Below are 72,089 nucleotides of genomic sequence, written 5' to 3' on the forward strand. Positions count from 1 at the left end.
TATAAATAGACTTCCATATATGTGGACTGCACTAAGGGCAAGTGCCCAAGTAAAGACCAAGATATCACAGTAAAATTTCTAAAGCAAGATGCAGCATGGGTTTTGCTGGACAAAAATAGAGTAGAATATATAGGGGGAAAAATCATTCTGGATCAACTTATTGCCAGTTATTGAGTGATTGAATCCAATTATTGCCATTTTCTTCCCAAGGAGGACTTGGAACTGTCATCAGAGTTGCTCTATATTCATTGTACGTTAGTGGTTTAAGCAAGACATGGCTGTGTTCAAGGGCCCTCTACATTCTCGATCTGTTTGTTGGAGGCCAACTCAGCACCTCTTACGAGTTCCACAAAGAAAATCAACTCCCTAAGACTTTGGAGAGACTTGGATACTTTACTAAGGACTATATGGGGAATGAAAGAGAAGGAAGGTTACATTACACATTGTGCCTGAAATCCTGATGAGAATCCTCATTGGTTACATCTGTTCTTCTTCTGAAGCTCCTCTCTTCCCCAGCCACCTATCCCCATCTCAATCCTTTCTCCAATAGCTCCTGCTGACCTACTGGCTCTGGTTTGTAAAGTTTCTGCTCTAGCAACCCTTTCTTCTTTTTATCTCTCTTCTATCTTCTATAGAGTTATTTAAAATCTCTCTTTTTTAGTTGCCACCTCCTTTTGAGGGTTTCAGGAAAGGCATGAGTTTTAGTAAACTAAAAATTTTCCATAATGCAAATTTTATAGTTTCACATATGTATAACTAGGATTTATTGTCTATTTTCAAAATGTCTCGTTAGCAATTTCCAATGAGTCCTTTATGCTCTTTTCGAAGAGAAGCTCCTTTGGCTACTATTATAGCTGGGTGCAGGTCCAACTTATTTCCGTATTACATCAAGATTTAGATGTCCCAGAAGTTGACCAAATGAAGTAAGAAAGTCCAGTCCATTTCCCAACATTTTACTTTTACTGTAATATAATGCATCCTACAGATGAGATTGGAAAGGTAGGCCGGTTGAAATCATTGTTTCTTGAATCCTATCTTGAATTTCTTGTATAGGAGAGTGACTTTATCAGAGCTGTGTTCCAGAAAGTCCAAATAGGCAGAGCTGGGTAGGCTACACTGGTGGGGACATAAGATAAATTGGAGAATCCAGTTAAAAATTGTGGTAATATTTCTGTAGTCACGTGGAAGGTATCCCCTGAAGGGCACCTGAGATCATTTTCCAAGTTCTACTACAACCTGGTGAAGTATTTCCTTTGTTCTGGACAATTTGTTATTTCTCCATTGGTTTCCCACTTAGAAAAGGAGTGCATTGTAATGTAGGTAGGACTAGTCTGGCCAAAGGGAAGGCAGAACTTCCTCTTTTTATTTAATATAAGAATTCTGATTTATAAATCAACAAAAATAGATTAGTATGAATTTATTTCGGAGAGCCTGAACACTGGCCTGGGTCAATAAAAAGGAAATATTTAAAGACAGAGGCATCTGAGAGGCATCTTATCCATGTTCCCCATCCTTCCCTTTATTTTTTCAATGATCATAGCACATTTCAAGGTCATTTAACCTCTGTTCTTAAGTTTTTAAATCTATGCCAAGAAGGTAATACTTGTCCTAAAGTGCTGTTTTAAGAATCAAATTATCAGTGGAAGAAAAGACCTTTGGAAAAAAATTGAAGTGTTGTAAAAGTGTAAAGGGTAGAATGTCAACTTTTAAACAGAAATTGTTTGGCCTGTGTTCTTGATGGGTCATACCTGGCTGTGCTGAAAGAGTAAAATACATTTAATTTATAGAAAATCTATGTCCCTGTCTATGAATATTTGCTGTAATGTGCTCCATTCTTGGGCTTTTTAAAAAGTTGAGAAACATTTCTATTAGATTTATATGATTTCTAGGATAAAAATTTTAGTTCGTATAAACTGGTAACCCTCTGAATGTTTTCTGAAATGGTTGGAAAGATGTCCAACTAAGATGAGCCAAATCAGATGTTCTCAGTTTGAGGTATGTTGTTCTGTGCTCATCATAAATACAGTACTTCTTAGCATTTAATAATCTCAGTGCCCGAGTCTCCCGTTTCCAGCACTCATGCCATACCTGAGACTTGCTTGAAAATTTGTATTGTTGCTACCACTGATATATCTGTTCTAGAAAGAAACCAGCTTTCGTTTCTAGGACTGTCAAGTCAGGAGCATTCACAAGAGCACAAAGATTCACTCTATTACTGCACATCATAGAACTCATGCCTGTAGCTTGAAAATAGAAGTCTTTGGTGTAGGCATTTGCTTGTTTGACAGTTCTGTTCTAAATTTTGAAACTACTGGTACCGTAAAGTGCCTGTCTGACAATGGTGTACCAGAGCTTAGTCATGCAAAATAATTATTGTTCACGGTTCCTTAGCTGAAGTCAATAGCTCCGTGCAAAACACAACATAATGCAGAGATCTAAAGTTACTAAATCAAAACTGAGAAAAAGAAGACTTTTAAACAGGTTTGGCAGGAAAAAAATGTAGGCTCTACGAGATTTGCCAAGTGATTTCTCTCAGCACATGGAAGGCTCTAATATTTGTAACAGAGGCTCCATGGTAGAAATGATGGGATTAGTACATTCTGGTTATTGCTGTCAGTAAGCTTATATGATGTGAAAGAAGCAAGAGCAATTACGGAGATATTAGCAAATGGTGCATAGTGCTTATTTTCTAAACTTGAAATATTTTCACGTTTGCTTCTGGGAATTCAGTGTTTTAAAGTCTCCAATATATCACCTACACTGAAGGGCTTGGTTAAATTAACCTAAATTATGTAACTAAACTGGAGTGTCAGGATGCCTTCCCTGGACTTATAGTAGCATCCATGAATGAGTGTAGTGGTATGTGCCGGAGAAGTTAGCATTAATCCTACAAATGAAGAATTATGTCTCCATGTTGCCGGCCACATTTGCCAGAGAATCTTGGCGGGATTAGGTGTTGCTATTTGACTGCTTCAGTGAAAGGGATGATGTCCTGCTTAATCCTTGGCAGACAACTGCACTTAAGAATATCCCTTTTCTGGGAAAAACAAGCAATACCTACTGTTTCTATGGAGGAGGGAGAAGCACAGAAATAAACAAGGAGTTCACAGTTTCCTCTGTAACATATTTACCTACATTTTCCTCCAATACTTTCAAACCAATATTAAGAAGGAACTGATAGAGGTGAATATGCAATTATTTTAGGTTTAGCCCATTGCCGCCTTTCGTAGAATTCATAAATTTAAAAAATGTTTATTTATTTTTTTTTTTTGAGAAAGAGAGAGAGGGAGGGAGAATGCATGTGCGAGTAGGGGAGAGGGACAGAGAGACAGGGAGAGAGAGAATTCCAAGCTGGGTCCACACTGCCAGCACAGAGCCCAACGTAGGGCTCAATCCCACAAACCATGAAATCATGGCTTGAGCTGAAACCAAGAGTTGGATACTTAACTGACTGAGCCACGCAGGTGCTCCAAGAATTCATAGTTTTTTAAAATTAATTTGTTATTGAGGGGTGCCTGGGTGGCTCGGTAGGTTTAGCATCTGACTTCGGCTCAGGTCATGATCTCATGGTCTGTGAGTTTGAGTCCCACATCAGTCTCTGCGCTGACAGCTCAGAGTCTGGAGCCTGCTTCGAGTTCTGTGTGTCTCTCTCTCTCTGCCCCTCCCCTGCTTGTGCTCTGTCCCTGTCTCTCTCTCAAAAAAATAAACACTAAAAACCTAAAAAATTAATTTGTTATTGAAGTATAATTTGTACACAGAGAATTATATATAATTTGTATATAGATTTTACATGTATAGTTCATTGAGTTTTGATAAACGAGTACTCTCATGTAGATATCCTGAACATTTCCATCACTCCAGAAAGTTTTCTTAGGTTCTTTTTCAGTCAATTGGTACCCCATCCGACTGCAAATAGCCACTTTTCTCATTTCTATTGTCACAGATTAGCTTTCCTTTTCTTTGAACTTCACATAAATAAAATTTTACAGGATACAGTCTTTTGTATTTTGCTTTCTTTTTTTAAGTGTTTATTTATTTAATATTTATTTAAATGTTTATTTATTTTTGAGAGAGAGAGAGAGAGAGAGAGAGTATGCCCAAGCAGGGGAGGGGCAGAGAGGGGGACAGAGGATCTGAGGTGGGCTGCGTGCAGACAGCATAGAGACTGACATGGGGCTGGAACCTGAACCTGTGAACCATGAGATCATGACCTGAGCTGAAGTGGGATACTTAATCGACTGAGTCACTCAGGCACCCCGATGTGTTTTTTTCTGTGTTGGTTGTTTCTTTTTATTTTGTTTATATTGACCTAGTTAGTATTTTTATGTGAATGTTACCACAATTTGTTTTCCATTCTTCTGCTGATGGACATTTAATTTTCCCCAAGTTTCAGCAATTATAAATAAAGCTGCAAAAAAATTCTTAAACAATTCTTTTTGTGTCTATATGTCCTCATTTCTGTTGAATGATACCTCAGCATGGAATTATTGGATTATAGCCTGGATCTATGATTATAAGAAACTACAAGAGTTTTCCTAGTGTGGGTGTTACATTTTATACTCTCACAGTCAATTTATAAAAATCTCACTTGCTGGGGCACCTGGGTGGCTCAGTCGGTTAAGCATCCAACTTCGGCTCAGGTCATGATCTCATGGTTCATGAGTTCAAGCCCCGCGTCGAGCTCTGTGCTAACAGCACAGTGCCTGGAGCCTGCTTCAGATTCTGTGTCTCCCTCTCTCTACTGCTCCTCTCTGTCTGCCTCTCTCTCTCAAAAATAAATAAACATTAAAAAAATTTTTAAAAATCTCACTTGCTTCACACCGTGATCAATATTTTATTTTCTCTGTCTTTTTAATTCTTGCTGTTCTAATGTTTGGGAAGAAGTATCTCATCGTGGTTTTGATTTGCATATCTCTGAATACTAATGACATCAGGTACCTTTGTATATGACCCTGGGCATTTATATAACTTCTTTTGTGAATTGTCTATTTAAATCTCTTGCACATTTTTCTAGTTTTAATTGTATACTTCTGTCTCTTAATTATTGTTATAGGTATTCTTTGTATATTTTGCATACAAGTTCTTCATCAGATAAATGTTTTGAGAATATTTTTTTCCAGCCTATAGCTTGCCTATTCATTTTTCTTAATGATATTTTTTGATTAGAAGATTTTAATTTTGATGAAGTTCACCTTATCAATTTTTCTTCTCTTATAGATAGTGTTTTTTGTGCGTGGTCTAAGAAATCCTTGCTCACCCCCAAGGTATTTCCCTGTTTTCTTCTAGAAGTTTTATGGTGTTAGTTTTTAAGTCTATGATCCATCTTGAATTAATCTTTGTGTATGGTGTGAGCTAGAGTTAAAGTACATTATTTTTTTAAATATGGCTGTCTAGTTGTTACAGCTCCACTTGTTGAAAACATCCCTTTTTCCATTGAATTGCTTTGGCATCTTGTTGGAAATCAATTGACTGATTCAGTGTGATTCTATTTCTGGACTGTATTCCGTTCTTTTGACCTACTTGCCTATCCTATACCTTTGCCATATTCTCTTGATTAGTTTCATGAGTTTTGTTATTCTTTAGTCCTGTTTCTCTCATTGTAGCTACTTTTACCTTATGTAGGTAGTAGATTCAGAGTTTATGTCAGAAGTTGGTAAAACCCAAAATGCTCCGGAATTATCTCACAGTGTATATATATGTGTGTGTGTATATATATATATAGTAGGAAAAATAAAAAAAATAAGAACTCTGTTACAGGATTGTTGGAAGAAATAAACAATCTAGTATACTTTTATTTATTTATTTTTTAATTGTTTATTTATTTATTTTTGAGAGAGAGAACACGAGCAGGGGAGAGGCAGAGAGAGAGGGAGACGCAGAACATGATCCAGGCTCCAGGCTCCGAGCTGTCAGTGCAGAACCTAACACAGGGCTTGAACTCACAAACGGTGAGATAATGACATCAGCTAAAATCAAGAGTTGATCATGACCTGAGCTGAAGTGGGATGCTTAACTGACTGAGCCACCCCTCTAGTATACTTTTAAAAAGCACATTATAATTCTAAAATAAAATTTGTATGCTTAGAATGTTGCTTATTTTTATTTCACTTTTCTTAAAAGTTCTCAGGCATGTTTACTCAAATCTTCAAGAAGGATATGCCCCATTAGTTTCAGATTATAGGGACACGTTTTCTGTGGATTTAGAAAAAAAAAATCTAAAATAATTACAAGAAATGATGGGCACCTGATCCCTTCCACTTACAGTAAGCCATGCCTTGTAGTGATGTCAGTCCTTTCTGATATTTCTCCTCTGTGGATTTTTTAAAAGGCAAGAACTGCAAGATTGCAAAAGCTTTATTCTTCTAGACCTTTCTGATTTGATTTCCTTTGTCTTTGCTGTGGCAGCTACTGTGCTGAATGACCACTGCTCTCCCCACCCCCAAGTCACTGACCTTTTAAATTGTTTTAATATTTACTAGGGAATTACTTGTCCTGGAGCTTGGATAGGACTTCCCTGAAAGATTTTATTATAGACTTAAAGCAATGATGAAGAGAAGGGTTCAAAGTCTGAACCCCTCCCTTTACCCAAGGTAAAACAAATTGGATAAAAACTTTATTTTCATTTTTTAAATGTTTGTTTATTTTTGAGAGAGACAGAGTGTGAGTAGGGGAGGGGCAGAGAGAGACACACACACATAGAATAGGAAGCAGATTGCAGGCTCTGAGATATTAGTGCAGAGCACGAGGGGGACTGAAACCCGGGGACTGGAACCCATGAGCCATGAGATTAGGACCTGAGCCAAAGTTGGAAGCTTAACCGACTGAGCCACCCAGGTGCCCCAAAGGTGTCAATTCTTTATTGCCCTAGTTCATACCCCAATTATCATTCTCATTTCTAAACGGAAATATTTTCTTCCTCAAGTCTGGTCGCCTTCTTACATTTTTGGCCATTGTCTTTGTTTTCTAGATTATAAACTCCTTGAGCAAAATTATCTGATGCTATTTATCTTAGTTTCAGATTTTAGCATCAAGCCAAGTGCTTTGAATTCACTTCATAAATGGCTTTTGAATTAAATTAATTACTGCCAAGCGTTGACATTGTACTAAAGACAGTGTCATATATATAACAGGCAATAATTGCTCATGGATTATTGATAGCAGGAGCTCACGGTTTCTTCATTGATTAGTTAAGTTTGGATACATTATATAATTAGAGCATCAGATGAGTCAGGTGCTCCTTTCGCTCCTTTCTTTTCAAAAACATGTTAGAACTGCTCAACTGGAATTCTAGAGATAAAGTTACTTAATAATAGCTCTCTGTGCCCTTGTCTGTAATATTATGGTTTGGGCTGTATCACCTCCTAATAGATGAAAAGAGTACTAACCTCCTATGGTGAGAATTCATCTCAAAGTCCGTCCTACTCCTGTTAGTGTTATAGACAGGTTCCAGAACACTTTACTGAGATAAGTAAACAAGTATAATTTTCAAAGATACAGACCTGAAAATGAAGCACTGATGCTAGATTCCCAAATACTCCTACTGAGATGCTTGTACAGAAGTTGTTCTCAGACTTGTGATTAATTTCTGCTTCCTAGAGCAAACTGGTAAGTCTTACTTCCCTTTTTGGTAGAACAAGGACTTGTCCATCAAATCCTGGACAGCTAGTCCTGAGGGCACTCCTTAGAACCTGAAGTAGGTAAAATTAGGATGAAAAAAAAAAGAAAAAAGAAAAGGCAGTATACTACACAGGAGGTGGTAAATGTGTGAGAAGTATTACCAGGAGAGAAGTAACATAGATTGCAAACATAAATCCTTAAACGGTTTTAGATAAAACCAGGGAAGCTAGATCCATAAATATTTTTGTGGGGACTAGGAAGCTTGGAAATATCCCTAATCTAGATATTGACGTTAGAATAACCATGCCTCCCTAAAATACTCCCTAAATGTCCCTGAAAAACCGTACTAAGCTGATTGTGTAATCAACTGATCCAATATAATCTCCTCTAAATCCAGTTTGGACCCTGAACAAGAGGGGACAGAGTGAGGAAGCAAGTTGCTTGGGATCCCAGATTTGGAAGACTATAGGTGCTCTTTACTAAATGTTATATGGTGTCCCTGCCAGCTTTTGCCTGCCACGTGCTCAGGCAAAGCGAAGTTCACTAGAAGGCAATTTTATCAATGATTTCTAATCAGGTTTTGTTTTCTCCCCCAGAGATTTAAATCTTCTATAAAGCTTTAAGCTTTCAAAAACGCTACAGTAAAACCTTTAAAAACTGTTTTCAGCTAACTAGGACTCACCTGCATTTTCCTTGCTTTCCACTCCCACATTGGAAAGGTCCGAGGAGACCAAGGTCCTATACTAACCGCTCACACCCCCACCCCCACCCCCGAATAGGGGACACCGGGGGGGGGGGGGGGCGGGGGGAGGGCAGGGCTTCGACCCGAGCGCAGCGGAGGAGGTCCCAGCGGGGAACGCATGGGCCGCGGTTCCTCCCTCGCACTACAATCGGGTGACTTGGGGGAGGTGCTTCGCAGGGCTGGGAGTCCTGCTTCTGGAGCTGCAGCGCGAGTACCAGGAAATTAGCAGAGTGGGTAGGGCGCCTGCCTGCTGTCCCGTCTGCCCGCGCTGTGAACGCCCCGAGGTGGCAGCGCGACACGCCCGCTGGGGACAGGTTTGTGGCTGGATTCCTACTCGGATTCACTGTACGTGCCGGGCAGGAGATGCGGAAGGAGAGGGCACTGAGAGGGTGGTGGGCGGGCAGTAGCCTTGCAGGAGGCGGGTGTGGGCTGCAGTGGTCTTTGCCCGCGTGAAACTCCTTTGCTCCATTTAGCTGCTACGCGCTGGCTTTTCAATCTGTCACCTCCGAAAGGGAGCTGAGCCCCTCCTCCCTTGTAGGTAAGTTTTCCCCTTTGTCAAACTCCGGGAAAGAAACTTGAGTCAGTCTTGAGTTTCAGTGGTGAGTTACTCATGTTTTCTTCTCAAGCCAGAGGAACGTCCACTTTGAATGGGCCCCCTGGAATTTAGGGAGAATGAAAAGTAGGTGCAAGTTGTAGTTATATGTGAAGGTGCTACCGTTGAAGCAACGTCTGTTCACCCTGAGAGTGTGAATTCCTGCAGCCCTGGGCCAAGTTGGCTTTCCCACCTCCGGAAATACAGGAAAAACTTGATCCTCGTGGTTCACTTTCACAGGCAAGAAAAACACCAGCAAGTCTAATGATAATGAGATAACCACAACGGCCACAGCAGCCGCAAAGTGCAGGAGGACATAGGTTAAACTTTGTAATGTTGTAGCTAGCTCCCCAGTCCAGAGGCAGAAGCTGTGGGAAACTCTGATTTGGGAGTTGAGGCCTCAGACAGTATTGCTGTCACTGGACTGGGGCAGTGGAGAGAAGGGTGCATGTAAATCTCCCATCTCTTTGTTTCCTTTGAAATAGTCCCAAGGCCTCTTGGTAGTCTGGGCACTCTTATTTTCTCCTTTGCCTTCTGCCTGTTTTCTCTCCAAGGGAATGCCAAGTGGGTTGTAATCAAGCATTGTTGTACGGCAGATGGAAAATTCCCCCAGACCCTCAGGTTACAGCCTTTCAGCCATGTAAGACTAGAGTTCTTAGGGCCTTAGAACCAAGCTACACACACCTTTTGCATCCCCTGGCGGCTTTCTGCCCTGGGAGTTAGGGTAGATTATAATAGGGTTTGTGGTCCTGTGCTGTTTCCAAAATAAGAGGACTATGTGTGTTCGTTGACCATCTTTGGTCATTTTTTAAAACGACAAATAGTCCAAATTTGAATATTGCTCTGTGGTGGACAAGTAGTTTTTCTAAGGGTTTGTTTGAGAGCGGACTTTATTAGTCACTGAGGCTGGGAAGGGAGGTCAGCACTGGCCCCTGAGAACAGCCTTACCCCACATCCACCCAGATCCCTCAGCGTTTTCCTCCCGGCACCTGGGTTCTGAAATATAGGAGGCCAGGGCTGCAGTCGCCTCAAGCGGTCCAGAAATTCTAGAATTGATAACCAGCAAAAAGGCCATTGAATTATCTTTTTTCTTTATCTTGTGGTAGCGTTCTATTTGTTTTAGAAGGTGAAAAGTTGCGGAGTCATGGCTCCGGAGATGTGTGCCCAGATTTTTTGTGTGTTTCGCAATATTGATGTTGCAAGGCCACCATAAATAAGAACTTTGTCCTTTTGGCCAAGAGCCTGTAAAGACAAGAGGAATAGTCCATAGTTGAGAGATAGACTCAACTGTAATAGATACAATGGGGGTAGGCATGGTGTTGGGTGGGGACGGCAAGGTAGGAAGATGAGATTGGGCAGAAAAAGACTCCCAGAAAACCAAAGTAGTCTAGAATTCTTAGCCGTGATGGTGGATAGCCCATGATGAGCTGAACACTTAAGAAAACTGGATTCTAGTCTTGGTCCCTCTACTGTGAATTTGGGTCAGATTACTCACTCTACCTCTCCAGGCCTCGGTTTCCTTATACCTTAAAGGCAGAGACAAATATGACTTGCTCCAACTACCTTAGAGTTTTCTAGATCAAGTGACATCATGTAAAAGCTTTTTGAAAACTCTAAAATGATCTCCTCAGTGCTTAGGACAGTGCCAAAGTAGGAACTTATTTACCAAATGCTTATATAGCACTTACCAGGTCCGAGTACTTTTCCAAGATCTTCAGACTTTACTCATTTGACACTCACAAGTATTAACCTCATTATACAGGAGAGGTAAGTAAGTCCCCGAGAAGTTAAATCCCCACCAGTAAGTGGCAGAATCTAATTCACCTGGACTCTAGTCCAGTTCCAGAGTCTCTGTGTGCTCAACACTCTTCTCCTTGTCCCTTCAGAGGAGAAGCAGTCACCTCTACCTTAGGGGACCGAGCCCTACTCTCTGGCAAAAATGATGGAGGTATTCTCTGCTGTGCTGACCCATGATGGACAATGAAAGGAACAGTACACTATACAAATATGACATCATTGTAATATTTTATTTTCTTTTTTTAATGTTTATTTATTTATTTTGAGATAGAGAGTGGGGAAGGGACAGAGGGAAGGAGAGAGAGAATCCCAAGCAGGGCCTGCACTGACAATGCAGACCCCGATGTGGGGCCTAATCCCATAAGCTGTGACATAATGACTTGATCCGAAATCAAGAGTCAGAGGCTTTACCAACTAAAGCACCCAGGCGCCCCGTAATATTTTATTTTCCATAATTCATAACCAACTTGGATTTGTACCTCACTCCTAGAATACTCAAAACACCTAACATTTTACTCTTTTAATTATTAGTACTACTATATTGCTCTCCTCCCTCCTGGCAACCTTTTCTAGTAAAAAGCTTTCAGTAATTGCATTTTGACTACAGTGTCCAGCCATGACGTGGGCTCAAGGCAACTTACTGACAAATCAGCTTTGAAAAAAAGTCTAGTCCGGCGTCATTTTATTCCATGCCATGGATCACTTCTCTATCTCTTAATGTCTTACCTTCATTATTCCTCACCTGGCCCTCAGGTCTCTGAGAGGTGGTTTGTGGTATGAAATCAGAAGCTTGGCATTGGCCCATTTCCCCAAACCACAGACCTGAGGAGTTCAGCCACATTCTCCGTGTTGGAAAAACTTTGTGTGAGGTGCACTTTCAATGTGTTGTTCACATTTAAAGAAAAAAAACCTCTCATTGCCCTTTTCCTCCAACTGCTGACATCTTTGTGTGCTTTTACCACCAGCTGTTCTGGAAAGCTTCCACTTTCTCTCTACTTTTTCTTAAAAAAATTTTTTTTTCATGTTTATTTATTTTTGAGAGAGACAGAGTGCGAGCTGGGGAGGGGCAGAGAGAGAGGGAGACACAGAATCTGAAGCAGGCTCCATGCTCTGAGCTGTCAGCACGGAGCTGGATGAGGGACTCGGACCCACGAGCTGTGGGATTATGACCTGAGCCGAAGTCGGATGCTTAACTGAGCCACCCAGGCACCCCTCTACTTTTTCAATACCAATTTTCTCAAAGGGAAGACCATTCTCTGGGCATTCCACTGCTAAATAAATTTCATTCTGCAAACATTCGTAGAGACCTACAGAAACTGTTTTAGATGTAAAATTATTGTTAAATAACAAAAATTCCTACTTGATAAACTTTTCTCAATTTTTTTAAATTAACATTCCTGCTATGTTTCTTCAGATCTCTGTCCAGAGGCTTAGGGATCCCTTATTAAGCTAATTACATGAACTCTGAGGGATAGTGCAGTTTATTCATGACTTCCTCCCCACCCCTGCCCCCACTAGTGGAACAAGATCAGATACGTTAAATGGCACTAAAAGTATTGTCTTGCACTGAGAGCTTATATAACATTCTGTGCTTTCAAGACTACTGACCTGTGGAGGTGGATTAGTTTATTGTATGTATTTGTTTTTGTTTTTTAAATGGGGACATATAGTTTCTGTTTGCTTAAATCCAAAGTACATTTTCAGCCTACCTTGTAAAACAGGGGTTACTTGAGAAGCTTTGGTTTCTTTATCTGAAAAATGGGAATAATAGTACCTACCCTGTGGCGTCATTGGAAGAGGAAACAAGATAACAGATGTAAGATGTGCCAGCTGGCCACAGAGCAGGCATTCAATCAATGTTAGTTGAATGAGAATTAAACAGTTTGCAGTCTCTCTCTCTCTCTCTTTTTTTAATTTTTGAGAGAGATAGACAGAGTGTGAGCAGAGGAGGGGCAGAGAGAGAGAATCCCAAGCAGGCTTCGGGTTCTGAGCTGTCAGCACAGAGCCCCACGCGGGGCTCAAACTCGTGAACTGCAAGATCATGACCTGAGCTGAAGTTGGGTGCTTAACTGACTGAGCCACCCAGGCACCCCAGCAGTTTGCAGTCTCTTGAAGAAGATAGTACAGTGTAGTTAGTGTACAAGATATGAAGTCATAGGCATGGGTTTGCGTCCTAACTTGGCTGCTTAACATCTTGGAGTCACATTTGCTTCATCTATGAAATGGATATAGATATAAGGACTGTAATGGTATGGTTACAAAGATTAAATAATGCATATAAAGTACATGACAGAATTGGACACCTAGTGAGCTCTTACAAAATTAAGCGTATATGTATGTTGTTTCGATCACACTAACAGCAATGCGTAGACACAGGATGACCAGTAACACAGTATAAGAAGATATATAAATTTATAGATTATTGGCAGATGGATAGAATGATCAGAATTTGATAGATGTCACTCTAGTAAGGTGGCATTCAGGGGTTGAGTTTTAAAGGCAGGAGTGGACATTGCGTATAAGAGACAGTACTACATGCCAAGGGTGGATATGAGAAAAGATGTGTGTTTATGTGGACAAGATAGAAGAAGCAGATAGCAGGGCTGATCATAGAATGAGAGGACATTAAAGAGAATGGCTACCAGACAGGGTAGGAAATTTAAATTTGAAGCTTTACTTAATCCCTACCCACTTTGACTTCAGTATCACTGGTCTATCTTAGCTTTCCTTCTGAGTACATTCCCAATTATACTTCCAACTCCAGACAGATAGTAACATTCATTGCAATGTGAAGTAACCTGAAGGCTTATATAAAGATAATCTTCCTGGGGCATCTGGTGGCTCAGTCAATTGAACGTCTGGCTTTGGCTCAGGTCATGATCTCATGGTTCATGAGTTCAAGCCCCAAGTCATGCTCCCTGCTGTCATTAAGGATCCTCTGTCCCCTTCTTTCTCTGCCCCTCCTCACTCGTGTGCTTGCTCTCTTCCTCAAAAATAAAATAAAATAGAATAAATTAAATTAAATTTAAAATATTAAAGATAATCTTTCTTCCCTTATTCCTTCTATGAAAGTACCATCAATGCCAATTCCTTACTTTGCATTTGCCTAGCATTTTGTTTCTAATATCCTGCTTCCCCTTCTTCACTTGTGTTGGTACTGATGATGACCATAATCATGCTGATAATGATGATCATAATATAATAAACCTTACTGAGGGTGTTCCATGGGCCAGGTGCTGTGCTAAGTATAAATTTATTCCACATGCTATCTCAATTAAATCCTGGCAACAAACCAGTAAGTTAGGAACCGTTACTATTGCTATCTTATAAATGAAGAATTTCGTTTCAGAGAGGTCGAATCTCTGAACCAAAGTTAACCAAATGGTGGGACTGGAATTCAAATCTTGTAGCCTGGGATCCTAAACACTATTGAAATGGCAAAAAGCTATAAGCTGGGTTTCTAAAGCAGGACGTGTATTAGAATTTAGGCATTCCCAATCAAACATTAATGGTGCTACTATGTACATAATTTGATGTTTCTAATGAGATCAGTCCATGAACTCTGGTCTTTTGGGTCCAGCTTGCAGTTTGATGCAAAAATATGATTTTAGTCTCTATAGAATTTTGCCCATTTATCTTTGCTTCTCATACCCCTACATTTTCATTTTCGCTCCATGCCTGTTTGATATCTTCAAGCTTAATGTTATAGAACTAGAAAACAACCTGATACTATTTATTTTGAAATTGAAAAAAAGATGATTTCTTCTGTGAATAAACCCAAGATCCTTTTTTAAGAACAATATAGTTAATGCTGCAATGTAAGTACATTATGTGACTATCAAGTTATTTGGGGTATTTATGTCTGCTTTTCCTATCTTGTCTAAAATATTTTTAAGATTCCAGACCAAAATTGAAAAAATGGTTGACCTCACTGAACTTATGGAAAATGAAGTATTCATGGCCTTTGCTTCCTATACAACGATTATTCTTTCAAAAATGATGTTTATGAGTACTGCAACTGCATTCTTTAGATTGACAAGAAAGGTAAGACATTTAGGGGCGATATTTTCCTTTAAGACTTGAAATTTGGGAAAACAATTTTCTTAATTTACTTTTTTTTTTTTTTTTTTTTTTTGGTAAAGCCCAATGGCACGTTGTTTAATATTGCAAATGCATTATGCAGTCATTTGGTACAGATGCATCTGATATATTTATGGAACAGGCACTTTCTCCTGGAAACTACTAAGTGGTTGTTTTCATTGTGGCTTTTACCTTTTGTCATGCTGCTTAGTATATGAGATTCCTGTATTCTGTAAGCAGATTCCATGCTTCTTAGTGTATGAGATTCCTGAGATTCCTGTATGTTCCTCATATTAGTATATGAGATTCCTGTAGTATCAAAGTTTTCAAGGAAACGTTCTATAATTTTGGAGTTAATTTTGCCTGCTAGAGTTTAGAAAATAGTCATTTTCCAGACAGTTAACTGGTGTCTTCAGTTCTATGACAGGTGAAGGATATACCTTTGGGGACAGAATTAAGTTCTTATGATTATCAATAGAGTCTTTTATGACTGGGACAAGACATTTGAATTTTGTGTAGTTCCAACTTCTTAAGTAGATGCTATTTCTGCCCAGCATTATAAGAATGTGATTTTTTCCTAAAATGGAGGGTTGGGGAAGGTATTAGAAAGATTTTGGAACATATATCCTGTACTCAAGCAGGGTTTCTAACACAGTAAGGGGGGTAGAGCAAAGCTACCTTGACAGAGAAACTATTTTCATTGGTGTCGTCCCTCGTCAGCAACTACTTCCTGGAAACACCTATTTCTCTAGGAGTGCCTGTCCTGAGTTTTTGTCCAGAGACTTGCTTTTGTCTAGAGCTCACAGCCATCCTTAAGATATTTCCCTGTTACTGTCTTGAGGTATAATTCCTTCCCGAGGACATTTACATTTTAACGCGGGCATACACAGACATGTTTAAGGCTCTAATAGGTCCAGGTGTTAGAGCAGCAAGCAGTAAGGTAGTTGCCTACCACCAGCTCCACAGTGTCCTCTAGAAACATGGCACACAGCATAGCAGAAATGTTCCCTGTCTTATAAGGAAAAGAGAAAGGAACTCAGATTTGTGGAATACCAATGATATGTAGCCGTGTGGTGCTCTTGGTATGTGTGAAATCACAGGATCATTTTACATCATCGTTCATATTATCACGGGAAATGAGGGTTAGCCCCCCCATTTTACAGTTGAGGAACTGAAGATCAGAGACGTTATGCACCAATAAAGGGTGATGCTGAGATTCTAATTCAGACTGCTTTAAACTCAAATCTCATGCACTTGCCATTGTAATACATTTGTTTACTTGTTTGAAACATGTTTATTGAACATCTAGTGTGTGCCAGACAGAGCTGACTTCAAGAGCTGATCCTGTATCATGTCCTTTCTCATCAGTTCTCTTCAACATCTTAATCTGAGATAAATGTTTATATCATATTAAGAAAAATATTATAATATTTATGGATTTCTAAGTGTAAATTAGGCTAATTTTGTAGTTCATGTTTTTCTTTGCTTTGAATTATTAAGCAGTGGAGCATACTTAAATATTTCCTAAATGCATTTTTCAAGTTTCAAGGGATGGGGAAATCATATCAAAGAGCATAATCATTGCAGGAAGAAATAAATGAATATATGCCGTAGAACATGTCCTTTATAGGAATGCAATTCAACTTCTTATATTTCACTATATTATTCAACCCAAAGTGTTAATTCAGCATAAGAAAAGAGATACACATATCCTAACAAAGTACAAAATACATTTCCTGCCCCTCACTCTTTTATGTTTCTTGCCTGTTCTCTAACATCCTTGGCTGGTAAACTTATGACTTTCCTATGAACCAGTCAGTTGGAAATGTTAATACCCTTGAGAGAAGTTATATCAACATCACTATGAAAAAAAAATGCCAATTCACCATAATAATAGTCAATGATAACTTAAAATTATGCTCTCTTTTCCCTTTTTGGTTCCTTTTTGCTATTTTTATACATTGGTTTTTATTTAAGTCCCTATTTATTCTTTTCTTTAAAAAAATTTTGGACTGTTAATAAAAATGCAGATTTAAAGTATAGACCCTTCCCCGTGCTTGAGCTCTGAATTTTTTCTAAGGGCCAATCTGGATGCCTGTATTTCTTTTGTTAAAATCCAAATAACTTATCAGGTAGAATACTCACCTGTTATTTGGTATTTGAACAACGTTTTTTATTCCTTGGTATTTGGAATAGGTTTTTGCCAACCCAGAAGACTGTGCAGGCTTTGGCAAAGGAGAAAATGCCAAGAAATATCTTCGGACAGATGACAAAGTGGAACGTGTGCGAAGGTAAACACACTGCCTCCTGAAATTATCTATTTTATCAAAGAGTTTTGGTCAAGGAGCTCAGTGAGATGTTGAGGGTCATAAGAAGAGGGAAAAGCAGTCATCTTATATAGTCCATATAATAATTATGGAAAATTGGGATGTAGAAGTCTCCAACTCTCACTGCAATTGTACATGTTGCCAATTTCCTACTTTGTTGGGGTTAATAACTTTGTTCTGTGTAGGGATTTTTCGAAAGTAGTTACAGGTAGGAGGTAAAATGAGGATAGAAGATTCTTGTGTTTTGTCATCTTTCTCTAGAGTTGAGAGTGTCAGCTTGTGTGAAAGGTTGAAGATACTTTTGCATAAGACTCAAAATGTGGGTGGGTGACTCAGTCAGTTTAGTGTCTGACTCAATTTTGGCTCAGATCATGATTTCATGGTTCATGGAATCAAGCCCCATGTCAGGCTCTGCACTGACAGCATGGAGCCTGCTTGGGATTCTCTCTCTCTCTCTCTCTCTCTCTCTCTCTCTCTCTCTCTGCCCCTCCTCGTCTCATACACACTCACTCTCTAGCTCTCTCTCAAAATAAATAAATAAAAATTGAAAAAACAAGACTCAAAATATGAACATGGGAAATCTTGCCCTTCTTTCTCTCTGTCCTTTGTAGGTATTATGTTTAATGCACTGAGAATTCAATAAACAATGAAAAACAATAAGCCAAGATACCATTCACACAGGTTCCTAATATAATTAATATACTTAAAAAAAACACATTGAATTCTAGTTCCAAGTGTATATTTCTTAATCCTTTCCATAAAGTCATGTAAATTTCAAACTTTTTTCACCTCTACTGAACTGTAATTGACAAAATTATAAGACATTTGAAGTGCACAGCATCATGATTTCATCAATATATGTTGTGAAAGGTTTATCCCCAACGTGTTCATTAACACATCCATCACCTCCACATTTACCAACCTCTTTGTTTTTTTATGAAAACATTTAAGTTCTAATCTCTTAGCAAATTTCAATTACACAGTACAGTGTTATTAACTATAACCACCATGTTATGCTTTAGATCCACAGACCTTCTTCATCTTATGACTAAAATTTTGTACCTTTTCACCAACCTGTTCTTAGTTCCCCCAAGCATCTGGCAGTCACTTTTCTACTCTGTTTCTATGAGTTTGACTTCTTTTCCCTGTCTTTTAGATTCCTTATATAACTGATACCATACAACATTTATCTTTCTCTGTCTGCTTTATTTTATTTAGCATAGTGTCCTCCAGGTTCATCCATGTTGTTGCACATAACAGGATTTACTTCTTTTTCAAGGGTGAATAATCTTCCATCGCATATATATGCCACATTGTCTTTATCCACTCATCCGTTGAGGGACACTTAGGGTGTTTCTGTATCTTGGCTATTGGGAATGCTGTAATGAACATGGGAATGCAGATATCTCTTTGGAATAATGGTTTCTTTTTTTGGATATTTGGATATTATTTTTTTGCATTCCCACCAACAGTGTTCCCTTTTTTCCACATCCTCCCCAGCATTTGTTATCTGTTGTCTTTTTTGATAATAGCCATCCTAACAGAGGTTAGGCTAATCAAAACCATTGCCAGCCAATAGTTTTGGATGTCTTTTTTGGACAAAAATGACTATTCAGGTCCTTTGTCATTTACCAATTGGATTATTATTATTGCTATGGAGTTGTATAAGTTCTTTGTATATTTTGGATATTAACTACCTATCAGATATGTGATTTGCAAATATTTTCTCCTATTCCGTAGATTGTCTTTCCATTTTGATGATGGCTTCCTTTGCTGAACAGAAGCTTTTTGGTTTGATATAGACCCATGTGTTTCTTTTTGGTTTTGTTGTCTTTGCTTTTGGCATCAAATCCAAAAAAAAAAAAAAAATCATTGCCAAAACCAATGTCAAGGAGCTTACCTTCTGTGTTTTCTTCCAGGAGTTTTATGGCTTCAGGTATTACATTTAAGTCTTCAATCTATTTTGAGTTCATTTTTGTGTATAGTATAAAGTGGGGTCCTGTTTTCATTCTTTTGCATGTGGATATCCAGTTCTCCTAACACAGTTTATTGAAGAAACTGTACTTTCTTCTTGTATATTATTGGCTCTTTTGTCAAAAATTAATTGACTGCAAACCATGGGTTTATTTCTGGGTTTTCTAGAAAATTAGTTATAGGAAATTAATTGACTATAAATACATTGATTTATTTCTTTTCCTTTGATCTATATGTCAATCCAATTTGGATTTTTATTTTCTGTTCTTGATTAATTAGTCTGGCTAAGACTTCCACACTGTGCTGAATTAAAGTGGTGAGAGTGGGCATCCTTATCTTACTCCTGATCTTAGAGGAAAAACTTTCAGCTTTTCATGATGTATGACATTAGCCATGGGATTGACATATGTGGACTTCATTATGTTGAAGTATATTCCCTCTATGTCCAATTTGTTCAGAGTCTCTATCATGAGAAATTTTGAATTTTGTCAAATGCTTTTTCTGCATCTCTTGAGATGACAATATGATTTTTATCCTTCTTTTTGTTAATGTGGTGTTGATTTATAGATGTTGAACCATTCTTGCATCTCTGTATTAAATTTCATTTGATAATGGTATATGATTTTTTAAATCTTTTTAAATTAAACTGTTGTATTTGGTTTGCTAGTATTTTGTTGAGGATTTTCCTATCTATGTTCATCAGGATATTGACCTGTTTTTCTTTTCTTATAGTGCCTTTATCTGGCTTTGGCATCAGGGTAATGCTGGCCTTGTCAAATGAGTTTAGAAGTATTCTGTTCTCTTCTACTGTTTTGGAAGAGTTTGAGAAGAATTGGTATTAGTTCTTCTTTAACTGATCAGTAGAATTAACCAGTGAAGTCATCTGGCCCTGGGTTTCTTCGTTGGGAGGTTTTGATTATTGATTCAGTCTCATTACTAGTAATTGGTCTACTCAGATTTTCTAGTTCTTCATGATTCCATCTTTGTATGTTGTATGTTTCCAGGAATTTGTCCATTTCTTCAAGTTTGTTGTCCAGTTTGTTGGTGTCTAATTGTTCATACTAGTCTCCTTTGTATGTCTTTGGTATCAGTTGGAATGTCTCTACTTTCTTTTTTTAAAATTTTTTTTAACATTTATTTATTTTTGAGACAGAGAGAGACAGAGCATGAATGGGGGAGGGTCAGAGAAAGAGGGAGACACAGAATCTGAAGCAGACTTCAGGCTCCGAGCTGTCAGCACAGAGCCCGACGTGGGGCTTGAACTCACGGACCGTGAGATCATGACTTGAGCCGAAGTTGGACTTAGCCACCCAGGCGCCCCGGAATGTCTCTACTTTCAATTCTAATTTTATTTATTTGCATCCTTCCTCATTTTTTTCTTGTTAAATCTGAAGGTTTATCTATTTTATCTTTTTAAAAAACCAGTTCTTCATTTCATTGACCTTTTCTATTGTCTTTTTAGGCTATATTCCATTTATTTCCACTATGATTTTTGTTATTTCCTTCTGCTAACTTTGGGGTTAGATTATTTGCCATTTTCTTGTTTCTTGAGGTGTAAAGTTAGGTTGTTTATTTGATATGTTTCCTTTTCTTCCTGTAGGATTTATCATCACAAACTTCCCTCTTCAAACTGCTTTTGCTTTTCCCATAAGTTTTAGTGTTTTCTGTTTTATCTTCATTTGTCTCAAGATATTTTTTTATTTCTCTTGATTTCTTTAACCCTTTGGTTGTTTAGTAGTATGTTGTTTAATCTCCACATATTTGTGAATTTTCCAGTTTTTTTTTTCTTGTAATTGATTTCTAGTTTAGTACAGTTATGATTGGAATTGATGCTTGATATGATTTCATACTTCTTAAATTTATTAAGTCTTGTTTTTTGGCCTAACATATGATCTGTCCTGGAGAAAGTTCTATGTGTATTTGAGAAGAATGTGTATTCTGTTGTTGTTGGGTGGCACGTTTAAAAAAATGTCTTTGGGTTCATCTGAGCTTATGTATAGAATTTAACTCCAATGTTTTCATATTGATTTTATGTCTGGATAATCTTTCCATTGTTATTTTTTAAATTTTATTTATTTTGGGGGGGCAGAGAGAGAGGGAGAGACAGAATCTTAAGCTGATAGTGAGGAGCCTGACACAGAGCTCAAACCCACAAACTGTGAGATCATGACCTGAGCCAATAATCAAGAGTCGGATGCTTAATCGACTGAGCCACCCAGGTGTCCCTGGATGATCTATCCATTGTTGAAAGTGGGGTATTAAAATCCCCTACTATTATTACTATATTTTCATTTCTCCCTTTTGGTCTGTTAATATTTGCTTTATATATTTAGATGCTTCTATGATAGGTGTATAAATATTTACTAATGTTATATCCTCTGGATGAATTGACCTCTTTCATCATTATATAATGGCTTTCTTTATCTCTTATAATCTTTAGCTTGAAGCCTGTTTTGTCTGATATAAGTGTAGCTATTCCTGCTTTCTTTTGTGTTCCATTTCCATGGAATATCTTTTTCCATCCCTTCACTTTCAGTCTATGTGTCCTTAAAGCAGAAATGAGTCTTTTGTAGGCAGCATCTAGTTTTATCTTGTTGTTGTTTTTTTTATCCATTCATTCTGTATCTTTTGTTATAGTTACTTATACTACTTTCGTCTTTTAATCTTTTCTTTTTTAATTTTTTTTTAGTGTTTAATTTTGAAAGAGAGAGAGAGAGAGAGAGACAGAGCACGAGCAGGGGAGGGGAAGAGGGAGAGGGAGACACAGAATCCGAAGCAGGGTCCAGGCTCTGAGCTGTCAGCACAGAGCCTGACGTGGGGCTCAAACCTACAGACCATGAGATAATGACCTGAGCTGAAGTCGGTCACTTAACCGACTGAGCCACCCAGGTGACTGTCTTCTAGTCTTTATACTAGAGTTATGTGATTTACCCACCATCATTACATTAGTATATTTTGAATTTAATTATATTTGCTTTTGCTGATGAGTTTTATACTTTCATACATTTTCTTCTTACTAATTGCTGTCCTTTTGTTTCAGCTTAAAGAACACCCTTTAATATTTCTAGCTGCTTTAGTGGTGATGAACACTTTCAGCTTTTATTTGGAAAACTCTTATCTCTTCTTCAATCTGAAGGACAACTTTGTCAGGTATAGGATTCCTGATGGCAGGTTTTTTATTGTTGTTGTTGTTATTTTTTTTCTTTTAAAACAGTAGAATATATCATCCACTCCCTTCTGCCTTGTAGTTTCTAGTAAAAAATATTCTGATAGTCTTATAGGGTTCCTTTGTATAAAACAACCTGCTTTTCTCTTGCTGGTTTTAAGAGTCTCTCCTGTCTTTAACTTTTGGTAATTTACTTATAATGTGTTTCAGTGTGGGTCTCTTTGGATTCATATTTTTTTGTAGTTTCTGAGGTTCCTGTATCTGGATATCTGTTTATTTCTCCAGGTTAGGGAAGGTGTTAACCATTATTTTTTGGGCTAAGCTTTCTGCCCCCTTTTCACCCTCTTCTACTTCTGGGACCTCCATAATACATACATACATACATACATACATACATACATACATACATAAAATTAATGTTTTTAATTATATTCCATAAGTTCCATAAACTATATTTACTTTTTCATTATTTTTTTTCTTTTTGTGCCTATAATTGGATGAATTCCACTGCTATGTCTTCAAGTTTACTGATCCTTTATTCTACTTGATCTAGTCTGTTGATGAACCACTTTATTGAATTTTTAAATTCAGTTACTGTATTCTTCTGCTCTGTGTTTTCTTTTAGGCACTTTTTAATATTTTCTATTTCTGTTGTAAATCTAGCTTTGTTCATGCATTTCTCTCCTGACCTTACTGAGCATCTTATGATCATTATTTTGAACTCTGTATTAAGTAAATCTAGTTATTTCTGTTTCATTAAGATCTGTTCCTGTAGATTTATCTTGTTCTTTGGTTTGAAACATATTCTTCTGTTTTTTCGTCTTCCTTGGCACTGTGTTGGTTTCTGTGCATTAGATAAAACAACCACTTCTCTCAGTCTTGACAGAGTGGTCTCATGTAGGAAATGAACCTTGTTAATTATCCTAGCCTGAGCCCTGTTTTCTCTCAGACCTTCGTGACAGTCCAAGCTGCCATCTTTGTTTTTACTGGCCCCCAATAGTTCAAGGTATGTCAAGATTTGTCAAGTGTTCCAAAGGGAGGATCACAGTCAACATTTAAATATAAGCTAATTGGAAGCTGGACATTTAAGTAACAGCTGGGAAAGTATGTAGTTATGCCCCTTCTAAGGAGATACTGGGGTTTGGGCATTTTAGTCAACTCCATCTGTGCTGGGCTTGCGTATAGCCATGTGGACAGATAGCCGAAGTGACTGCTTGAGCTTGTGGAGAACTGATTCTTTGTTTGCTATGTTTTGTGGGAATAAAATCTAACTAACTAACTCATGACTGTTAGTGCTGATCAGGGCCAGGTGACCCAGGGACCCCTCCCTAGGACTGCAGCCATAAAGGTTGGGGTGCATACATGTGTATAAACTCCTTCCAGGGAGATAGTGGTGACTGGGATCAAGCTAGAGAGAGAAGGCCAGGGAGGTATCCGCCGGCTTCCCTGGTTTCTACAAAGGATCAAAGACTGAACCTAGATACAAGAGTGCTGATGCTTAGGCAGTAGATTTCAAAGTATGTAGTTGCAGACCTTTAAGAGAAAGACTGGGAGATGGACAATTTTGCCTGCTCCCTCTGTGCTGACACACAAGTCTTGTACATCCCTTAACTTCTCTATTTTATTTGTTGTAAGTCTCGTGGGTCTTTGAGATGCAATCCTCAGTAATTTTCAGAGCAAGATATTTTGGGGGTTCTGTCCTGGGGTGAGAGTCTTAAATGTTTGGGCACTAAATGTGAAGTCCAAACCCACTCCTCCTCAGGAAGAAGCTGGGAGTTGGAAATTCCCTCTCAGTTGTGTGACAGTAAGCTGGGGGTAGGGTTTATGGCAAGACTGTGTCTCAGCCTTAAAGATGGGTATTGTTCAATGTCTAGGAGTCACGCAGTTGTTTTCTGGATTTCTTTCAGATGTAATTACTTTGTGTGGAGCTCTACATTTGATGTGGCTGTGGAAGGGAGGGAGTTCAGGAGCCTCCTGTGTCACCATCTTGGCTGTCCCTTTTTCACCCACAGAATTTTTGTTGTTGTTGGGATTCTATTACTGATCTATTAATTACCGTGTCCTAACACTGAAACATCAAAGTTATATATCAATTTCTCATTTAGTGTATTCTTTTCTCTTTTTTTTAATGTTTATTTATTTTTGAGAGAGAGAGATACAGAGCATGAGCAGGGAAGGGACAGAGAGGGGGATATACTGAATCTGAAGCAGGCTCCAGGCTCTGAGCTGTCAGCACAGAGCCTAACACAGGGCTGAGGCTCACAAACCACAAGGTCATGACCTGAGCTGAAGTCGGATGCTTAATCGACTGAGCTACCCAGGCGCCCCACATCTAGTATTTTCTAATGCTCATCCACACATGGTGCAATTCTAGGCACATTTCAAGGAATAAGTAAACTTACATAAAATTAAAGAAACAATGAAGTGTTTTCACAACCATACTCAAACATACAGATAGTTAGTTTTGTGGCGAATAGTTAAGATAGGAAACATCATGAGTATAGCTGATGGCACCACTTCTGTTTGGTGAATATGAAGAGTGAAATGGATACTGAAATAAGAAACATTTACTTCTGTAATTCAGGTATCAGTTAGAGTCTCTAGTCCCTTTAGGATCTAGATCATATTTACATTATCACATTTTTGATTCCTAGTGAGAGTCTGAAACCTCTCCCAAGATTTCTGCAGATTCCCTGTCAGTCTGGTCCCTACATTTGTGCATGTTTCCGTTGTCTACATTTTGTGAGACTAGCATAAACTTGGCTCTTCCCTCAACTCTCGACAAACCAACTTAAGAAATGTGGCTAAAATAGACTTGACTAAATTGAGTCACGTTACGGCAACGCAAACATTTCAAGTTGTAGGTTAGACAGAGCTCTGACGGTGTCCTTCAGCGGCCTCTCCCTGGGAAGTTGCACTGTACCTTCTTTGCTTTGGATGATGCCCAGCAGGACATCATTTTGCAGGCTCTGCTTTTGCCCCATGCATTCTCTTGTTCTACCAGTACCAAAATGAAATTCACATTTTTTTCTTATGCAAAAATTCAATCCCAAGTTATTTATTAAACAAGAATGTTTTTCTTCTAAGAAGTCTGTGCTAGATAGCATGAATAAAATTTTAGCCTCTGCTTCACTTAGTTATATATTTGTTAAGTTAGCAGTCCTGCAGAGTAAATCAGCCAGTCTTAAAAATGGACTGTGTCAAGCGTGTGGATCTAAAATAGTTTCAGGACAGAGAATCAATGTGAAAATTTCAAACTGTATCAGAAAATTATAAGTGTTATGGTGAAAAAGAATAAACTTTAGAAAAGGTGAGTAATGCTTTGTGGAGTTACTAAGAAGGTAATCACATCCATGATGCTAATCATGACCCTATACTCATAACATTGCCCGGGACTTGAAAGTGATAACAATTAGACTCTCAATAGCATTAGTAAGTTTGAAGGGAAGATCCAAGTGTCATGTGTGAAAGCTTAATGAAAGATATTTTATTATGAGATTTTAGAGACTTCCCCACTTTCCCTTCCCATTCCCACCCCCCATGTCCATTGTACTTCCAGAGGAGAAAGCCATTATTGAAGCTGATCTTCTAGAAAGCCATTATTGAAGCTGATCTTCTAGTCAGGTTGTGAATAACCATTGACCTTAGTTCTGAAAGGAGTCCGTATCCTTAGAGATGCAGCGAATGTGTGCACAGCGCCCCCTGGTGATCAGACACTGGGTTTTCAGTGTGGAGACAGGAGAAAGCGTCTCCAAGAAAGACTGTCGGGTTTCCTGTTGTAATTTTTGAGACTTTATCGACCCCACCAAAAAGTTTCTAGTAACAATTCGCCATTGGAGATACTTTGCAGATAAAGATTTTCCAGAATCTCCCCATTTCGTTTTTAACCTTGACTTTTTTTTCTTTTCATTACTTCCACATGTAAAGCTATTTCTATTAGTATAGAAATATGTAAATTTCCACATGTAAATCCAATGTCAGGGACTGAGTGGGGCTACAAATGAAGTGAAATGAAGTATGCTTTCAGTATGCAATACTGAAAAAATTGATATCGATGACATAATTAAAAACATAAAGTAATATGTCTTGGAAATGTTAAGATAAATGAATGGCTTAAAGTAAGTTACTTGCATTTGGGCAGACAGAAATCAGTGATGATTAGAAAACATTTTACATATGTATTTATTTAATCCTATCTCACCATGTTCTGGAAAGAATTTGAGACCATATATACATTCAATACAAGATAAAAGGAAAGTTGCAAGGTAATCAGAGCAGCTGGAGAAATAAAGGGTACCATTCAAAAGGAAAAGAAGGAAGGCTTGGCTTTGGTATATAGGGAAAGGAGAGATGTTTAGAATATACTACTTTCAAAGGCAGAGAATCCCCTTTCCCTCAGAGTGCTTAATCAAGTCTAGGTGATACTCACTGGGGATTCTGCTAAGGGACTGATGCATGGGCTAGGAGTTGAACTAGATGGCTTCCCTTCTGGCCCCAGTGCATGAACAAAGCATTCACTGAGACATTATTGTGTGTGTATCACTGTCACTGCTTCTATTGGGATAATATAAAAGAGCTTTAAGACTGATATTCCTGAAAGTGCAAAGTGTCTTCATTATTATGTTGAGATACACTAATGATAGAAACAAAAATAATGATATGTTAAATAAAAGCCAGATGGTTAAAGGGCAAGGCAATTTAAACAAAAATGAAATAAATACGCATTTTAAAAAATCCGTTTAGTTTTAAAAGAAATGGAAAAATGAATATATGTCTACTGATTTTGAAAGTAGTGTTTTGCTAATTTCCCACAGAGCTCACCTGAATGACCTTGAAAACATTGTGCCATTTCTTGGTATTGGCCTTCTGTATTCCTTGAGTGGTCCAGATCTCTCTACAGCCATCCTGCACTTCAGACTCTTTGTTGGAGCACGGATCTACCACACAGTCGCGTATTTGACACCCCTTCCCCAGCCAAATCGTGCTTTGGCTTTCTTTCTTGGCTATGGAGTTACTTTTTCAATGGCTTACAGGTTGCTAAAGAGTAGATTGTACCTGTAAGGAGAATCCTACAACTCATCATCCAGTTATTTTCTAAGAATTCTGTACTTCCAATTTATGATGATTTTTTTTTTTGTTTTTAGATTTTAAGTGGGAGGGGAGCAGAGAAATTTAGATGGGGCAGACAGCCTGAATATTAACATGACCAATATCCTTTATTCTTATGCTTGTACTGAAATTTTAACACAATTCTTAAGTCTTTTGATTTCCTATTTAAGTGCCTTGTGATAAATTCAGATTATAATTTGTAACATTCATTCAACATTTAATATTTTAAATCTATAAAAAGGGTGAGTGTATGTATGATACCCCTGTATTTCAATATTGCTGAAACAGACATATGAAATAAAGAATTTGAAGAATAGTTTAATTTGGTTTAATTTTTCCCATCTTATATTTTCAAAAGTTTTAAACCTATAGGAAAGTGGAAAAGTAGTACAATGCTCCTTTATATATGTTTCACCCAAGTTTACCAACTGTTAACATTTTTCTTACTTGCTTTCACTCTCTCACTCAATGTTTTTTTCTGAATCATTTCAAAGTAGGTTGCAGAAATCATGATACTTCACTTCTAAATACTTCAACATGTATCTCCTATGAATAAGACAATCTCCAAATAAGTGCAATATCATGATCACACACAAGAAATTTAACATTAATATAATAATGTTATATATAATTCATATCTAAATTTCCCTGATTTTTCTAATAACGTCCTTTATAACTGCTATAGTTTTGATCCAGGAATCAAACAAGGACCACACAAGCATTTTGTTATTGTTTCTATTTAGTTTTCAATGAAATTGAAGAGTTCTTTCATTTTCTTTTCTTTTCTTTTTTTTTTTTTGTCTTTAATAACATTGACATTTTTTTGAGGAGTAAATGCTCGTTTTACGGGATGAACCTTAATCTGACTTTGTTTTTCTATTGTTTTCTTGTTCTTATGTTCAGATTAAACATTTTTGGTGACACTGTGTCTTCCACATTACAACATATCAATAAGCATATGATGTCAGTTTGCCCTGTTAATTGGTGCTGTTCAATTTGATCAACTTAGTAAGGTTGTATCAACCATATTTGTCCATTGTAAAGATATCTTTTTATTTTTGTAATCATACATGGGGACAAGTTGACACTACCCAAATCCTGTTTTCCTATAAACTTTCACCCAATGGATTGAGCATTCTAATAATGCTGTTTGGTTTCTGCATAAAAATATTAATATATACATATAAAAATTCATGAAATATATATAAGTATACACACATATAAACACATATAAATCCACACAGATTTAGATTTTTAAATGGAATTATGTGTACTTAATATCTTATAATAAAGGATGAACTTCTAAAATACCAATATTACACTTGCCACTAAATTTATATTATTAGTTTTGCTATCTCTTGATTAGTCTCAATTATAAATACATATTTCTTAAAAAAGTGCTTTTAGTGGCTCTCATAATTGTTCATTCAGGTTTACTGCACAAGAGAATATCATTGTGTAATATTTTAGGTCTCATAATTTGAGCAACTCTTAAGTACATAAACAGAAACTGTTGGCCTATGGAGAATTCTGTACAAGTTTCTTTTTACTTTTTTTTTTTTCTGTTTGAAAGCAGCTTGTGCATAGCATGGGTCTTGGCTTCAGAAAAGCTTGTAGTGTAATTAATGGAAAAGTCCATGAGCTTAGAAGTGAAAGGCCCAAAGTTCAAGGATTGGATCTACCTGCATAAACACACACACACACACACACTCTCTCTCTCTCTCTCTCCCTGCTCTTTGGATTTGGATTACCTATTTACCCTGAGCTTCATTTTCCTCAAACTTTTTGTGAGATTTTTTAAAGGTCTAATGATCTCTGTGTGTGGAGCCTATAAAAAAATACTTTCTAAACAAGTATTCTCCATGTGAAAAATTATCTGAGTAATCTATCAGGCTTAACGATTCAGTTAGCTGAAGTTTTCTTAGCTTCATGTGAGATCTTTAACCATGGTCATTCTTCTCTTTGTTTTTTTTAAATTTCTACTTCCCTAGTAATGCTTCTCAGAGTATTAGCTGAGTAGACTGTGGTTATCATAATGGTTATCCATTCAGTTACTAATATTTGATACCCATCACTAAACTGTCAGGACAAAAAAACAGACGTTTAAGTTTTATATTCTCAGAGGCATAAGAACTATGTGTATGTGCAGAAAACACTTAAGAAAAAATGAAAATGTCCAGAAGTAACCTACTTCATTTAATTCCCAAGTTTGAATAATAGTTGCAAAGACAATTTTATTTTTTTAATTTAAAACAATTTTTTTAATGTTTATTTTTGAGAGACAGAGAGAGAGAGAGAGAGTGCAAGTAGGGGAGGGGCAGAGAGAGAAGGAGACACAGAAACTGAAGCAGGCTCCGGGCTCAGAGCTGTCAACACAGAGCCCGACGCGGGGCTCAAAGTCATGAACTCTGGGGTCATGACGTGAGCTGAAGTCAGATGCTTAACCAACTGAGCCACCCAGATGCCCTGTAAAGACAATTTTAAATGGTTTCTAACTCTATTTTCCCTTACAAGAGAAGCTTTAGATGTTGGGAGATTCACTAGTGGAATCATTTTTTTTTTTAATGTTTATTTATGTTTGAGAGAGATGGGGAGGGGCATTGAGAGGGAGACAGAAGATCCAAAGCGGACTCTGTGCTGACAGCAGACAGCCTGATGCAGGGCTCGAATTCACAAACCATGAGATCATGACGTGAGCTGAAGTAGGAGGCTCAATCGACTGAACTACCTACGTGCCCCAGTGGAATTGTTTTAATGGAAGCAGATGGATGAAGGGGACAAATACTGGTCTAGTCTCTCCTGCACCAAGGATTCCCCACTTGACCGCATAATACCCTGGGCTTTAGAGCAAAGTGCACAGTGAGCAACTCACCTGTGATCGGACAGACATGGAAAAGAGAGTGCACAGTTTACACACACTGTTATCTGCGAGGCATATGGTGGATATGTTCATGTTTCTGCCACTTAATTGGAACTCTGAAAGTGAGGATTGTGTTTTATTTATTTTTGTATACGTGTTCTCATTCATTTACACAGACATGCATATAAATACTTGCACCCACACACGTCGTATTCTCAAACCCTACATCACACACACACAGCCGGTACCAGCACCATCACCAGTACTAACCGTTATGGATACTTAGTGATTGGGTAACATGTTACTTCTTCAAGCTTCACCATCTCCCTTCACTCATGCCTTGCTATCCCCTCACCTACCCTAAAACAGCTCTACCGTAAGTCAAGATTTTTCTGCAGAAATCAGAAGATATTTATCTGTAATTCTTATAGATGCCGTATGTAGGGAAGCGATGGGAGTTTTGTTGGAGAGGATGCAGTGGCTCTCGAATGAGGGTGAAAGGTGGGACATGTTTCATTAAAATCTCTACAGCTAGCATCTATACACACAATTTTATATATAAAATTGAATCTATATTATTTAGGATATAAGCCCTATTGTTTTATCTTATGATATTGCATAGAATCTTCTAAGCAGGTGGGGACATCTATTTATAAGATGTACTTATTTGGATGGGGCATGTTGTGAAAGATGGTGAGTTTCATGAATATCAAAGGGCTCAGCGCTTTAAAAAAGGTTAAGAAAACTTTACCAATCGATGCCGAATGAAGGAGTCCATCTGTTTTGAAGGCTCAGAGATTTACTCTTTCATTGCATAGGTGCCCTCAGGAACTGAGACGCAAAGTCGTAAGAACCAAAATATAAATGAGACTGCAGTGTAAACCAGAATGGCAGGGAATTCATCGAAAGTCAGTCTTATAAGTGTCCCATGTTCTGGTCTAAATCCCAGGGACCAGTCCATTGTGTCGCCATGGTCACAGTAACTTAGAAGCTAAAATCATGATCAGAAAGCCTCTGTTGATTTTATCTGAAGGAGTGTTGCCAAAAGTACCAAAGTTACTCCACCCCTTAACACTCTACACATTGTAGGTAGGCTTATGTGGCAAAAAAAAAAAAAAAAAAAATCATACTTGGTGAGCATGGGTTTAGACCCAAGAGAGTTAGATGAATCAAATGTTAAATGGCATAAGACTAAAATAATCTGATACATCCATTTCAAAACAGAGATGATCTCTTGAACAGGATTAAAAATACTCAGAGTCCCCTGGCTATAGCACTTCACATTCGTCTCCACACTTGGAACAGCCTTGCAAGTGGGGACTAGCAAGACCTACACTGACAATGCGAGCCCCTCTCCAACCTGGGTGCTTAGACGGTCACAGTCAACGCGTATCTTTGTGTTCTTCTTTTCCCGTTTCCCTAGCTATCTGATCCTTCTTCCGACTGAGAGTCTAGTCTACCTCTTGAGTCTTAATGAGTTGGAAGCTAATGACTTATACCTACACTATGTTCAGCTAGGAGATTAACTGTCAAAAATTAATTGTTCAACCTTTGATTCCTAGTAATAGGGGAACCTCCAGAAACACCTAAGCACTGCTAACAGCAGTTAGCGCTCTAACATTCAATGATTCTAAGGCCAGATGTCTCCCCAGGCGGTGTGAAGAGCATGGAGTTTCTGGTGCCTAAAGCATTAAACTTTAAGGCAAAGAGACTCAAATCCACGGAATCCTGCATGGGCTGTATAAGCCATTCACCTGAAGGGTCTACTTTATAAATACAAAAAAAATAATAAATTTTTGAGATGCACAGTTGCATCACACTGACTCTTCTTGAAGGCAGTTGGTGAGACGTGAGGCAATTTGCCTCGGGAGTCGCCACAATCCATTTAGAAACGGCGGCACAAAAGTCCCATGATCGTCTCCCCCCTGCCAGCCTGAAATGTCAGCCCTGTGGGAAGCTGATAGGTGTTCCTGCTATCAGCGGAAGCAGCACCTCTACATGCGTATCTTCCAGAGTATTTTATTCACTCTACATCCTATGTAAACTGTTGGATTTGACAAGGAGGAGTTGTCAAAGGCAGACTACTGGGAAGGGGCTATGTTCGGTTGAATTTGGCACCAATCTCTCACACTTGACAGCTCAAGTACAGGGTTGCGGATGAGCTATAGAACCTATGAGCCCCCTCAGTCAGCGTGCGCAGACCCTAAGTCACATTTAATTCAGGGAGCCCTGACAGCCCTGCATAAAATGGGAGCAGTAAAATGAAGAAATAGGAGCTGTGTGCAAGAGTGGGCCATTTAAGTTATTTCCTTTTACTGGAGTTTTGGAAAATACGAACCAGGACAACATAGACTATGAGACACCACGAGGAGATCGGCGTTAGCAGTGTAAGGAAAATAAGCCAAACTTTACACCTGAGTGAGGTGATAGGATTTTTAACAGCTAAAAGCTAAAAGCGGAAGCAGGGAAGAGTTTGAAACTGCTTAAAATTCTTATTTTTTAGCCTACATTGTACTTATCTGTATCTGTATCTCCATGTAAACAAAACGAAAGAGAGAGAGAGAGAAAAGAGAAGGATCAAAGTAGTTTTGTATAGTGAATAGAACATTGGATTTGAAAACATCTATATCTAAGTCTTGACTCTGACACTTTCTGGCTGCCTGAGATAATGACCAAGGTATTTAACCTCCTTAAGCCCCATCCTTAATTCTCAAATGGCAAAACTAATACTTTACCTACTATATGAATGATTATTCATGCCACGATAATTCTGTATAACAAATCACCCATGACTCAGTGGCTTTGCAAATGATTCTGCAGGGTTGAGCTGATGTTGGCTGGGTTTGCTCACGTGTCTGCTGTAAGCTACGCGTTGGCCGGGCAGTGCTGCTGGACGTGTGTCTAGTTGTCTGATGTTTCTGGGAACCGGCTGGAGCTTGGCTGATTCCAAATGATCTCAACTAGGATTACTGGGGCAACTCACCTCTATTCCATGTGTCTCCTCCTCTAAGGCAGAAGTCAGCAAACCATGGATGGCTTTTCAGCCAAATCTAGCCCACAGGCTATTTTTATAAATAACGTTTAATTGGGACACAGTTGTGCTCATTGATTTTCATTTTTTCTACGGCTACTTTCCTGTCACAATGGCAGAGATGAGTAATTGAAGAGTTGCAAAAGAGACCACATGGCCCACAAAACCAAAAAAAAAAAAAAAAAAAAAAAAACCAAAAAAATTACGGTCTAATCTTTTACGGGAAAAGTTTTGCTGACTCTTGCTCTAGTAGGCTAGCTTGATGTGTCACCATGGCCATGGCAAAGAGCAATAGAGGAAATGGAAAAATGTAAGCACGTTTTCAACATTCTGCATGCATCACATAGGCTAACATGCTATTGGCAAAAAAAAAAAAAAGTCACATGTGTAACTGAAGAATGAAAATGCTAGGAAATAGACTCAACCTCATTAGTGAGAACTGCAAAGTCACATGGCAAAAAGGCATGGATGCACAGAGAGAGAAAGAGTTTAGGCTGTTTATGCAAGCAGTCTACCACATCTGCCCATGTTATGATGTTGTTGTGTAAGGTTCAGTTCGAACACATGTAAAGCATCTTATAAACTCTACCACATTAAAACAGCATTCATTCTAATGTGTAATAATTCTTTTCAGATTCGTGGTAATCTGTTATAGACTCAGTATGATAGCAATAGTTGTAACTAAATAAAAAATATGATACTGGGTGTCTGAACTTGGCCTTCTCCCTCTCATTTGCAATGTGCTGCCTAGGGAGACAGATGGGACAAGGAACAAATATTTGGATAGCCTTATTGCCTCCATAATCAAGTTGGTTCCCAAACTGTGCCCAGTCTGTTCTCTTGAATTATGATCTGCACCCTGCTCCCAACCAAGTGTTTCCTCAAATCTAATCAATTTCTGACTATTGGTGTATAGAATATAGAATAGACAATATTACTGGCCCAAATGTAAAATTTTTGGTTTAGTATTTGCTGGAATAATTGTATATTATCTTTCTATGCATTGTATTAATCATGAAAGTAAGAACTGTGCTAAATTCTTCTCTGAGCTACTAAATCTATAAGCTTGATAACTAATGGTATGTAATTTACTTTTCCTTAATAACTCATATTTCATGACAATACAATTAGACTTGAGAACCAAGAACTGGTTCCAACAACAGTTTTGCCACTAATTTGCATGAGACACTCTTGCACATCACCTACCCTTGCTCTCTCCATTTTTCACACTTAAAAGAAAGAGGTTGAATTAGAAAAACATTTGACATATTCTCTGACTCTAGAAGTTCTATTTGTTTTAAAGGCAGGTATTGGACTCTTCTTTTTCCAGTGGTAAAACGTGAATGGCAAGATGTGGGAATAGTTATAGCAGAAAGCTTGTAGCATCTATTAATGAGGTCAAAGATAAGTTTGTAAGTTAAATATCAACTTGTGATTTAATGTCTTAGAATATTAATCTTTAAATTAATTTTCTCTGAGTATCCAATGTGATGTCACCAAAACCAAATGATCATTTGTTAATTTTCTGGAAAAAAATGCATTATTGCTCCCACTTTTAAGCTTTCTTTCTGTTAAACTTTTTCAGACATTAAACATACTATCACTGCAGTAGTCCAGTCACTAGTAGCGGTGATCATTTGTGGGACAGAGCGGAATAAGATTCCTTGGTTTTTTTTAATTCTTGGCTTCCAGAATGTTGACTCTAAGAGTTAACGAGGTTCCATCTAGTCCAAATATCTACACGTAAAACAGCAGAAAAGGTTTTATTCATTGTTTTATGAAAGAAATATTCACTGAGGGCCTCTTCTGTGCCAGGCACTGCTCTAGGTGCTTGGTATACATTAATGATAGACAAATGAAGATCTTTGCCTCATAGAGTTTGCATTCTAGTGGGGATCCTTTAATTTAGGACTTGTAAAGAAGGCCAAAGGAAAGCAAAAGGATTTGTTCAACTGATTGAACCTATGCTATAATGGGAATTGTCTATGCCAGAGTTCAGGTCACTGTGGCCTGTGGGCCACATCTGACCTGCTACCTGTTATTGTTAGATCCATAAGCTACAATTTTTTTTTCTTTTCTTTTTTACTAATGAGCATTTGCACTAACTTTGATAATTGAGCACACCCTGAACCACAAATAAGCTAAATGGTATCCTTTGAATAAAATTCCATTCTTCTCTCTAGTGGATCTGAATTACAAAAACAGAATTGGGCTCCATTATAATTGTCTTTTGAATTTCCTCAATTAAAAATGTGGAAATTTGCTTTCTCTCTTGTCATAAAAGTAGCTGCGTAACACACTCAATTTTGCTTTTAGTTCACAAAGTTTAAATATTCACTATGCAGGCTCTTACAGAAAAAAATGTTGTCAGTTCCTGATCTACACAACTGAATCAAAAGGACACAAATGGATGCAGCAATGTCTCTAGTTCTTTTTCACTAAATAACTTATGCCAGAATTTAATCAAAGCAACTAAGAAAACTTTATTTCAGGGCACCTGGGTAGCTCAGTCAGTTGGGTGTCAGACTTTGGCTCGGGTCATGATACCACAGTCTGTGAGTTTGAGCCCCACTTGGGGCTCTGTGCTGACAGCTCGGAGCCTGGATCCAGATTCGATGTCTCCCTCTCTCTGTCCCTCCCTCTCTCACATTCTGTCTCTTTCTCTTTCTCTCAAAAATGGATAAACATTAAAAAAATTTTTAAAAAAACTTTATTTCAACATTGATCCTCTTATGTTTGACTTAAGTTATCTATTTTTATTACAAATTATTATGTCCTACATGATATGGCGTATGCTGGAATATTTGGTAATCTTTTAAGCATTCGCTCAATTGTTAAAGGGATTGAGATATTGTTAATTGACCTCTGTGAAAACACAGCTTCTTACCAGCATGTTTTGAATCTGGATGAGTGCTCCCTGGTAGCTGAATTTTCTCCTTGAGATCAGTACTCTTGATGTTACCATGAAGTTTGGAAGGCCTTTTGGCTGTAAAAGTTTCGTGTTGCTTGGATTAGACGTACAGAAATCATGACACTTCCAGTGTAACACTATTACTCACTCACATGTCAGACACGGTAGTTAAAACCATTAATGTTTAATCACTTCAGGTAGTTTACACTAACAGAGAGCAGAATAAACTGTGGGCAAATGAAAGTGAATGGGAGACTCAGAAACCATTGACGAGATTTAATTCAACATCTTTGTTTTTTCCTGGGACATTTATGCTCATGGTGGTGATTTTATATTGCATACATATAATATAGTCATGGTTATTGATTTTAAAATTGTTCTTAGTTTCTTTGATGGATTTAAATTTATTACTATTTTATGGAGAAATAGGATATTGTTCGACTAGAAAAATCACTTCTCATTGCTCTGCCACACAAACGAATTTTAAATTCACGAATTCAAAAATCACCCCAAACCCTTTACCAAAAACAAAAACACTAACCATTACATTTAGAATTCTGAGTTAGAGTTTTAAAATTATTTCAAAATATGAACTAGCAAAATTGCATAGATACCCATTTTTAGGAATCCATCCCAAAGATATACCAGTCCAAAATATGAAAGTACTTGTGAACAAGGCTGAAGCACCTGAATTCACTGAAGCACCAATGAATAGCAAAATACTGAAAATAATCCAAATACCCACCAATAGGGAATAGCTGAATTATCTATGATACACATGGATTATTATGCAGCTATAAAGAATGAGAAAAATTTCTATGTTAACTATGGAATAATCTCCAGGTTGTAAGAATGTGTGTGTGTTCATGCGTGTGTGTGTGTGTGTGTGTGTGTGTGTGTGCATGCCGGTGTGTGCTTATATTTTAAAAATCAATAAAAAGACAAACCATAAGGTTCAAAAAATAACTATTTTTTTTTCAGGGGACAAAGAAGGTAGAGTGGAAGGGGGAAGGATAGAAACTATTCTTTTCTTCCTTTAAATACTTTGTTTTGAAGATGTGACTTTGGAAATGTAAATATTTTACATAATAATAAAATTAAATTAAACACAAAGAGCAATTCCTAAACACTGAAAGTCAAAAGAAAAAGAATCCTCAGAGTGTGTGTTGATGGCATAACCTCCCACAGAGGAACTATCCCAAGTGACTTTAAAGCGTAACAGATTGATTGTACATCCTTAGTGGGACCAAAGAACATAAAAAGACAAACAAACAAAATCTTCTTTTCCGTGATGCTATAGCTGGTGGTAGTGTCAATATTATTCTAAGACGTTTGTGTATTTAGTGTGAAATAAAGCAAATGAGTAGTTATCCTGGCATCGTTGAAAATCAGGATTTAGGGGCATGGCAGAGAGGAGATACAAATATGAAATCAGTTAGTAGAGTGAAAAGCCTGTACTCCTGATTTTGAATTGGAAGTATTAGTTTGAACTTATGATGTGTTTCATCTAAAATGAAACAGAGATAACCTTATTTTCTATCTACGTTCACTGAAAAGAACTAACAGCCAGATGCAGGAAATGTAAGATGAACCTGGTATATAGCTTGTCACATCAGAAAATAAGGATGCTATTCAACACCACTAGTGTCATCTTGAAAAGGACTCAGGGGCCTAAATGAATAGACTCCTGTGTCAAATACAGGATGACTTGAGTATCAGGAGGAATAATTGCAGTAAATTGTAAAACATCAAAGATGTTTAAATCCATGAGTTGATAAAATATTTACAAATACATACACATACATATGTGTACATGCATGCATATTATACATCTAATATACATAAAAGACCACATATATTATCTTCTTTGAAGGATGTTAGGGGTCCCATTGTTTTTGAAAACTGTTAAAAAAAACAAGCATTTATGTTGCCTCTTTTACAAACTGTACCTCAGCGTTACCAATTGCTGTTGAGAGGGAAATGTCTCTTTGTAGAAGAATGCCAGCTAATAATTGAAGAAAAAAAATTTGTCTTTTCAATACCTTATGAATTAATGGATCCAAACAATGATTATTAATGACCACTAACATCACAAAAAGAAGACAGCCAGCGATAATTTATTCCTGAGGGTAGTATACAGCACCACCTATGAAGTTGTCTGGGCAAAAAAAACCAGCATGAGTCTCCACAAGCCTCTAATTTTTAATACAAACTTATAGGAAATACAAAGGATTAAAAGTCACCATGAGGATGAGATTAAAAATTCAGACTGAAGCAAACTTTAAAAGACAAACAATCCATTTTTTCAACAAAAGCTTGAAGAAAGAGAATAAAAGCAACAGAGAAAAAGAAAGACACAGACAGAGAAGGAACCGATAGATAAAAGAAATTTGAGAGATTTATCATCTGTCCATGTATGGATGTCATTTGGATTCTAAATCAAGAAACAAAGTGAAAACCAGTAAATAATTGGGGAAATGTGAACATGATTGAATATTTGATATAAAGGAATATTTTTTTAGAAAAGAATTCCTTTAACATTTTTCGGGTGTGATAATGAGATTGAATATGCAAAAAAGTCTCCATCTTTTAGAAACATCTCTGAAATATTTACAGATGATGTGGTGTCTGAGATAATTTCAAACTGCAGGGATGGGATAGAGGACAAGAAAGGGTGGGTGTAAAGAAAGCGACACTGGTCTTGAGTTTTGAACTGTTGAAGCTGAGTGATAAGTTCATGGAAAATCACTATACTGTTCTCTCTGCTCTTATTTGTCTTTGAAATGTTTTAAAATAAGAGAGAGAGGGAAGATGGCGGCGTAGGAGGACGCTGGGCTCACCGTGTGTCCTGCTGATCACTTAGATTCCACCTACACCTGCCTAAATAACCCAGAAAACCGCCAGAGGATTAGCAGAACAGAGTCTCCGGAGCCAAGCGCAGACGAGAGGCCCACGGAAGAGGGTAGGAAGGGCGGCGAGGCGGTGCACGCTCCACGGACTGGCAGGAGGGAGCCGGGGCGGAGGGGCTGCTCGCCGGCCAAGCAGAGCCCCCGAGTCTGGCTGGCAAAAGCGGAGGGGCCGGACGGACTGTGTTCCGACAGCAAGCGCGACTTAGCGTCTGGGAGGTCATAAGTTAACAGCTCTGCTCAGAAAGCAGGAAGGCTGGAGGACAAAGGGAGGGAGAGCTGCTGAGCCCCCGGATGGCAGAGCTCAGTTTGGCGGGGAACAAAGGCGCTCGCCAGCGCCATCTCCCTCGCCTATCCCCCAGCCAAAATCCCAAAGGGAACCAGTTCCTGCCAGGGAACTTGCTCGCTCCTCGCAAACACCTAACTCCGTGCTTCTGCGGAGCCAAACCTCTGGCAGCGGATCTGACTCCTTCCCGCTGCCACAGGGCCCCTCCTGAAGTGGATCACCTAAGGAGAAGCGAGCTAAACCTGCCCCTCCTGCCCCCGTGCACCTTGCCTACCCACCCCAGCTAATACGCCAGATCCCCAGCACCACAAGCCTGGCAGTGTGCAAGTAGCCCAGACGGGCCACGCCACCCCACAGTGAATCCCGCCCCTAGGAGAGGGGAAGAGAAGGCACACACCAGTCTGATTGTGGCCCCAGTGGTGGGCTGGGGGAAGACATCAGGTCGGACTGCGGCCCCGCCCACCAACTCCAGTTATACACCACAGCACAGGGGAAGTGCCCTGCAGGTCCTCACCACTCCAGGGACTATCCAAAATGACCAAACGGAAGAATTCCCCTCAGAAGAATCTCCAGGAAATAACAACAGCTAATGAACTGATCAAAAAGGATTTAAATAATATAACAGAAAGTGAATTTAGAATAATAGTCATAAAATTAATCGCTGGGCTTGAAAACAGTATAGAGGACAGCAGAGAATCTCTTGCTACAGAGATCAAGGGACTAAGGAACAGTCACGAGGAGCTGAAACGTGCTTTAAACGAAATGCAAAACAAAATGGAAACGACAACAGCTCGGATTGAAGAGGCAGAGGAGAGAATAGGTGAACTAGAAGATAAAGTTATGGAAAAAGAGGAAGCTGAGAGAAAGATAAAAAAATCCAGGAGTATGAGGGGAAAATTAGAGAACTAAGTGATACACTAAAAAGAAATAATATATGCATAATTGGTATCCCAGAGGAGGAAGAGAGAGGGAAAGGTGCTGAAGGGGTACTTGAAGAAATTATAGCTGAGAACTTCCCTGAACTGGGGAAGGAAAAAGGCATTGAAATCCAAGAGGCACAGAGAACTCCCTTCAGACGTAACTTGAATCGATCTTCTGCACGACATATCATAGTGAAACTGGCAAAATACAAAGATAAAGAGAAAATTCTGAAAGCAGCAAGGGATAAACGTGCCCTCACATATAAAGGGAGACCTATAAGACTCGTGACTGATCTCTCTTTTGAAACTTGGCAGGCCAGAAAGGATTGGCACGAGATCTTCAGTGTGCTAAACAGAAAAAAATATGCAGCCGAGAATCCTTTATCCAGCAAGTCTGTCATTTAGAATAGAAGGAGAGATAAAGGTCTTCCCAAACAAACAAAAACTGAAGGAATTTGTCACCACTAAACCAGCCCTACAAGAGATCCTAAGGGGGATCCTGTGAGACAAAGTACCAGAGACATCACTGCAAGCATAAAACATACAGACATCACAATGACTCTAAACCCATATCTTTCTATAATAACACTGAATGTAAATGGATTAAATGAGCCAACCAAAAGACATAGGGTATCAGAATGGATAAAAAAAACAAGACCCATCTATTTGCTGTCTACAAGAGACTCATTTTAGATCTGAGGACACCTTTAGATTGAGAGTGAGGGGATGGAGAACTATTTATCATGCTACTGGAAGCCAAAAGAAAGCTGGAGTAGCCATACTTATATCAGACAAACTAGACTTTAAATTAAAGGCTGTAACAAGAGATGAAGAAGGCATTTTATAATAATTACAGGGTCTATCCATCAGGAAGAGCTAACAATTATAAATGTCTATGCGCCGAATACTGGAGCCCCCAAATATATAAAACAATTACTCATAAACATAAGCAACCTTATTGATAAGAATGTGGTAATTGCAGGGGACTTTAACGCCCCACTTACAGAAATGGATAGATCATCTAGACACACGGTCAATAAAGAAATAAGGGCCCTGAATGATACATTGGATCAGATGGACTTGACAGATATATTTAGAACTCTGCATCCCAGAGCACCAGAATATACTTTCTTCTCGAGTGCACATGGAACATTCTCCAAGATAGATCATATACTGGGTCACAAAACAGCCCTTCATAAGTTTACAAGAATTGAAATTATACCATGCATACTTTCAGACCACAATGCTATGAAGCTTGAAATCAACCACAGGAAAAAGTCTGGAAAACCTCCAAAAGCATGGAGGTTAAAGAACACCCTACTAACGAATGAGTGGGTCAACCAGGCAATTAGAGAAGAAATTAAAAAATATATGGAAACAAACAGAAATGAAAATACAACAATCCAAATGCTTTGGGATGCAGCGAAGGCAGTCCTGAGAGGAAAATACATTGCAATCCAGGCCTATCTCAAGAAACAAGAAAAATCCCAAATACAAAATCTAACAGCACACCTAAAGGAAATAGAAGCAGAACAGCAAAGGCAGCCTAAACCCAGCAGAAGAAGAGAAATAATAAAGATCAGAGCAGAAATAAACAATATAGAATCTAAAAAAACTGTAGAGCAGATCAACGAAACCAAGAGTTGGTTTTTTGAAAAAATAAACAAAATTGACAAACCTCTAGCCAGGCTTCTCAAAAAGAAAAGGGAGATGACCCAAATAGATAAAATCATAAATGAAATGGAATTATTACAACCAATCCCTCAGAGATACAAACAATTATCAGGGAATACTATGAAAAATTATATGCCAACAAATTGGACAACCTGGAAGAATTGGACAAATTCCTAAACACCCACACTCTTCCAAAACTCAATCAGGAGGAAATAGAAAGCTTGAACAGACCCATAACCAGCGAAGAAATTGAATCGGTTATCAAAAATTTCCCAACAAATAAGAGTCCAGGACCAGATGGCTTCCCAGGGGAGTTCTACCAGACGTTTAAAGCAGAGATAATACCTATTCTTCTCAAGCTATTCCAAGAAATAGAAAGGGAAGGAAAACTTCCAGACTCATTCTATGATTCCTAAACCAGACAGAGACCCAGTAAAAAAAGAGAACTACAGGCCAATATCCCTGATGAATATGGATGCAAAAATTCTCAATAAGATACTAGCAAATCGAATTCAACAGCATATAAAAAGAATTATTCACCATGATCAAGTGGGATTCATTCCTGGGGTGCAGGGCTGGTTCAACATTCGCAAATCAACCAATGTGACATACCACATTAACAAAAAAAAAAAGAGAAGAACCATATGATCCTGTCAATCGATGCAGAAAAGGCCTTTGACAAAATCCAGAACCTTTTCTTAATAAAAACCCTTGAGAAAGTCGGGATAGAAGGAACATACTTAAAGATCATAAAAGCCATTTATGAAAAGCCCACAGCTAACATCATCCTCAACGGGGAAAAACTGAGAGCTTTTTCCCTGAGATCAGGAACACGACAGGGATGCCCACTCTCTCCGCTGTTGTTTAACATAGTGCTGGAAGTTCTAGCATCAGCAATCAGACAACAAAAGGAAATCAAAGGCATCAAAATTGGCAAAGATGAAGTCAAGCTTTCGCTTTTTGCAGATGACATGATATTATACATGGAAAATCCGATAGACTCCACCAAAAGTCTGCTAGAACTGATACATGAATTCAGCAAAGTTGCAGGATACAAAATCAATGTACAGAAATCTGTTGCATTCTTATACACTAACAATGAAGCAACAGAAAGACAAATAAAGAAACTGATCCCATTCACAATGCACCAAGAAGCATAAAATACCTAGGAATAAATCTAACCAAAGATGTAAAAGATCTGTATGCTGAAAACTATAGAAAGCTTATGAAGGTAATTGAAGAAGATTTAAAGAAATGGAAAGACATTCCCTGCTCATGGATTGGAAGAATAAATATTGTCAAAATGTCAATACTACCCAAAGCTATCTACACATTCAATGCAATCCCAATCAAAATGACACCAGCATTCTTCTCGAAGCTAGAACAAGCAATCCTAAAATTCATATGGAACCACAAAAGGCCCCGAATAGCCAAAGTAATTTTGAAGAAGAGGACCAAAGCAGGAGGCATCACAATCCCAGACTTTAGCCTCTACTACAAAGTTGTAATCATCAAGACAGCATGGTATTGGCACAAAAACAGACACATAGACCAATGGAATAGAATAGAAACCCCAGAACTAGACCCACAAACGTATGGCCAACTAATCTTTGACAAAGCAGGAAAGAACATCCAATGGAAAAAAGACAGTCTCTTTAACAAATGGTGCTGGGAGAACTGGACAGCAACATGCAGAAGGTTGAAACTAGACCACTTTCTCACACCATTCACAAAAATAAACTCAAAATGGATAAAGGACCTGAATGTGAGACAGGAAACCATCAAAACCTTAGAGGAGAAAGCAGGAAAAGACCTCTCTGACCTCAGCCGTAGCAATCTCTTACTCGACACATCCCCAAAGGCAAGGGAATTAAAAGCAAAAGTGAATTACTGGGACCTTATGAAGATAAAAAGCTTCTGCACAGCAAAGGAAACAACCAACAAAACTAAAAGGCAACCAACGGAATGGGAAAAGATATTTGCAAATGACATATCAGACAAAGGGCTAGTATCCAAAATCTATAAAGAGCTCACCAAACTCCACACCCGAAAAACAAATAACCCAGTGAAGAAATGGGCAGAAAACATGAATAGACACTTCTCTAAAGAAGACATCCGGATGGCCAACAGGCACATGAAAAGATGCTCAACGTCACTCCTCATCAGTTAAATACAAATCAAAACCACACTCAGATACCACCTCACGCCAGTCCGAGTGGCCAAAATGAAGAAATCAGGAGACTATAGATGCTGGAGAGGATGTGGAGAAACAGGAACCCTCTTGCACTGTTGGTGGGAATGCAAATTGGTGCAGCCGCTCTGGAAAGCAGTGTGGAGGTTCCTCAGAAAATTAAAAATAGACCTACCCTATGACCCAGCAATAGCACTGCTAGGAATTTACCCAAGGGATACAGGAGTACTGATGCATAGGGGCACTTGTACCCCAATGTTTATAGCAGCACTCTCAACAGTAGCCAAATTATGGAAAGAGCCTAAATGTCCATCAACTGATGAATGGATAAAGAAATCGTGGTTTATATACACAATGGAATACTACGTGGCAATGAGAAAGAATGAAATATGGCCTTTTGTAGCAACGTGGATGGAACTGGAGAGTGTGATGCTAAGTGAAATAAGCCATAGAGAGAAAGACAGATACCATATGGTTTCACTCTTATGTGGATCCTGAGAAACGTAACAGAAACCCATGGAGGAGGGGAAGGAAAAAAAAAAAAAGAGGTTAGAGTGGGAGAGAGCCAAAGCATAAGAGACTCTTAAAAACTGAGAACAAACTGAGGGTTGATGGGGGGTGGGAGGGAGGGGAGGGTGGGTGATGGGTATTGAGGAGGGCACCTTTTGGGATGAGCACTGGGTGTTGTATGGAAACAAATTTGACAATAAATTTCATATATTAAAAAAAAAAGAAATGTTTTAAAATAAAACATTAAAACATAAAGGGGGAGGTGAACAAAGTCTTCTAAGACCTAGAACTATAGCTTTATCAAAGTCTAAATAAATTAGATGTTGTCTGTTGAACTAATACTTTAAAAATATTTGTACTCTGATGAGCACGGAGTGATATATGGAAGTGTTGAATCACTATGTTGTACACCTGAAACTAATATAACTCTGCATATTAACTCTACTGGAATAAAAATTGATAAAAATAAATGATCAACCGAAGGAAAAAATGTTCTGTACTCTATAGAAGAAAATTATAGACAAGCTGAGGTACATTAATTGGTGCTTATGATTAGCATTTTTATCCACAGTAAAATTTTATATTATTTTCCAACTTTGGATTTCTCCTTTAAAATCTCTGTTAAGATATTGCCATGCAGGGCCAATATCTTAATATAACAGACTCGATGTGCATCTGTACATATATAATGGAGATAATATTTTCTCAAACAATTTAATCTCTTTTAAACCACACATTTTTTGCCATTAGTACATGCCCTGAGACTTTATCACCCCAGGCAAGAAGAGAGTAGGTACCTTCTAGAATTGAGAGGCCCATTGGTAGGAAAGAGGGAAGATATGACACAGGAGAATTCTTCATTGAAGAGGGACAGGAAACCACCAAAAAGAGAGAATGGGTCTAGGAATGAACTGCTACTGAGATCCTATGAGGGGACCTACACCTCCTTGGCCTTTGTGAGAAGATAGAGGCCCCAGTAAGAACTGTGTCCCATCTAATTGGTTTAATAGTGCCCCCTCCCAAAGATGTGTACAAGTCCTAACCCACTAGAACCTATAAATGTGAAGGATCTTTGCAGATGTAATTAAATTAAAGATCTTGACTGGAGATTTTTCTGGATTAGGATGGACCCTAAATCCAATACCAAATCCTTAGAAGAAAAGGGAAGGGGAAACAGAGGCTGAGGTACAGAGGAAAGAAAGTGATGGGAAGATAGAGGCAGACTGGCGCTATACAACCCCCGCCAAGGAACGCCAAGGGTTGGTGGCAGCCATGGGAAGTGAGGAGAGAGCCATAGAACAGATTCTCTCTCAGAGCTTCCAGAGAAAACCAGCCCTGCTGACAACTTGATTTCAGACTTCTGGCCTCCACAACTGGAAAAGAATCAATTTCTGTTGTTTCAAGCCACTGAATTTGTGATAATTTGCCACAGGAACCCCAAGAAACTCATATGCCCAGCTTCTGATAGTGGGCTCTGGGAAAAGTGCATCTCACAGGCGCTCCAGGGCAATATGAGAATAGCAATGTCAGTGTCACGTAGTTTGGAAGGGAAAGGCCCAGAAATAAGACCCCCAAGTCTCTCCTGGCTCACTTTCAGAGACTGTTTTCTGAGTTTCTGACCTGTTCCAGGTGAGATAGCTGAGAACAGGAGGCCTTATCACAGAGGTCCCACGGTGAGGCCAGACTCTAGTGAGGGTCACAGCAGAGATGACAGGGGCAGGTGGATGGTAGACGTAGACACTGGGACAGAGGTTGGGTGGGAATGGAGGATATTACCAGACACACTAAATGTGCTGAGAGAACTGCCCAGGGATTCCACGAGTGTGGACCTGTTAGAGTGCATTTAGACAGAACACTCTGAGGTGGGAGAGTAGAAGAACCTATAAATGTGAAGACTGAAGCAAAACTTTAAAAGCTCAGAGAAGCAGAAGGCAGGAGAGAAATACAAGAGACTGGACATCACTTCCCCCGTATGAACTTCTTCATGTGCCCAAATTTCACTTGGAGGAAGAGGAGAACCTTGCAAAGAGAAATTGCTTGAATAACTAGTTTGAACTGCAGTAGGAGTTTGCCTGCAATGGATGATTGTACTCGAGAAGAGGGTTGGTGAGCATGCATGGGAACATTTAAGACTTTTCTTGTCATTAGATGATGGGGATGTAGGCGGGTGGAACTGAGGACTTTAAAATTACATCAAGTAGATACTTTTTGAAAAGCTGTACTAGGGTGCACGTAGTATGTGTAAAAATTGACCTTGCTACACATAGAAGAGGCAAAAAAAGATCAGTGCTTACAGACTTTGAATAGTTTTGTCATAATACAATCCACTGTGATTTTTATCATCTAAGTTAGATCTAATTTAATTTATTTGCACATCTGTCTGCCTGTGAAAGAGTCAGCTTTTGACAATGAATTTCTGATGCAACTGTATCTATTTCAGCTTCAGTCCTACCATCAAAGGCCAGGAGAAGCCTGCCTCTTCTGAGGGCTTTGTTTTATCAGTCTGGGTGGCTGGCTTTGATTTGGCTTTGTCATCTTGCCATGAAGCTCACAAGTGACTCTCATTAAGAGTTCTGCTGATGCTAATTTATAGATTAGCAAGTTTGGAGGACTGTTTTTAATGTATTCACTTTATTTTGAAGCTTTGCATCTTTTCAACCTCTCAAGGGTCAGGTCTGTTTTGCAGACAACTAGAACAAGAGTATGGAAGTAATCATCTGTAAAATGAGGGTCTCCCATCCAGATTCTCTCCTCAGCACACTGGCCTGAAGAATCTATCTGTCTTCACTCTTTGCTTTGTTTGGCTATCCAGTGACTCTTTAGGTGTGGTCTATCAAGTGGTGAAGGTTTCAGGTGCTGCAAATCTTTCTGACCTCTGCTTGCCTTCAAATGCAATGACTGATTTGTTAGGGTAGAGGTGAAGTTCAATAAATTAATGTAAAGCCCCCAAGCAGCTAGTGGTTTGGAAATTCTTGGGCTCCTCGGGTGCATTTCCGGGATCTCCCATTGCCACTAGATGTCCCTGTGTGGCTTTTCTTTTGGACATCGGTGCTGTGTGCCTGCAAGTTATTTCTGCCCTGCTGCATGGCAGGAGAGAGTTCTACAGTCTCCGAAGAGCCAGTTTACAGTTGAGTGTTATCCAGGCTGGCACCCGACACACCTTACTCTCATACCCTGATTTCAAACATAAGGGCATGGCAAAGGGGAAAATCACTCCGAGATTGTGAAGAAATCAGGACCCTCTCTACAGAGTTCCCTGGGTCCTTTCCAACTCTCAGTCATTAAACTTCCCTGCCTGTCAGCCCACTCTCAGTACCCTGAACCAAAGCTTTTCAAACTATCATGAAAAACTAGCTCTTAAAAATATGTTTTTATGCTTCTGATCTCTCTCTCATAGACCAATACATAGTCTCACTGGTGCCCAGCCAGCTTGCCCCTCACATCACATGTAACTCAACAGGCGAGTTTGGTAACATCCAAACTGGGTATTCCCTGTTTAAGGAAATGAGTTCACTGATTATGTGCTTGGATGTGCCATTGTACTGCAGCGTAAGCTGACTGTAAGTGTTTTCTCGCGCGAACTCTCAGTTTCTGTATTTCTGCTGTCATTGACTGGCAACAGTTTGCAGAGCAGCATTGGTCTGAGGACCACATTTGGAGTGGCACTGGTCTAGTGTTACCCTAAGGCTTAGTTCTACATCCTTGAATTAAAACCAATGGGCCATGAGGAAATGGGGAACTAAAGGCAGCTTTGGAAAACTTGAATGGAGACTCATGCCATGTGTGGAGGGTGTGGTCTCTGTCTTTTCAGGGCACCTGCTCTAGGTCAGATATGGATCTTCCACTGAGCTCCTGCACTGCATCTCAAATTATGGATACTTTTTTAAAGTTTTTTTTTTAAATTTATTTATTATGAGAGAGAGAGAGAGAGAGAGAGAGAGAGAGAGAGAGATCAGGGGAAGGGCAGAGAGAGAGGGAGAGAGAAAGTCCCAAGCAGGCTCCACACTGGCAGGGCTTGGACTCATGAACTGACAGATCATGACCTGAGTTGAAATCAAGAGTCATATGCTGAACCAATTGAGAGACCCAGACGCCCCTCAAATTATGGCTCCTTTAAACAGAAACAATGGGTGACCCTTGGAAGCAACAACAGTGGAGAGGGAATGAGAGTTCTTACAGCTTCTGAACCTTCTTGCAGAAATTAAGTGAGCCTTGTAAGGGCTCACTTGCACTTTAGAAAAGAAATAAAGGTGGGGTAGGGATCGTAAATACCATGTACTTGGATTCATTTTAATAATTACCCATAGTGAAGCCTAGGTGATAGATAGTGTGATGGCTTACCCAGCAACCGGCTCCAATTACAGAAATAGGGAAAGAGAGTTTTAGCTTCACAAACGGGAAAGAAATAGTTTGTTTACTCAATGCACCAACAGTTTGTGTCACAACAATCATTTATTAAGCCAGCTATGCGTAATGCAAAAGCACAATTTGCCTTAAAGACAAAGTCGAGGATGGTGGTTAAGTTTCCTGTTAGTTCACAGAATATCATTTAAACCAGGCAGTAATTGAATTAAAATAATAAAGCAATGTTTTTTTTCTTTTATAATTCCATAGGTTAGATCAAGTCCACCGGCAGAGAACATTGATTTCTCTATTACACCCCATTTTGATCGAAGGTTTCCCTGCCCTTTCTCAGAAGAGCCGCTGGAGGCATGGGGTTTCTCTGAATTTCCTTGCTCTGATCAGGACAGAAATATGACCCGAGACCCTCATGGCAGTGGCCAGACGAGAGGTAGGATTCCAGACAAAGGGAATTGTGGAAGAAGGGTTTCATAAGCTGTTTCTTTGAAGTTTGAAGTATAAAGCCATGTTCAATGAGGAGGGTTGGGGTTTGTGCAGTACAATCTTCTAGTGGTGGCCTGGAGCTAGGCATGGGATGTCTCACAGACGATGCAGAGTGGTGAGTACCAGAAACTCTGAATCAGGTACTACCGAGAGGAAGTGGTAGAAGAGTGAGAGGAAGCTGCACAAGTGGAAAAAGAAGAGGAAAGAAATGCGCAGGTGAGAAAAGAAATTGAGGGGCAATATACACAGGTCCATCAACCAGGGACTGAAATTCCACGGGGTAAGGCTCACGTTTATATGTTTGCCTTTATGTGGCAAGGGCTCCAAAAGAGGGGCCCTAAATATGTCCTTCCAGAATGATGCCTCTTGTGAGGGCCGACCTCTGCAGCATCTTCCTTGGAAAATATAACACAGGCAGGGACACAAACAGGTTTCGTTGAGCCTGAAGCATATGTACTTTGCGGGTACCTCAGAGAAAAAACAAATTTAAAAATATATAAAATTAGGTATAAAAGTAAGTATTTATTGAGATGAGAAAATAAAAACAAAACAAAACATCCATCTTAAAGAGCTAACGAGTACCACAAAATACAGAAAACATAACCATTTTTAATCGCCAGCCATCTTCGTGTCATTTTTTTCTACATATTTTCATTGCATCTTCTTTGAGTGCCTCTTCCTTTCATGTGATCGGGTTGAGGATCAGTTACCTCAAAATATGGCACCTTGGCATATGGAGTATTTTTTTTTAATTTTTTAATGTTTGTTTATTTTTGAGAGAGAGAGAGAGAGAGGCAGAAAGAGATGGAGACACAGAATCTGAAGCAAGCTCCAGGCTCTGAGCTGTCAGCACAGATCCGGATGCAGGGCTGGAACTCATGAACTGCGAGATCCAGACCTGAGCTGAAGTCAGATGCCTAACCGACTGAGCCAACCCAGGCACCCCAGCATATGGAGTATTTTAAGATGAAAAACTTTGAAAAAATAGCAGAAGCAAGAATGTCAATCTGACCTTCCCAGCCCTTCTCTCCTGAAACAGGTCATACAACCCTCGTGAAAGAGGTGCCCTCCCAACACCTGGAGGAAAGACGTGTCCTTATCTCTGAAGACAAAAGGATGCCAAGGAGAACTTCACAAACCACTTTGTTAAGTTTTGCCAGCACACTGCACTTATCCCATACTCCTTAACTTATCATATTTCTATACAACTGCTCACCCCTTATCAAACCTAGCATAAAATATTCTGATCTAACCATCTCTTGAGGTTTCCATTCCCTAACGAAGGCCCCTGTGTCAGGCAAAACTCATATTAAATACATTTGTGTGCTCTTCTGCTGTTTATCTGTCATTGTCAATTTAATTTTCAAACCCCGTCGGGGCCCGCAAGAGGGTGGAAGAATACTTTTTCCTCCCCTACACACGTTTAGTCAAAAAATTTAAACACGTACTGATACTATGAGAGAAATTTTAGTTTTATAATGTGTTATCAGTTAATATCATGCAAACTTTTGGGATTGTTGACAAATTTAGGAACATTTCCATCAGATTTCTTCATACATGAATGGTTGGAAAGATTTCTACAGACCAGGCTCTGGTTGCATGTGTTTCAACCTGATTTCTCTCCCTGTATTTATGTGATTTGGGTGGTTAACACAATAATATATGTTCGAATCATAATATAAACTCTTGGCGGTCACTTGTGTTCTTACCAGGTGAGTCAGCACAGTGGCCAAGATGAATATTCCTACAAGCCATTACTACACATGGATGCTTAGCAATAACTTAACCTTGCCCAGAAATGACTACAAGCAATTATCTGTCTCTTCCCCATCTCTATCTTTATCTTTATTTAGCTGTATCTATTATATAATTATTTGTATCTATTATGTAATTATATCTAGTCAGATGGATGGATGGAGAGATAGATAAATAGAGAGAAATTGATATTTATCCATATCCAACTAAAATCTTTTTTTTAAATGTTTATTTATTTTTGAGAGGAAGCACAAGTGGGAAAGGGACAGAGAGAGAGACAGAGAGAGATAGAGAAGATCTGAAGCGGGCTCCGCGCTGACAGCAGAGAGCCTGATGTGGGGTTTGAATTCACCCACCACGAGATCATGACCTGAACAGAAATGGGTCTTCGTTGTAACCGACTGGGCCACCCAAGCATCTCCAACCTAAAATCTTTTTTTTGTTTTTAATTTTTTTTAATGTTTATTTATTTTGACAGAGACAGAGAGAGAGCATGAGAGACAGAGGGGCAGAGAGAGAAGGAGACACAGAATCCAAAGCAGGCTCCAGGCTCTGAGCTGTCAGCACAGAGCCCGACATGGGGCTCGAACTCACGGAGTGCAAGATCATGACCTGAGCAGAAGTCAGCGGCTTAACTGACTCAGCCACCCAGGCACCCCTCCCACCTAAAATCTTTTTAGTGTATTCCCAGTTCAACTTCCCCTTAACCAAGTATCAAAAATGCTCTGAGCTGTTGTAATGTCACTCAACATGAGCTGAAGTTTTCTGAAGGGTGTGTCAGGGTGAAAATAGACAGTGAGTGGTCTCAACTCATTCCTGTTTACACACATTAGTTTTGCAAATTTTATAAAGACATATAATCATGTGAACACACTGCTGGGGCTCTTTCCAGACCTTTTGAAGACACCTGTGCAAATGAAGGGGTCTTCATGCTTAAAGTTCAATAGCTTCAGAGTAAGTTGGTGAGAAGAGACAGGAGCAGGAGAGTGTGTCCCCAAAAATGTGGGAAATAAAGAGGAATGTCCCCTGTCATGTGCACTGTCAACACTAGATTCTTGGAGTTTCCTTCCTGTTTTCTTTTCCTGTCAGGGCAAGAAAAACCTGCAGTGAGAGGCTGTCCACACAAGAGCAGTGACTCTCAGATATTACCACAGCAGCAAAGGTGAAAACCAACAGATTTGGAGTACACTTTCATCAAACCCGAGGCCTGGAGGAACAGCAGGTAACAGTTGATGCTCGTAATGAAAAAGCTTGTAAACCTTTGGCAATCACCTGGATTTGAGAGACATGGTTTGAGGAAAGAAAGGAGGCTGATATTTCAGAGAATATGCTAATTGGGGCTCAGCCTGTTATACTTCCATTACCCACGTCCTTATGTTTTTCTTCCCTTGGTCAGTGGCCCCAAAATATCTGCTACACTTAAACATTTGTAATGCATTTAAGCCACTAGGATATTGTTATCAGTTGACACGCAACTCAAACCCAATCCAACCTGACGGTATAGTTCTTTTATTGTCGGTTTTGTTTGACAATCTACTACATTAATAGACCGCATTTATCCAGCTTATAAACATTTAGGTTGCTTCCTAACTTGTGCTGTGAACATCCAGATACATGTGTCCCTGGGCTAACATACAAGATATTCTCTGGGAGACATACCTAGAAGACAAATTATTGGGCTGTAGAACATGTACATCTCCAATTTTACTTGGTAATTACAAACTGTTTTTCCAACCTCGTAGCCTCATGAAACACTTCCACCAACAGTATATGAGACCTCCTTTTGCCCTACATCTTTATCAACACTTGGTAATGTCATACTTTTTAATATTTCTCAAATTTATGAATGGTTAATGGTATCTCTCTGTGGCTTTAGTTTGCCTTTTTGTCTATTGTGGCAAGCAACTTTTCATACATCTTTGACTCTTGGAGTTTTGTCTTTTTGCAAGTGCTTATTCAGCTCTTTTGACGATTTTTCTACTGACTTATCTGCCCTTTCTTTATTGATTCATAAAACTTCCTTATATTTTCTGAAAACTAGCTCATACCAGTTTTATATGCAGTAAATATTTTCTGATAAGCTTATCTTTTTCTTCTCTTTGAGGTGTCTTTTGATAAACACAAATCTTTAACGTTAGTGTAATTGAATTAAAATATCTTTTCTTTTTCTGTTTTGGTGTTTTCTGGCTAAAATGAATGACAATACTCTGAGTTTATAAAAATATTTCCCTGTATTTCTAAAATATTTGTAGTTTTATCTTTTTATAGGCCATAATTCACAGGGGGAAGTGACATTTGAAAATATAGTATGAGACAATCTTGAAAAAGAAGAACAAACTGGAGGTATCACAATCCCAGATATCAAGATATACTACAAAGATGTAGTAACCAAAACAGTATGGTAGGGGCACAAAAATAGACACATAGATCAGTGGAACAGATTAGAGATTCCAGAAGTAAATCCATGATTAATAGTCAATTAATCTTCAATAAAGGAGGCAAGAATATGCAATGGGAAAAAAATCTCTTCAGCAAGCAGTGTTAGGAAACCTGGACAGCTACATGCAAAGAAATGAAACTGGACCACTTTCTTACATCATACACAAAAATAAACTCAAAATGGATTCAAGACCTAGATGTGATACTTGAAGCCATAAAAATTCTAGAAGACAGCACAGGCAGTAATTTCTCTGACATCAGCCGTATCAACATTTTTTTCTAGATATGTCTCCTGAGGCAAAGGAAACAAAAGCAAAACAAACAAACAAAACTACTGAGACTACATCAAATTAAAAAGGTTCTGCACAGCAAAGGAAACAATCAACAACATTAAAAGACAACTTACTGAATGGGAGAAGATCTTTACAAATGATTTAACTGATAAAAGGCTAATATCAATATATATATATATATATATATATATATATATATATATATATATAACTAATAAAACTCAACAATCAAAAAATGAATAACCCAATTAAAAATGGGCAGAAAACATGAATAGACATACCTCCAAAAAAGGCATCCAGATGGCCAACAGACACATGAACAGATGCTCAACATTGCTCATCATCGGGAAAATGCAAATTAAAACCACAAGGAGATCTCTCTTCACATCTGTCAGAGTGGCTAAAATCAAAAACACAAGGAACAAGTTTTGGTGAGAATGTGGAGAAAGCAGAAACCTCGTGCACTGTTAGTGGGAATGCAAACTGGTGGAGCCATTGTGGAAAACAGTATGGAGGTTCCTCAAAAAGTTAAAAATAAAAATATCCTACTACCCAGTAATCACACTACTGGGTATTTACCCCACAAATACAAAAATTCAACTAATTCAAAGGGATATATTCACCCCTATGTTTATAATAGCATTTTTTACAATAGCCAAATTATGGACACAGCCCAAGTGTCCACCGATAGATGAAGGGATAAACAAGAAGTGATTTATATTTATATATAAATATATATTAAATGGAATAGGACTCAACCATAAAAATGAAATCTTGCCATTCACAGCAACATAGATGGATCTAGTGGGTAAAATGCTTAGTGAAATAGTCAGAGGAAGACAAATACATATGATCTCACTCATATGTGGAATTTAAGAAACAAAACAAATGAACAAAAGAAAAATAGACAAAAAAAATTGACTCTTAACTATAGAGAACAAAGAGATGGTAACCACAGGGGACGTAGGTGGAGGGATGGGTGAAATAGGTGAAGGGGATTAAGAGTACACTTATGATGAGCACTGAGTAATGTATAGAATTATTGACTCACTATATTGTGCACTTGAAACTAACATGGCACTATATATTTACTATACTGGAATTAAAATTTTTAAAAATATTAAACATAGTAATTAAGCAGAAGATAAAACTGAAAAGAGAATCAGATTGATAAAACACATAAAGTCATCTATAGAATAAATTTAATAAACATACACCTAAAAAGGGGCTACATCTAAGACCGAAACTATAAAACTAAGGAGAAAACATAGAGGTAAATCTTTTTGACCTTGGTTTTGGCAATAGATTCTTAGGTATGACACCAAAAGTGCAAGCAACAAAAGAAAAAATAAAGTGATCTTCCTCAAAATTAAAAACATTTGTGCATCAAGGAATATTGATGAAGTGAAAAGACAACCCACAGATTGGGAGAAAATATTTGTGAATTATATAACTGACAAGGGTCTAGTATCCAGAATACATAAAAACAATCCAATTTAAAAATGGGTGAAGAACCTAAACAGACATTTCCTCAAAGATGTATACAAAATGGCCAAGCATGTGAAAAGGTACTCAACATCATTAGCCATTAGGGAAGTGCAAATCAAAACCACAGTGAGATATCATTTCACATCCACCAGGAAGACCATAATTAAAACAATAATAATAAGTTGTGGAAACATTGGAACCCTCAACCAGAAGGAGAAAACACGCTAAAAGTCTGTAAAGGGATGAGTAGATAGGCAAAATATGATACATACATACAAAGGAATTGTTCAGCCATAAAGAGGAATGCGGTGCTGACATATGCTACAACATGGATGAACCTTGAAAACATGCTAAGTGAAACTAGCCAGACGCAAAAAGCCACATATTGCATACTTCCATGTATATGAAATAAGCAGAATAAGTAAATCCATAGAGTCAGAAAGCAGAGAGGTGGTTTCCATGGGATGGGCTGGGGGGCGGAAATAGAGGGCGATTGCTTATTGAGTATGAGATTGTCTTTGGGGGTGATGAAAATGTTTTAGAACTTACTAAAGGTGGTGATTGTACAACATTGTAAAAAAAAAAAAAAGAAAATATCGTACAAGGTAGGAAATCCCACTTTCTCATTACCATTCATTGAAATTCCATCATTTCCCATTTAAATGAAATAAACCTGCTCTTCTCTCTCCCTAGTCCCTTCTCTCCTCTTATTCCTGTGCTTTTATGTTTATAACTGAGGGCCTAGTTGATATTACTGCTACTGTTCTCTTTTCAAACCTATAATAGTCGGGTCAAGGAGAGAATTTCAAAGCATGTACAATTAAATCTGAAGGCCTATAGTATGCATTGTGAAAGAACCTGGGTCATATATGGTTTTATAAATTTAAAACTTACAATTAAAAATTAACATTAAAAATTAAAAGATAAAATGATATATTTTTAAATTTTGGACATTTGAAGTAAAATACATTAGAAGATTAAGGCAGGTTCATAATATTTGTATTACCATTTAACCCAATTAAAAAATATTTTGACTAGAAAAACATTGAGAATGCAATTCACATTTTCCTCCCTGGTTCATAATCTCCCTCTTATCACAAGTATATCACATGTCTTTCTATGAGTGTCTTTCCACTTTCTGAATACCCTTCACTACCTCACCCTCTAGAGGTCTCTTTGAAAAAGACTTGCCATTTTTTTTTCCTGCAGTTGATGCTTTGACATATACAAAAGTTTACTATATATACAGTATAGTATATATAGTATAGTTAACTATACTATAATGCTATATACTATAGTATATACAATACTATAATATATACTATAATACTATGTACTATAGTATACAATACTACAATTGTAGTATACAATACTACAATATATACTATATACTATACTATACATATATATACTATATATATACAATTATATATGTTATACTATATATATATATGTGTGTGTGTGTATATATATATATATATATATATAAATAATTTTTTTTGGATATTTTCATATCAACATATGTGAAGTTTCCATATATGTGTATGTGTTTCCCTGACCTCTCTATATTCATTCCATTAGTCTATGTGTCTACTCCAGCATCAACAGCACAGTATTTTAATTAAAATAGCTGTGTAATGTCCCTCCCCCTCATCCTGCCCACAGCACTACATTAAAATTTGGGATAGGGTTACATTAAATCTATAGGTCACTAGAAGACCTGTTGGAAGATTGACATTTGTACATAATTGAATCTTCTAATTCACGGTCACAAATATCTCTCCATATACTTATACGCACTATGACATCTCTCACAAATAGTTCAATTTCTCTATAGAATTTTGTGCATCCTTGGTTAGATTTATAAGTAGTTCTTATTATTTCTGATGTTATTTAAATAGGACCTTTTTCTAATTTTTTTCCTGTTTGTTGCAGTGGTATAGAAATGTAATGGAGTTTTATATATCATTCTATATCCAGTAAACTTACTCAAATCTCTTAATATGATAGATTCTTTTGGATTCTCCATTTATTGGTGACTTCTAAGCTTTTCTTGATTAGTCTAACAGATATTTGTATGTGTTTTTTGTTGTTGTTTATTTGTCTTTTAAGGAACCAACTTTCTCTGTTGTTGATCTCTTCTATTCTATGTGTGTTTTCTATTTTATTGATTTCTGCTGTTTGCTAATCTATTTCCTTTCTTCTACTTTCTTTGGATTTATTATGGATTTTATTTTTGCCTTTTTATACATTTAAAAATTATTCTACTTTTTAGATGGATGCTAGACTCAATAATTTTTATTCTTTCCGTTTTTTAATATAAATATTTAAGACTGTAAATTTCCTAAAAGTACAGATTTAGCTGCATCCCACAAATTTGGCATGTAGGATTTTTATCATTCAGTCAAAATGTTCTCAATTTTTTTTCCAACTCTTCTTTGACCCATAGATTATATTTAATACTAAATGTGTGAGTTTATTCCCTCTTTTTTGCTTGTTTGCTTCATTGTTACTTCTAGTTTCTGACTTAAATTCATGAGGCAAGAAGATATGCCATGTATGATTTCAGTCCTTTGAAATTTGTTTAAACGTTTTTTATGGCCCATCATATAGTCAATTTTGCAAATATTCCGTGTATTTGAAAAAAACTTATTTTGCAATTGATGGATATAATGTTCTCTATGTGTCAAAGTTTAATTATGCTGTAAAATTTTTGTCTGATTTTTTAATGTCAATTATGAGCAAACTTGAAATCTTCCACTATGATCGCAGAGCTATTCATTTCTCCTTCTAGTTCAGTGTTGTGTCAGGTAGTTTGAGGTCATGATTTAAGCAGATACAAAATTATATATGCAAATATATGCATATATATTTGAGTTGTAACTTTTGTCCCTCTTTCTCCCAAGAAATTCTCTCAGCCTTAAAATCTGTTTTGCATGATAATTAATATAGCTACACTAGCATCCTTTTAGTTAATGTTTGCACAGTGTTTTTCCTATCTTTTTACTTTCAACTTGTCTGAATTATTACAATAATTAACAGCATATATTAGATTATTTTTTAAAATTCAATCTGACAATCCTCATCTTTTTACAGGAGCATTTGGTTTCTTTTTAGTCTATTCACTGCTGATATATTTGTGTTTATACTTAATCTTCTATTTTTCTTTTTTATAATTAATCATTTATTCTTTTCCCAGAACTAGTTTAGAAGCTATATATTCTGTTTATATATTTTTTAATGTTTTTTTTTTTTTTTTTGAGAGAGAGAGAGGCAGAGAGAGGGAGACATAGAATGTGAAGCAGGCTCCAGGCTCTGAGCTGTCAGCACAGAGCCCGACGCAGGGCTAAAACACACTTACCCCAAGATTATGACCTAAGCCCAAGTCAGACGCTTAACTGACTGAGCCACCCAGGCACCCCATTCTGTTTATATTTTTAAATGTTATTCTTAAATTACTACAGGCATCCTTAACTGATCAAGTCCAAATTTAGCCAATACTTTTAACCTTCTCTGAGATGTTTTAGAGATCATTAAAATTTTGCTTGATTTATTTCTTTCCATACATTTATGCTATTGTCCTTGTTTATTTTAATTTTTAAACTGTAGAGATATTACTACTATTGTATTCAGTCAGTGATCTAGCTTTACATCTTCATATGCCACTTTATTTGCTCCTTATGTCTGGGTATATAGAACTGTCAACTAGGATTACTTTCCTTTGGTTTGAGGTACATCTTATAGACTTGTTTTTAGCATGGATATGTTGGTGGCAGTTTTAGTTTTTGAAAAATGTCTTTATTCCACCTTTATTCTTGAAAGACATTTTGATGAGTATAGAACTATAGTGTGATAAATGCTTTTCAATAAGCACATTCCAACTATCATTCTATTTCTTTTTCACTTCCTTTAGCACTGTTGAGATGAAAGCTACCAGTCTAAATGCTCTTCCTTTAAAGTTAATCTTTGCCTCTGACTACTTTTACAATCTTTTCTTTTATTTCGGCATTTGGCAATTTTACTATGAGTATTTTCCTCTACTTTGAATTTATTGAGATTCTTGTATTTGTGTTTTGGTATATTTCATTTGTTTTAGAAAATTCTTAGCTAATAAATTATCTTTTTTTTGTTCTCCTTACCCTACTTCTGAAATTCTGATTTAATATGTCAGATCATCTCACTCTCTCTTTCACATTTTTCATATTTTCTAATTCTTTGTAAATTTGTGCTACATTCTGGATAATTCTTTTGATCTCTGTCTAATTCACAAATTCTCTTTTTAGCTGAGTCTAATCTACTCAAAACCCCATATAATCCACTCTAAATTCTATATGTATTCACTTTAAAATTTTGAGTGTAGTATTTCTCATTTTCGGAAGTTCTTTTTTGTGTGCAAATTTACTTGGTCATTCTTTAAAGTTTTATATTCTCTGAACACAATGTTAAATTTATCTCTTATTTTTAAACCAACTAGACATTAGTATTTTATATTCTGTGTTTGTAATGTAAACACTTAAAGTCTTTGTGGATATGATTTCTCTTTCTGAGTTCATGTTTATGATGTCTAGTTTTCATGAATAGTTTACAAAGAAAATGTGAACTGCTTTTTTAAAAGAAATGTATTGGGGTGCCTGGGTGGCTCAGTTGGTTAAGCATCTGACTTCAGCTCAGGTCATGATCTCTAGGTTTGTAAGTTCAAGCCCTGCTTCAGTCTCTGTGCTGACAGCTCAGAGCCTAGAGCCTGCTTCAGATTCTGTGTCTCCCCCTCTCTCTGCCCCTCCCATGCTCATGCTCTATCTCTTCCTATCTCTCAATAATAAATAAGTGTTAAAAAAAATAAAAGACATTTATTTGTAGAATTATTTGAGGCCTGGAGTTAAGGCAGTGTCTGTCTGTCTGTATATATGTGTGTACATATATTCCCAAATATACTTTGACAGAAATGTCTGTTCAGAAAACAGACCATTTATTACTCATAGAACATTTTAGCATCTGTTAATCATAAACCAATATCTAATAAGGTGAAGTCATGATGGCTACATGTTCACCGATGCGTGCTGTTGGGTTGTACCACAGGAAAGAATCTCTGAAAATAAGGAAGATTGGAGCTAACACATCTACCCTTCTTCATCTCCACAAAAAGAGAGAGAGGAAAAAGAGGAAGAGAAATCTTTACTCTGAAAAACAAACAAACAAATTCTCTTTAAGAAGACAGGAAAGGAATATTCAGATTTTTATCTCCCTGGAATGTAGTAAACAAATGGCTCCTGGGGAACTGTCTCTAAACCTTTCTAGAACAATACCATATCCATTGCTTCCAAGGCAAGTTTGGTATTCAATCATCCATTAGACATATTACCAGTGTTCCTAACCCATCCATTTCTCCTTATTCACAGAATAGACTACACTTAATTGGTTTGGTCTTGTTTTCTCTCAAACTTCTTCAGAACCATTCTATCACTCTCTTGCTTTTCTACCCAGTTAGGCTGTCCTGCATAGAACCTTTGCTGTGACTTTCCCTCTGGCTGGAATGTACTTCCTCCTGGCTCCATGCCCGCTTATTTAGCTCTGACTGTTCAGCCATTATGTACTTAGGAATGCTTTCCCAGACCTCTATCTCCTATAAAATCTTTCTGTTAAGAGACCTTCAAGGCAACACCTACTTGTCAAAATTGTAATTGTATATTTGTCTGTTTTTATTTATTGGCTGTCTTCATTCTAGGCCTAAGTTTTATTAGGGTAGAACCATGTCTGTTGGACTCACCATGACTTCTAGTCCTCAAGGTCTTGTGCAACACTACTGCCTGGATCATTGCAGGTTTTCAAAAATATTCATTGAATAAATAAAAAAATTACATACAATGTTGAGTATATCTCATACATTATAATGATTAAATCCTGTGAAGTGAGTTATTATATGAGCCACAATTGTGAGATAGCCAAAGAAAGATTTTAAGTATATAGAGAATATTACCTAAGATACTTTTGTGTTAAATTTAACAGACTACTGGGACAGTGAGAGGTTGCAGTTCAAAAAACCCACAAAGATTTTTTTTGAAAAGTCAGTCTTCTTTAATAATATATGATGTTTTTGGATGACTTAGCTTATGCAGTTAATTCTAATAAAAGCTAATGTGACATGATAAAGGGATATACAAATGGTGGTGTTTCAGGTGATGTAATTCCTCAAAAGAGTAGCATCATAACAAAGTTGCTCTCTAATGCTCTAAGCAGAGGATAGAACTAGGGAAGGACCACGACTTCTTTGATGATGTATGTTCCCTAAAGAGGTATATTAGCCATAAGAGTAGTAGAGACTAATCATTAAGAGCATGGATTTTAGGATCAGTCCTGACTTCATATTTAGGCTCACTCACCTTTAGCTTTGTGGTCTTTGGAAAGTTATATAAGTTCTATAAGCCCTACTTGACATAAGTGCCAAATGGAATTAATGGTAATACCAATCTCATAAAGTTTTGGTAAAAATACAATTAGCTCATATAACGTACATAGCATAGTGCCTCCTAAATAGTAAACTACTTATAAATGTTAGCTATTCTTGTTATTTGGCCAGTGATATGTCTGAATTTTTGCATTTAGAAGTCATGCATATGCAGTGTGGAAATTGGAGCTACACTATTCCTAGTTATTTCTTTTTATAGATCAAACTTAAAGTGCATTAGACTTGAAGTCAGAACACTTGTATTTGAATCCAACTCACTAACTGTGACCATGGGCACAGCCTAAATCTTAACAACTACATCAATCACGTGAGGTATGGTAACATCTACCTCAGAGGATTGTTTTACACTTATGAAATATAATCTTTAAAGTAACTGCCCCACCCCGATCTGCCAGGTTTCCTTTTTATCATTTTGTTCACAGACAAATGTAGTGAGATATTACTTAGAAATATTAATTTTGTCCTAATCTCTTCCTGGTTGGAATTGGTCAGAGGCATTCATTACTTTGAAGAGAATTAGAATTGTAAATATTAAGAAGCATTTAGAGAAAAAACAAAAAAACAAAAACAACTGACATTTCTTCCAGAATAGGCTTTTGGATCCATCATCAAAAGCAGTAATTTTGAAAACAATATTTTTTTTTTAAATTTAGAAGACTCAGCTTTCTATGGAAAGAAGAAAATCTTCTTAAGATCAAGAAGAGGGCTCTGAAGGAAGCAGAACATAGAGTATATGCCATGATAATAAGTTAGAAATAAAGTAACAAACTCCTTGGTCTTCCTACCCTTGATGGTGGTGGTAGTGGTCATTACTTTTGGGGTGAGTCGTGTGGTTACTCAATGAGGACCACCGAGAAAGAAAGGAGGGAAGGGAATGGATGAGGCTAGCAAATCAGCATCAAGAGAACCACTATCACTCTGGTTTTTCAACCTCAATTTGATGTGAAAGAGCAAGTTGATTCCTGTGATGCTCTGTTGCCATTTTGGTGGCCACCACACGTCACTTGTGTTGAGGAGCCCTGTTAGCTGCTGCTCATGTAGTTGTTAAGGGAGAGTCTTGCATTCACAGGTGCCTGCATGTTGTCTGTGGATTCTTCAGCAGAAAAGACATCTGTTCATTGCCCAAGATTTTGCTGACTGTCATCCAAAGCAATCCCATTATGAACAGGTCATCCAATTTTTAATGGCTGGGACATTTTGTGAACACTGAAAACAGCAAGTAAGTGGTTGTGCAGCATTTGATGAGAGAGAAATCTCCCAGCCTGAGTATCTGGATGAGGAAAAATGATGATGAAATATTCATTACACTAGAATTCCCTTTTATCCTCTCCCCCAGATAATGTAAGCAAAGTCTACTTATCTTTATAGATACATCTTAAATGTCTCACCTACTCTTAATTCTTTCCACACATTCTCAAAGAAGTGTTGATTATCCCCTCCTTTTGGGTAAACCACTACATCTTGTTATTCTAGCACCTGTCATAGTATGTTGCCAATATTTGTTTACATTTATTTCCACTTCTAGGCTATGCAATTAATAGTGTCATTTAATCTTGGCATCTCTAGCATATAATTCCTGGCACATAGAAAACTCTTAGCAAATACCAAATGAATGAATGAATGTATATTATTCTCTTCTCGTAAACATAATAGTAAGCCTTACTCTGTGCAAAATTTTTTTTCTAAAACAGAGTGAACTTTAAGTTTTATGTAGGACCAGTAGTTAAGTGTCATGATATATGCCTAGTAAGAGTTGTGACTCTATGGTCTTATATAACCATATAAGTATTTCCTACTTATTTCCTACTTGGTATAATTTTTTGTGTCTGTAGAAGGCTCTTTGTAACCAAGTAGTCTTCACTCCAACTTCCAGGATACCTGAAATTCTATTATACAAACATTTCAGATATTAAAGAATGCCAAGATGAAAAGTTATGAACATCATGATTGGAAGCCTTGGTGTAAGGGAGATGGGAGAGAGAGAGAGAGAGGGAGAGAGAGAGAGTCACACATTTCAACATAAATTTTGAATGAGTTGCAAGTTTAACCTCGTTGTAAACTAGTACTTTGTATAGAGTAAAAGTAGTTAAAAGTGCTTGTATTATTCCTTTAGAATCATTCTATTTTGTAATTCTTCTGTTAACAAAAAATATTGCTTTTTTTTTTTAAAAAAAAAAAAAGAGAATTATAATACTGAAGTAGAGTCAGTGAGTATTCATTCCTAGTCATATATTTATGTCCTTCTTCCTGGAACCACATACCACTTTCCCAATGGCCCTCTCTAACATAGTACCAGACACTTTGATCTCCATCTTCTTATCAAGGAAGAGCTGAAATTTGCCTTCATCTTGGACACTCCTGAAGGCTGATAAAGAGTGCATGGAGCTTTGTAAAGAAAAGAGAACCAGGATGAGTTTAATTGTGAGGGTGCTGCTACCATATTCAGCAAGTCCTATTAGAATTACTGTTCAGTATTTCATTGTTCATTGTCAGTTCTAAGAAAAATGTCTTGACAAAATAATATACTTTAAACTCTAATCTAGTAATTCTCAAATCTTACCAACTGCCAGAATTATCTGGGGCTTGTAAAAAAAATAAAAATTCTTCATCCCTTTGTAGATTTTGTTTCAGTAAGTCTAAAGAGTGCCTGTAATTTTTAAAGTTCCTAAAGTGATTCTGTTATTCTATCCATATCCAAGTGGTACTCAGGGTAACATTTGTCTATCATGTCTCTCATTTCACAGATGTTTTGTACAACCAAATAGACCAGTAGGCGGTTGACTCAAAAGTCCTTCCAATTGCAGACACTGGGACTTAGTGCCTAAATAAATGTTTTACGAGATATGTCTGCCAGTGTTAAGCTATTTCAGAGGCTGAGAACCTTCTAGGTCAACACTATCCTGTCATGTTTTTTAAGGCCAACTTAAAAATCTATTCTGAACTGACGGCTTCCTAAACTAGTACTACGCATACTAATCTTTTTCTTCTCCAACACCCTTGCATCAATAAAGCCTATAGTATGCAACTTAACATTTAAGGATATACCTTTATTAAATGAAATGATGAGAACTCTTTGTAATTGCTAGCTATGAATCAAATTTTATATTTATTATTTTTTCTTATATTTTTTGCTGTTATATTTCTTCTCTCCTTCCTATTGAGATTTCAAAGTCTTTGAAAATTACTAGGAATTGCACTTTTCTTATGTGAATAATGAAAAATCAAAACAACATGCTGGTTCACTTGTGAATATGCTGCAAGAAGGGCAAAGTGGGTTGCTAGTTCTACCAAGAGCAATAATATTGGTGTCCAAAAAGACAATTAGGCTTCCTAAACTTCTGCACTCTCTTTATCCCTCTGGGATGTCAATTATTCTAGCTACTACCTTTTAGTTTTATGTACACAGATTTGTGATATTTTTTAGACTAAAAATGTGGACTCTACAGGTCAGAGACTCACAACCAATTGGTAAGCTATTTATTACATTCAAACTATTGACAAAAAGTGGAAGATTCATGACTTCCTCCATACTACCTGATTTCTTTAGGTCTCAGGATGGTTATTTAAAAAATATATATTTTCTGATAATTACTGTATGTTTTAGTATTTATGGTAGGTTAAAACATTTATAAGGAACTGAGCATTAAAAGCCAAATTTGCATTTCATAGTTGATATGTAATTTTCTGGAATCACATATAAAGGAGGAATATACATTTCTGAGTTCTTGGATGAGACCTTTGTAATAAAGGACAGACTAACAAAAGAAAAACTGAAGTTTATTGATACATATGTACGCGTTGGAGATAACCAAGGGAAAATGAATAACTCCCTAAGCTTGCTTAAAATTCAGGCTTAAATACTGTTTTAACAGAGAAAGGAGAGGCAGGATGTAGACTTAGTCTTAGAAGAGCCTAAATGATTTTTAAGAAAGGTGAATGGGTCCTTGGAATCATAGGAGGTATGATCACTTGTGACAAAGTTCACACATCGTGTCTACTTCTTGTCTTCTCCTCTGTGACAAAAGTCAGTCTTCCTTCATTGATGAAAGTCAGGGAGGGAACTCATGGCCATTGAGTTCTTTTTGGAGGGTCTGTCTTTAGGCAGAAGAGAAAGCTTATCCTTGCATTTACTCTTTTCCAAAGGCCTACAGCTCAGATTAATCACTATATCAAACCAGCATATTTTTGGGTAGCATATTCTGCTACTCTTCCCATACATTAAGATTTTAGACAGTCTACTCTTCACGTATGTCTTTCCATTTTCCAGTTTGAATACAAAAGCAAGAATTTTTCTCGCTAACATTTGGAGTTTATATTGTTTATTTCATGATGCCAGTTAATTAATTTCCATAGTGAAGAGGGGTGCATAGTGAAGTATACAGATTTGAAGACATCATCTTACTTACTCACCATATTTGCTTAGAAAACTCACAAACAAATGTCTTTGAAGCTTCTTTTATAAATGTTTGTAGCAATATTCTAGAAATAATTGAAAGATTTGCACTCTCTATATACATTCTATATGCTTTAGCAAAAAGAATAATATGTAGTCCCTTCATGTGTGTTTGTATATACATAAATGAATGGTTGCCTTTAACATAGGGTCAGATGGGCCTATTAATTTTATCTACCTGTCTATCTATCTATTATTTATTTATTTATTTATACGTTTATTTTAAAGTTTATTTATTTTGAGACAGAGAGCATGAAAGAGCGTGGGGGAGGGGCAGAGAGAGAGAGAGAGAGAGAGAATCCTAAGCAAGCTCCCCACTGTCAGCACAGAGCCCAACAGAGGGTTGGAGCTCACAAACCATGAAATCATGACCTGAGCCAAAATCAAGAGCCAGACACTTAGCTGACTGAGCCACCCAGGTTTAGTTTTCTATTTGGGAACAAGATATTAAATGAAACCATGTGGAAAAGAAATAACTTTGTAGTTATAGATTTCATTGATTATGAAGTCAATTTACACCTCTATTTTAAAAACTGTTTTGTATTTTTGCTTAAAGCTATTGTTTATAAATGCGCTAAGCTTGTCATTTTAATGACGTAAATGAAGATAGTTACAAAAGTTGCAAATAAGTAAGGGTCAAACTCAGCCTAGAAAAGAAATACAAAAATGTATAACTATTAAACTAGATTGAAGTGCTATTGTTTAAGGTTGGAAACTTGGAGGAATTTCAGAGGAAAATAAACAAAATGGATGGGAGGGTAGATGTAGAAAGAATTGTTACAGACTGGAGAGATTTGGTTGAAAATTTGGAAGTTCACTGTTAAAAACTGAAGTTAGAAATTTGTAGAATTATTACCATTCCTCATCTCATTTGTTACAAGTCCAGATCCAAAGAGTGACCGCAAGGTAGCCAGCTGAAAATGCGCCAAGCTCTTTAGCTTTCAATTCCTATACTAATTGTCTAATTGATTAAAATATTTCTTGACTCCACAAACTTTGTTTTTTGTAGTTTTTACCTTGTTCTAGGTACTCTGATAGACTCTGTACAAAGAACAAATAAATGAGAAATGGTACCCGGCTAGAGGAGCTCAGAGAGCTATTTGTCCAAGATGCTGCCGACAGATAGTAGCAGAGCCAATGTGCTAACTCAGGTTGTCACAACTCCTGGTTTAGTGCTCTTTCTATAAGACTTCTGAAGTTTAAGAGTCTGACCAATACTAAAGACAGAGAATGCTCGGCAGTTATGTAAATGAATCAGTACCTCTAACTCACGGCAGGTTAATAAAGACCTTTCTATTTTGGATCTATTAAAAGCAAACCTACAGTATTTGAAGTAATGGGCCTTAACATCCGTACAACAGGGATCAAATTCAGAACCTAGAAAACATCCCCAGATGCAAGTACTAAAACATCAAAGGTATTGGTTTTAAAATACAAAAGGACTAAAGCAAGTATTTAAAGTATCAAGACAAGTATTTAAATGTAATTGAGGTCCTTCCTTAATTACTCAATTAAAGCAATTCGACATATGGAAGATAGGAAATCTTCAATTTCCAGCTTGAGCAGCTCTTCCTTGCTCCTTGCTATAGGGAAAGACTGTTAAGACTTGATGGCTGATTGCACATGTATCCCTTCATCAGAAAATAAAGTAGTCAAAGCAGGACAGAGAGAATTCATGATTATTGAGTATCATCCATAGGCTCCGAATGTTATGTTTGTCATGTCATTTAATCATCCAAACAACTTTATGTGGCAGGGTTTATTGTTCTCATTTTATTGAAAACTGAATTCAAGTATTTTAAAAACTATGCACAAGGACACAGTTAGTAAATGGTAGAGTCAAAAAAGGAATGAGGCTAGTTTAATTCCAAGGCTCATGTTCTTTGCAGCATACCAGTCCACCTCCAAGGATGAGAGCAAGGTTCAAATGAGAGGAAAAAAAAAAACACCTGAAGGTGAAGTAGGGAAGATGGAAATCAGGAAGTGCTATCATTTATATTTTTGCTGAATTAACAAATATATCATCAGAAGGGCCGCGCTTATTATCCTTGTTATTCTCTGATCAAAATGACTTTCAACATGGAGTGCCAGGAACGGGAGTTCAGTTCCCTCACTTGTTCTGTACCCAGGAGCACACTCGAATACTCAGAGAATATTCTGAGAGTTCTACTACCATCAAGAAGTAAGAAGATGAAATTCTGGGCTTTGAAGACAGAGAGTCTGTATTTAAATACCACTTTTCCCACCAACTAGATATATGTAGGCAAATATTTAACCTTTTTGTGCTTTGGTTGTCTCGACAGGGATAATAATAATAATAATAATAATGTCACTCCTAAGGTTGTAGAGAGTAAATAAGATGATACAGATAAAGAACCTAACATTGGGTCTAGTCCAAGGTGAGTGCTCTGCTGAAAGAGCATCAGAGACATTCAAAGTAACAAAGAACTTTCCCAGTAAATTATCTTGTTACATAAATTTGTATAAAGCCATTCTACCTATAAGATACTGTAGGAAATATTGAGAAGAATATGATCTATTCCTTCAAGGAGCTTACCATCTAGTGAGGGAAATGAGACCTAGCCGAGATAAAACAACGGAGCCACTTCTAAGCTTCCTGGAATTTCTATGAAATATCTGAATATCTTTGATTTTAAAGTGATTTTAAAACATGACAATTTCAACTAAGCACTGGTTTGGAAAGCTATATCTCTGCCTGAAGATATACTTTGATGGCCATAATCTTTGCCTTTCTGCTTCAATGACATGGAGACGGATTGGATGCCAGGGTGTCAGAGAATCTTCCTAGCTGATTAGACTGCTGTAGACATAACAAAGGCCATACTTTAAATTAGCTCCAACAGTCTAATCAGAGTGAACAGACTACTTGGGTCTGTGATGGAGACATATTGGCAGCTGATAAAGGCTGTCCAGAGGGATTTTGGTGAAAAACCAAAGTATATTAATGCTGAAAGCAGTTTGAATCCAGTGTAAGGATTAAGGGTGATTTAGAAGGAAATGTTTATGCTAACAATTTATTTCTACTCTGATTTTATTTTCCTTAAAGTTTGTCTTTATGTACTGGCTTTAAGAATCAATCATGCAAAATAATAATTTTTCCTATTTCTTTCACGGGTGACTAAAAATGTTAATCTTTTAAAATAATTACACTCAGGCACATTTTGATATCCCAGACTGCCTCATCTAGGTGCCCACTTCCATAAGGGGCAAAATACCCTAACTGCAGATTCAGGTCTTTTCATTGAGGATGCTAATTGCATTTTGATTCTGCAACATTGAACATATTCATAATCTAAGGAAAACTCACCTCCCTTGTCATTAGAAAGGCTCTTGTAATGAACTTTCCCAGACTCTATGTAATTTTTTACATGTTTTTAAATCTAAATAGAAAACTGTCTTAACTTAGGTTTCCTGGGAAATAAATTTTGAGTCTGAGGTTACCATGTTGGATGTTTCTTGAGGTGTGCTCTTAGGATCAACACTGGTGATGGAGTGAAAGAAGAATAGCAGAAGGAAGTTGAATTGTGATGCAATCACGACAATACCTCCTTGGATCCTATAGAAAATTCTGGAACTGGAATGATTCTTCAGAGTTGGACCTTTATCCAAACAGCAATTGGATTTGGGCTGTCAGTGGGAAGGGGAGGTGACCTTGGGAAACACTGCTGTCTCCTGTCAATTGCCAGAGGACTCATCTAAGAATCTTTAAGCATTAGCTGAGGTTCCCAGCAGTTGAGGCAATGAGTGCCTCAGCATCTATTACAGTCTACCCATTGAGCTTATCAGATCCATTTGCTTTGCATGATAAGTTCTAGGATCATTTTCTCCAGGATTCTGATAGGTCCCTTTTTGGGGTGAAACTTGCCTGAGAAAGGTTACTGGGATGCCTTACTAGCCCATTTCCACAACTGTTCTCAAGACTTCAGTCGATGCTCCTTGTCTCCTTCCTCTACTAAATTCTGCTACCAATTTCCCTGCCTCGTGACTACCACCTCTTTTTGTCTGCATTACTTGACCTGATGAAATGATCCAGACTTCAGTCCTGAGGAGTTGCTATACCCATGGCTGCTGCACATGTCCATTTACCAATAAAATTGGGTGAGAGAATAACAGTGGATCACCTGAGTACCAAACATCCACCCCCATTGTTTAAAAGTAACCTTATCACTTATTGATCAAGGTCTGTTGCTTCTAACAGTAGGGCTACTCCTTTCCTTTCCTGCAGGTTTCTTGGAAGGATGACTCTCTGTCTGATGAGGTAATAAATAGCCTTAGCTTAAAGTTTAATGAGACTCTTATTTTCTTCCCTGATGAAAGCATTTCCCTTTTGGGAACTAGAACACTAAACTTATGAAGCCCAGAGTTCCAAGAATGAGAATCACCAATTTCCCAAGTGGGGCTTCTTCTACTTCTAGTTCATAGCTTCTAGATCCATGTATCCTATTTATTGAATACATAGCATATTCAATAGCATAGCATATTATAAGTGTTTTATACTTAAAATGTATTTTCACGTGAACAGTATTTTCTATGTATGGAATCATCTCCTAATTGTTATCTCACTTCTGCCTTCAAATGGTTCTTTCGTCACTCTATCAAACCAACAGTTTCTGGATGGTACGGTATATGATCCATTGTCATGTCCATGGTGATAAACTCACTGCCATGCTTCCTTTTCTGTAAAGTGGTTTTTTTTTTTAAATTTTTTTTAATGTTTTTATTTATTTTTGCGACAGAGACAGAGCATGAGCAGGGGAGGGGCAGAGAGAGAGGGAGACACAGAATCGGAAACAGGCTCCAGGCTCTGAGCTGTCAGCACAGAGCCCGATGCAGGGCTTGAACCCACAGACTGTGATATCATGACCTGAGCCGAAGTCAGACGCTTAACCGACGGAGCCACCCAGGCACCCCTGTAAAGTGGTTTCTTAGTTGGAGCACTCTTAGATGGAATTTTGTGCTGATGAGTCAAATACTCTATAAACCCCATCATAGTAAGTAAGAGCAACCCGTACTTGGAATGTGTGTCTGTTTTGGTCAAGATGAATAACACCACCTTCTAGAGTAGAAGGGTTCAATGTAATCAACCTGATTCTCAGTGGCTGTTTTAATCTCCCTGAGGGATGGTGCCAAATCTGGACCCAGCATTCATTCCTGTCATCACTTTAGATCTCTGTGGCTGGCTGCTTTGATATTCATCATTAGGAGCAATGGCTAGTTCAACCTTAGTGAGTAAGTGCATGCTACACCCATGTATAAATAGTCTTCATTCTACCATCTTAGACTTTTACACCAATTGTGCCAACAATGCAATGGCTATTGGCCAAGCCTGGCTAACATCAACTGACTGGGTCATTCCGTCTCAATGGCCATTGAATCGTTCTACTGGGGGACAGGTGCTTTCTTCTAGGCCTTCCCTTGGCATTTTGTTTGTGCATTCATTATGATTCTAATTATCTGAGGACTTGTTATTTTGCTGCCCAACATTCATTGACCCTTCCTAATTGCCTATTCTATTCTTGGAATTATGAATTCTATTATTGAAATGACGGCTTTTCCATTTCACTCTTCTGTCTAAAGGCACTTGCTCCATGATAGGCCAATCCTACACTCCTTCCCTGGAAAGAAAATGGTCATTTTAC

At 37.7% G+C, this 72,089-nt stretch overlaps 1 protein-coding gene and 2 long non-coding RNA genes across 5 annotated transcripts in view; 2 read left to right on the forward strand and 1 right to left on the reverse strand.

Moving 5' to 3' along the window:
- Positions 1-8,475: 8,475 nt before the first annotated feature.
- On the forward strand, positions 8,476-27,726 carry MGST1 (microsomal glutathione S-transferase 1). 3 transcript variants are annotated; one of them, XM_007082743.3, is made up of 4 exons: positions 8,476-8,673; positions 14,645-14,792; positions 17,025-17,119; positions 27,110-27,726. In XM_007082743.3, the coding sequence occupies exons 2-4, from the start codon at positions 14,667-14,669 to the stop codon at positions 27,354-27,356; spliced, it is 468 nt and encodes a 155-aa protein (XP_007082805.1). In that variant the 5' UTR covers positions 8,476-8,673; positions 14,645-14,666; the 3' UTR covers positions 27,357-27,726. The 3 variants fall into 3 exon arrangements, with proteins under 3 accessions (XP_007082805.1, XP_007082801.1, XP_007082806.1); XM_007082739.3 differs by having other exon boundaries at positions 8,477-8,704; XM_007082744.3 differs by lacking the exon at positions 8,476-8,673 and adding an exon at positions 8,711-8,897.
- Positions 27,727-62,688: 34,962 nt separating this feature from the next.
- Positions 62,689-69,929, reverse strand: LOC122240079. The gene is made up of 3 exons (XR_006219400.1): positions 69,758-69,929; positions 64,238-64,361; positions 62,689-63,246 (listed from the first exon to the last, which is right to left on the reverse strand). It is a non-coding gene; the product is annotated as an uncharacterized LOC122240079 (long non-coding RNA).
- Positions 69,930-70,105: 176 nt separating this feature from the next.
- The window catches only part of LOC122240080, a 3,777-nt gene continuing 1,793 nt past the window's right edge, over positions 70,106-72,089 (forward strand). The window contains exons 1-2 of the long non-coding RNA XR_006219401.1: positions 70,106-70,548; positions 70,676-70,708. This is a non-coding gene — a long non-coding RNA (uncharacterized LOC122240080). The remainder of the gene's footprint in view (positions 70,549-70,675; positions 70,709-72,089) is intronic.

This window comes from Panthera tigris, chromosome B4, assembly GCF_018350195.1.
Source record: "Panthera tigris isolate Pti1 chromosome B4, P.tigris_Pti1_mat1.1, whole genome shotgun sequence".
NCBI classification, from domain to species: domain Eukaryota; kingdom Metazoa; phylum Chordata; class Mammalia; order Carnivora; family Felidae; genus Panthera; species Panthera tigris.

Coding starts and splice junctions, on each gene's coding strand:
- MGST1 (XM_007082743.3), top strand. CDS start 14,667: ATGGTTGACCTCACTGAACTTATGGAAAATGAAGTATTCATGGCCTTT. Junction 14,793..17,024: donor TCTTTAGATTGACAAGAAAG/GTAAGACATTTA, acceptor TATTTGGAATAG/GTTTTTGCCAACCCAGAAGA. Junction 17,120..27,109: donor AAAGTGGAACGTGTGCGAAG/GTAAACACACTG, acceptor AATTTCCCACAG/AGCTCACCTGAATGACCTTG.